Source organism: Bactrocera oleae, chromosome 5 (assembly GCF_042242935.1).
Source record: "Bactrocera oleae isolate idBacOlea1 chromosome 5, idBacOlea1, whole genome shotgun sequence".
Lineage (NCBI taxonomy): Eukaryota > Metazoa > Arthropoda > Insecta > Diptera > Tephritidae > Bactrocera > Bactrocera oleae.
In genome coordinates this window covers 26,497,845-26,569,933 of record NC_091539.1, presented here as the reverse complement: position 1 = coordinate 26,569,933, position 72,089 = coordinate 26,497,845, and the positions used below count along the sequence as shown (strand labels likewise).

General features: G+C 37.7%; 2 protein-coding genes across 3 annotated transcripts; one reads left to right on the top strand and one right to left on the bottom strand.

Moving 5' to 3' along the window:
* Window positions 1–1,138: 1,138 nt before the first annotated feature.
* unc-119 (unc-119 lipid binding chaperone) lies at window positions 1,139–6,620 on the top strand. The gene is made up of 3 exons (XM_014245726.3): window positions 1,139–1,734; window positions 6,108–6,280; window positions 6,360–6,620. The coding sequence occupies exons 1-3, from the start codon at window positions 1,334–1,336 to the stop codon at window positions 6,476–6,478; spliced, it is 693 nt and encodes a 230-aa protein (XP_014101201.1). The 5' UTR covers window positions 1,139–1,333; the 3' UTR covers window positions 6,479–6,620.
* A 27,306-nt stretch (window positions 6,621–33,926) lies between these two features.
* On the bottom strand, window positions 33,927–61,254 carry LOC106624131 (sn-1-specific diacylglycerol lipase ABHD11). 2 transcript variants are annotated; one of them, XM_036359737.2, is made up of 5 exons: window positions 60,717–61,254; window positions 35,422–35,595; window positions 35,114–35,343; window positions 34,156–34,288; window positions 33,927–34,090 (listed from the first exon to the last, which is right to left on the bottom strand). In XM_036359737.2, the coding sequence occupies exons 1-5, from the start codon at window positions 60,936–60,938 to the stop codon at window positions 34,085–34,087; spliced, it is 765 nt and encodes a 254-aa protein (XP_036215630.1). In that variant the 5' UTR covers window positions 60,939–61,254; the 3' UTR covers window positions 33,927–34,084. The 2 variants fall into 2 exon arrangements, with proteins under 2 accessions (XP_036215630.1, XP_014099288.1); XM_014243813.3 differs by having other exon boundaries at window positions 34,151–34,288; window positions 60,717–61,253.
* Window positions 61,255–72,089: the final 10,835 nt, after the last annotated feature.

Sequence of the window (72,089 nt, the reverse complement as noted above, 5' to 3'; positions counted from 1 at the left end):
TTTTGCTTTTATGTTTTTGTAGCACTGTTAATATGTTTTGCCTCTTTTCTTCATATGTGTATATGTACGAACATATGTTCGGTCACTCAACTTCACTAATCTTTTTATACATATGTATGTATGTATGTATATATATGTACCAATATTTCTTTTTTTTTTTTTTGTACACTGCACTTCGCTTATGCTCACATCTGATTTTTTTTTTTTTTTTTGTTTTTTGTTTGTTCACTTCTTGCAACCGCACCTTTGTCACTGCACCTTTTTGATTTTTGTTGTTTTTAATGAAATATATATATATATTTTTCCTGTTTTTTGTTTTTTTTTTTCAATTTCTGTCACATCACCTTTTTCGTTTTTGTTCACTTTTTCACTGCACTTGTTTTTTGTTTAAATGCACTGGTTCTTTTTTTTTTTTTTTTCACTGTTTGTTAATTTTTTGTTTTTTCTTTTTTTTTTTTTTTTTATGTTTTGTACCCCATAGTGCCGTCCACTAGGGCTCGAAGGACCATATTTATGTACTTAAGAAATTAATTTTCACTTCACTCACCTTTGTAGGAACGAAACGAAGAGTTGGTTTACGCGGATGCTCGAAAGACGGTCAAATCACTTGCCAGTCGAATGCAAAAAAAGGAGTCGAATGCTACGGGTGCTCGGTTCGCTAGCGAAATCGGAATGCTAAAAAAGCGAAGCGGGATCCTTCTTTTGGTCCCTTATATATCTGTTGATGTCTTCATGGTGGTGTGATCGGTGTTAAGTTGTATTTGTGTGCGTGTTGGTGCATGGTGTAGTGATGTGGAATGTATGGTATGTAGGTGTGGAATGTGTGGTGTGAATTGGTGTAGTGTGACAGTGTCTTACGGTGAGGGGGGATTGAGTGGTCATTTAGCCAATTATTAGTATATATATATTTTTTCTTCAGACAATTGAGCAATTATAAAGCATTAGCGCTAAACCATCTATAAGCTCATATGTATTTACTTTAAAATATCTTTATTCACAAAAAATATAATAACGTGTTATAATCCGAACTTACCCAATTCATTTTAAAATGTCTTTTCAGTTATCGATAGTCAAAAAGCGATTAAATGGATACATTCATACATATGTACATATTCAGTTATGCGCATGGGCATTGAAAAATATCGGTAAGTGTTCATGTATAAATAAACACAAAATCAATTGGTACTGTTATCTCAAATTTGTGTTATGAGCAATATTAAAACACCAACATTCATGATTTAATTTTGAAAAGTGACCAGTGCAAGCCGATTTATCACCAAAGTTTTAAGTATTAAATAAAGAATTTTATTTATTCTCCTACACTATTTTTAAAATGAGTGTCGTTGGTAAACAACTTAATACCTTGTCAACAAATAATGATACCAATGGGAAAGATGTACGAGAAACAAGCGGTAAAACATCGATGCTGGGGCAGTTTATATCACCAAGTGATGTACTTAATTTAAATGAAATAACAGAAAACTACTTATGTTCTATCCATGACAACATCTACGATATTGATTTTACACGATTTAAAATACGTGACCTGGATTCAGGTGCAATATTATTTGAGATAGCTAAGCCAAATAATCGGTTTTCTCCTAGTTTGGAAGACAAATTGATTGAAGCGGCTGGAAGTATGTCCATTGATGATTCAGTAGATGCTAATGCTGGACGATATGTACGATACCAGTTTACTCCAGCTTTTCTCGGATTAAAAAATGTTGGTGCAACGTAAGTACCTATACACTCTTACATGTAATACATACATACATAGATACACATGCACAGCCTTAATTAATTTTTGTAGTATTGTTAAGCTGAATCGGAACGGAATGCAATCTCTTTCTGAATCTGAATACTATTATAATTTGTGAAAGGCGCACTAATTTAGCAGTATAGCATAGGAGTGAAAATAGCGGAGAGAAAATTTATAAATATAAGAATAATAAGAAATAGATTTATAGTATACCAAAATTATGGTACGGTTCGAGCCAGCCGTGGTGGTCATTTGTTCGAAATCATTTTTAAAATATAATGGCAAATTCTTATCTTTATAAAAAATATATGTGGGGATGGAACCTGTGCGTAAAATGTCCACATTTAACGACGACTCAGCTTTAAGACAGACGGACATTTTTAAAACCAAAACGAAGAGTTAAGTCAGTGCAGTGAAAAGTAGCGGCAGGAACCGGAAATTTAAGTAATTTCGAATAAGCTACATAATGGAATAAGCTACATATTCGAAATTACTTCAATTTCCGGTTCCTGCCGCTACCTTTCACTGCACTGACTTAACTCTTCGTTTTGGTTTTAAAAATGTCCGTCTGTCTTAAAGCTGAGTGTCTTAAATTTAAGGAACATGGAAATTGAAATAAGTCAAAATAATTAATTAAGTAAAATAGTGAAATTAACATAGATGTAAACAAACTGTAAATGGAAATAGGTGAAAATAATGACTTATATACATATTTATATATATTTAGGGTATTTACAAGGTGTCATATCGTCGTATTGTCTTATTTCTTGATGACTGTCATATCAACACTGTTGTTGTTTCCCATACAAAATTGAAATACGACAAATACAATACGACGAGGTATGTTTTTTGAGTGTGTTTTTCTATCAGCTGTATGTGTTTACTTTTTTTTATTGTTGACGTTTAAGTATCTAAAATTAATAAATAAAATAAATTTCACCAATTTCTTTAATAATATGGAAGGAAGCCACGATATTCAGGTAAATAAGTTGAAGAAAAGTAGATTATAAAAATATTTGGTTGTTTCTGTGGTTGCAATGTGAATCAAAATGCCGCTGTTTCAACATAAAAAAGCTTTCATTTTTATTTTTGTCACTTTTCCGTGGCATTTTTGTATTCTTAATTTTTCATTACCAGCTGGTGAAGTGTAGAAATATTACATTATATGACATACAACAAATAGGGGGTGCTCACAAGTGTCGTATTTTTTAAGCTATTGAAATACGACATAAGACATAAGACGAAACTTGTGAATTGCCTAATTATATTATATATTACATACATATATAACAATTCTTTCTTCTAATCGTGGCAGTGATCCGACAAAACGCCATTAATCGAAAATGTATAAATTGCCAAAAGTAAACCGGAAATTAAGATACTGTAATTCGGTACAACGAATCGCATTAAGGACGGGGGTCCTCTGGGTTGATATCTTGAGAAAGTGGCCGTGAACCCGCCCCCTAATAGATTTAATGTATATCTCTCCCAAACCGTTCAACTATATCACCCAAATTTGCACAGGACAAATCCTTTCGACATCTCTTGCGACAGCGTCAAAATAGTTGAAATCGGATGGTAACCCTGTTCGCTCCCCATATAACGGTTTTGTTAAAAGCTACTAAAAAGTCGATAACAGAGATCAGAGACATTAAATTTTACATCTGAGATGGTGCAAAAGGGCTTTGTAGGAGCCGGCATCAAAATTTGACGAAGGGCGTAGAATCGCCCACTTTTAGTTGAAATCACATATCTCTAAGCCTACTCGACGAATTAGAGCCAAATTCGGTAGGTAACATTATTTTGACCTTCCTATGTTACAGTGCAAAAATGGGAGAAATCGGACAACAACAGTGGTGGATTCAGAATTTTTATCAAATTCCTCAAGCTACTGACCGTAAACAAAGCTGTGAAATCCTTATTATTTTATACTGAAGCAACATAAAAAGGAAAATAAGAACATGTTTTGTATAATCTGTATCACAATTTAATCATAAAAATGTATGTTGTCAAGTATGTTTTATTCATGAAGCACAACTTACTTTTCTACTTTGGTCGACAGTCTGAGGAAGATAAAGCAAAGAAACAATGTAGAAAAATTTGAATATCGTACTCCATAAATTTTCATCACTATATATCAATGGATTGCCCACTGAATATCTTTTAATAATTAATTTCGTAATATGAATTGAACTTTCGAGCAACTACGAAACGATATAACCCGATAAGAATAAAAACGTTCCCTATTTCAATTTTATTTAATATATGAATATCTTGTATTGTAAAATAAAAAAAAAAATTAACGATTTTTATTAATACGAAAAATGTATATTAGGGGAATTATTCGTATAATATTAGATATACTGTGGTTTAATAACGAAAATACATATGTTAAATTATATTACACTTACATATCTATAAATATATCATTTAATGTGCGATTTATTTATTTATAAAATTGCTTGACTAGTTTTCCTAAAAATTACAAAATTATGGTTGAATATGAATGGAGTTGGTTGGACCTTGTAATCCATTCACGATTTCATCGAATTATGAATGTTGAATTCTTTCGCAAAATTTTTTAATATAAAGTATTGCCAACACCTGAAGGTATTTCCGCGGCTTTGATCCTTGCAAGGTGTGAGAGTATAAAATGTTTGATTACACCCAAACTTAGCTCTTTCTTACTTATTTTTTACTATCCATTTCGATGTTCCCTACTTTTTTAGAGAAAAAAAACACAGAAAATTCAAATTAGTAGGGAATGTTTATTATCATTCGAAAGAACATTCCTTAGTATTTATTTTTTATAGATTATCTCTTTCAAATGTTGGCCGCGGCTATGTCTCAGATGGCCCATCCATTGAGTCCAATTTTCTATGACTCGTTCGAGCATTTTTACTGGTAAATGACGAATAACACACGTGATGCTTTCACCAAGGCCTGAATCGAAGCGGAATTGTCCGCAAAGACTTTAAACTTGACCTATTCCCACATCAAAAGTCTAACGGTATGATATCACCCGATCTTGGTGGCCAATCAACCGGCCCAAAACGTGAAGTTATCTGCTCACCGAAGTGTTCTCTCAATAAATCCATTGATTGATCGCCGAGATCACGAGCTTCAATTTCAGGCATCAAATAGTCGGTTATTATGGCGAAATAACGGTCCCCATTGACGGTTACGTTCTCACCGGTATCATTTTTGAAGAAATATATAGACCGATGATTCCACCTGCCCACAAACCACACCAACCGTTGTTTTTTCTAGATGAAATGGCAGCTCTTGAATCTTTTCAGGTTGCTCTTCGTCTCAAATGCGGTAGTTTTAGTTATTTACATACAACTTAAACCAGAAATGGGCCTAATCGTTGAACAAAATAGTGCTCAAAACGGTGGATTTTCTTGCGATGTCGCATGGGAATTTCGAGCGGCTTCAGTTATTGCACAAGCTGTATTTTGTACGCTTTCAATTTAAGATCTCGGCGTAAAATACGCCAAGTCGTTCCATACGTCAGTCCGAGTTGTTGCGAATGGCGCCGAAACGACTCTCCACGATCTTCGTGTACACTCTCAGCTACGGCCGCAATAATTTCTTCATTGCGTGCTGGACGTGATCTATTCGGTCGAATGTTATTCAATAATAAATGCTGGGTCTCAAGATGGGTGATGGTGTTGGAAATGTTGCCCATAAGTTAATTCTTTACAGAACGTGAATTTTCGTAACTAAGCGATTTGTAAACGTTATTCAGGCATAAGTATTTTCCATGATCAAATGACAAACACTACTGAACGAAAATAGCAAACTTCGATCACCCGTTATAATGCCAAAGACCCGTGTAGCAACTTTCATAAAGATATCTTAACTTCACTTTAATTGTCGCTATTATTATCTTACCCGGTGCCATTCTCAGAAGAACAAAACAATACGTCGACTCAAAACCATATTTCTACTGAACCAACAACAAAGCAATATTTGCTGTAGCTAAGTGAATGCAAGTCAATGTCTGCTTGTGCTGAATGAATGACGATTATTCCGTTAGTTTCAAGTGAGTTACTGTTGTTAAAAATGCTGTTTGTTTTAAAAGATGTTTTTTGAAGCCAAACGGAGCCACTTCATGTTGTGGAGAACCAAACGGAGCCAAGCGAGCGATAGCGTGGGCAACCCTGATCTGTATCTATTTTTATTAGCTTTAGGTATTACAAACAAACTTTAGGTGAACAAAACTATTAATGTGTATATTTCAAATCAGTAAAAGTAGCTTCAACTTGAAAGAACAGGAACTAAGATAATTGTTATGCATACATAAGTTAATTAAGTTATTTAAAGTTTTCCTCTTAAATTTCAGAGTTGAATTTACCGTTGGTGGTAAACCTGTTAATAAATTTCGGATGATTGAACGACACTTCTTTCGGGATCGGCTATTAAAAACATTTGACTTTGAATTTGGATATTGCATTCCCTACTCAAGAAACTCTTGTGAACATATTTACGAGTTTCCTAATCTACCCTCTGAACTAGGTAATGTATTCAATCCTATAAGAATAATTCATTGTTCAATATAAAAATATTGAGATATGTAACATATTTTTCTGTATAGTTTCAGAAATGATCGCTTGCCCGTTTGAAACTCGTTCAGATAGCTTCTATTTTGTCGAAAATCGTCTCATTATGCATAACAAAGCCGATTATGCCTACGATGGGGGTTTGCTTTTATAAATGCATTGAAAAAATTGTAATCAATTCTCACCAGAAGCCACACAAGCCTTATTATTATTATTGTCGTATAATCAAAAGTTAATTTATGTATAAGAAGTTAAAGCTAATAAACATATTTCAATTGCGGTTTATTTATTATTTATGTATGAGTGCATTTCACTTCTTTAGAGAATTTGTATGCAAATTTGTATTTTTGATATATTAAGAAAATATTATTCTTTACATTCAGAATCATTTTCAAAAATATAATATGATTGGTATGACATAAAATTATTTTGTAATAAACGAAATAAAGATTAACAAAATTATAACGTTTAATTATAAGGAGCTTTCAAAGTGTTCAACACGTCCGTGCCAAATGCTAAATATTCCGCGCAGTGAAATTATTGAAGTCACTAACCCGAGTTCTAAACCTGACAATGTTAAGAATAATGTGGTCCATGAAAGTTATGCAAATGTGGTAAAAGGCAGCCCTGTACAAATGCAACTGCCTCAAAATTAAAAACAAACCTTAGAATAACGAACTTAGAATAACGAGAAGAATATATTGGATATCCATATTTGCTCTATGGAGTTCCAAAATCAGAGGATTATAAGCGTTTATTAAACGATCCTGTAATTTTATTTTTAGAAAAATTTTGGGTTTTGTTAAACTAGACTTAAGGGCTAACAAATAGTCATCAAAAGACATAATTATTCTACTATCAGACAGGAAATGTTCAAAATCGTTTAAATTAGAAATGTCTTCTGTAGTCATATTTGAATTTAAAACATTTTGAATTTTGAAAAAGTTTTCCTTATGCGGGGAATCTCTCTGTTGACACTCCACTCCAATAGAAATTTGTGACACAATGCGTTAGCTTTAAAACGCTTAAGAATTTGTCGATAGCGGTAGGCAAAATATCTAGCACAAGTAACCGCGTCTGACCGAAATAAGCGATATCTATCTTGGGTTGTTAAATTGTTGGCTTCCTCTTCCGAAATATCTATATATACAGTTCTAGAGAGGATGACCAAAAGCTCAACGCACTAAGATTTTGCAGCCGCTAAAGTGATAAAGAAGGCTGGAAGCCCAAATTGGCGAATCATAGCGATTGCCTTTTTCTTCGCAGCTTCCTAGTGCGCAGGAGAGGATCTTACGCCTACCATCATCGTGTTGAACAAAGTTTTCGTTTAATAGATTTTGGGCCGTAACTCGGTTGCGGTCTGAAAACTTTCTAAGGGAAATGGATGTACTATTCTTAATTTGTAACTGTTCTAATCTTTTGTAATCATAGAACAACTTTGGAATAGTACACGCTCTTCTATCAAAACGGCGAATTTCAGAACGTATTATTTTGCTATACGCTTCAGAGCATGTACGCTTCTGCCCAACGTATATTGTTCCAAATGACAACTCTTTTGAATTATTATCTTGAATTATGTGAATTGGTCTTTGTCCTTCACCTGACGCTATAACTAAACGGTTAAGTCTAAGTTTTCTACAGGAATATTGTTTAAAAGAGTTTCTTGACCGCCTGGATTTAGCCCTGAAGGTAAAAGAATATTATTACCTGAGGGATTATCATGAGAAGTTTGTGCCGCATGAAAAGATTGAACCAATCGGGAATCCTCTGCAGATGCAACAAACGGAACTTCTTCTTGGTTATTAAATTCTGAAATCCAGTTTTCCTTAATATGTATATTGTGTTCACGATACAGAGGGGTATTCACTAAGAACTGCAAGCTTCCACGGGGCTTATGGTATCGATCATGTAATCATGATTGTATTCCAAACTCCTTCTTAAGTGAATTTGTATAACATGAGCCTCATCAAAGGACCTTGGTAGAGATGTCACAATATTGTTAACAGAAATTGGTATATTGCCTTTGAGCAAACTCTGACCTTGATATCCTAACGGACGGATTGTCATAAAAGGCAATCTAGGCATTATGAGACGTTCTTCAATTGGGGTCAAACCTTTCAAACAATCCGGTATTTCAGTAGTCCGCCACAGCAAATACATTTTTCAGTAGGGCCCTTATTTATATTTTGGAAATAAATGTTTTTGAAATCTGTTAAATTGCCACTATTATCAGTTTCTATAACATTATTTTCTTTCGTTAATCGGATTCGTTGGGACTGCCTTTGGTTTTCAATTTGCCTATTGAGTGCGTTATCTCTATGAAGGCGAACTTGACCTTGCCTAAGACGTCTCTGATTCAAAATTTCTTCCCTCCTACCCCTCCTACTAAGCTGTCGACGTTGTGTTTCTCTATCACGCTCCTCTCTCCTTATTTCAGGATTTCTTCTTGCATGTTCCCCTTGCATTTGATCCCGAATGCGCTCTAAAGTCCTATACTAAGGATTTCTTGCGCGAAGTTCTTTATGATCCCTAGTGTTCCTACTTTGTTCATCATAACGTACCTCGGGATTTTCTCGATGAGATCTATGATCTTCAGAGCGAATTTAGGGATCTTGCCGCCTTGTTCTATGTTGAACAGTATTTAAAACTTGCTCAACAGATCAAACCTCGAGATCTTCACACCGAGATCTATGACCTCGAGTATTTCGTATTTGCTCTTCAGAGCGAATTTGTGGATCTTACCGCCTTGTTCTATTTGAACAGTATTTAAAACTTGCTCAACAGATCAAACCTCGAGATTTTCGCGCCGAAATCTATGTCCCCGAGTATTTCTGCTTTGCTCTTCAGAGCGGATTTGGGGATTTAGACGCCCTATGTTGAACAGTATTTAAATTTTGTTCAAAAGACCGTACCTCGAGATTTTCCCGCCTGGTTCTATGTTGATTTGTATTGATAATTTGTTCGGACAGACGTACATCAGAATCTAACCTACGATTAGCGTGACTTACAGTATTTTGTGACTGCTCACAATCACTATATAAAGAGATTGCACGAAGAACTTTCATACGTCTTCTATTCTGAAGACGACTTAGTAATACAGATTTTCTACTTAATCTAGGCATAGTTAATTAATAATAAATGAATTAATGTATAAAATACTTACAGATAATACTTTTATAATTCAGTCCGTCCGGATGTAAAAAGTTAGATCCTAGGTGCTGCTCTCTTTCACTGTAATTCCTTGTAAGTCCTTGCTATGACTTCTTTCCTGTTCGGTGTATAGGTACTATGGTATACTGGTCCACATAGGTATATGTGTTTGCTCGCTACTGTATTTAATACGGTTTTGCTCGCCACTATAAATAATAATACTTTAAACACTATATAACTAATACACTAAAATTTGTTTGAATAAAGCACTTTGCTGGTAAAGAAATCTAGGGTAACTGAAACTACAAACACAGTGTACTGATATTTATTATACTTTTGCAACATATTGCTATAGGGTATAATAGTTTTGTGATCGTATATTTTTGTACACACAGCTTACGTACTTATGTATACCTATATATTACTTAGATATTCACCATCATAAAATACATAATATTTAGTTATATTTATATTTTAGAAATTAATAATAATAATTCTTCTTTCTGTCTTAATATCTGAACCTTTCATAAGCTGCCAACGGCGCTGGGTAAAAATGTAATTTTCTTGAGTTTAAAGTTCACCTCATGACCTTCATATTAAAATGTGACGTAAAACTGAAATAATAGACAGTAGCATTTAAACCGATAGGGTTATCTATAGCCACATAAAAAGGGTCTTTAGCCTTTTTGATACTACACTACTAATATTTATTTCATGCGATTTTTTCTAGAAAGAGATTTTTGCTCTATACAAAGCCCAGCACTCTAAGAAACTTTCTTACATTGTTGTCTGGTATATTTTGTAATAAGTTCAACCTGATTGCTGAGAAAATATACCTATCCACTGATTATCACCAAATATTAGAAGAAATATATGTATATAGAAATCTATATCTACCTCGATTAGTTTTAGGTGATGCAAACAACAGTTTGGTGAACAAAACTATACTCCGTTGCAACATGTTGCGAAAGTATAAAAATGTTGCGAAAGAATTCAAAATTCATTATTCGATTATTATTTGGTATCTTATTAACTTATGTTATTTATCATAGATTTATTTAGTGTCAATATTATTTTTTTCTCCGAAATGTTAACTTTAATAAAAAGAAGCTATTCATCTCAAACGTAATATATGTGATACCAAACCAAAGGGGTTAGATTTAATATGTGGGGTATATGAGGTTGCTGTTGTACCAAACGAGCGGAAATCAGTATATTAGGGTTATAAGGTTTAAACAAAGACCAATATCATTAATATGCAGCGATATACCACGTTATTTTTAAGAAAAACTGTCCATTTAAATTCATTAAATTATCAAATTAACGAAAAAAAATTATACCATAAGTAGCATATGTGAGCTGGAAGATTCATGCACAGATTTCGCCAAACGGAAGTTTTAATTTTTTACATAAAATATGTTGGAGATAGATTCAAAGGTCAGGAAATTCCTTCAAATCTTATATTAAAATAATATTGAGAAAGTATTAAACATGCATTATTAAATGAAATAGTGATTTAATTACAATGAAATTTGGTATATTATTAACTTAAAAGGCCATAATAGTCCAGTCATTTAAGCTTAAATTAGGTAAGAATCTCGGAATTCAGATACCCAGCTGTAAGTCTGTAAATACTTGTATATTGACACCCTAAAAGTTGTCTCAAAACCTACATATGGTAGGGTGTACGCAACTATTAAATTTCAAGGTCAAAGGTCACAAAAATCGGTTTTCTGCGCTTTTTTTGTAAATATCTCATTTCCTATGGGTTTTTTGCTATTGGTATTTATTATCAATATTGTAGAATACAAAATTCTCTACAAATTTTGTTTAAAATTTTTTTTTCATACGGTGAACCGTTTTTGAGATAGAGGGCTTAGAGCGCGCGGTCACAGCATCACTTCAGGTCAACCGGTGCCTCCGATCAAAAACGCGCCATATATAGTTGATGAACTATCGATAAATCAATGATTATAAATATTTGTCAATTTTTATTAACTATTATATTATATTTTATCATTTGCCTTATGCCTTAAATCTTTATCTATTCAATAATACTGATCACCGTTTCCTAAAATTAAAAAATAATGAAGGGAAAAACTTAAATCTTACTATAATTATATTCCCATTAACACTAATGACATTTTAATTAGAAAATAATTAAGTGCATCTTCTTTAAAATCTGTAAATTTGTAAATAATAGGACAAGATATTGATTTACTCATAATTTTAATTGGGCGTACACTGTCTTACGAACAAGAAATTTTCTTTAAAAAAGTTGGGAAAGGCAATGTAAAAACGGAGATATACTCGACTAAAAGTTTTGATAATTATCCTCATTCCAAAACACATATTTTATTTCTGCACGCATTAAGTGGATGTGACACAACTTCTGCGCTTTTTAAAAAGGGAAAAAAAAACATTTTTAAAAGTTTTTGAGAAACTGACTAATTTGGATGAACTAGCTGCAGCATTTGAGGAAGAAAATTGTTTGGCCCAGAGATTATTAGAGAGTCGATCATCTTCGTTATATGCATTACGTCAAGTCTACAAAACTTAATAAACCTGTGCAGCTTTCAAATATTCCACCAACAAGTTCAAACTTGGTTAGGGCATGATTTAGAACCCCAGGTATGGGGTTGGGCAATGCGAAACGATTTTCTGGAGCCTATCATGACAATTTTACCACCTGCTCCAGAACATTTGCTAAATACAATTTTCTGCAACTGCAAGAGTGGTTGTGGTTCGCGATGCGGATGCAGGAAAGCGGGCTTGCAATGCTCTTTAGCTTGTGGCCAATGTAATGGGCAAGCTTGTCTCAATGCTCTACCATATCAGAGCGACATTAACGAAGATGGAACTTTTGACCCCGAAATGATGAAAGAACTTGAAACAAATGTCGTTGACGTCGTTGACGATAATGAAAACCAGTTTAAAATTTACCAGCAGCCGGAAGACGACGATGAAGAGGAAGAAGATGATTAAAATTATAAATTGTAGTTTTTGTACCCTTTATTCCATTTTTTTACTTTTAATAAAAATAAATGTATTGAATGATATTTTTTAATAAATTTTTTTAATTTTTTTTTTATCAGGTAAGAAGTTATTAATATTAATAAGGTTTAAATTCATATATAATTCCTATATTTTCATTAACAATTCTGCAATTTCATGGGCAGGTAAGTGTTGTTAAATAAATTAATACTGAATAAAAAGTGGATAGGTTAGGAAAAAATGATAAAATATAATATAATAGTTAATAAAAATTGACAAATATTTATAATCATTGATTTATCGATACTTCATCAACTATATATGGCGCGTTTTTGATCGGAGGCACCGGTTGACCTGAAGTGATGCTGTGACCGCGCGCTCTAAGCCCTCTATCTCGAAAACGGTTCACCGTATGAAAAAAATTTTTAAACTAAATTTGTAGAGAATTTTGTATTCTACAATATTGATAATAAATACCTATAGCAAAAAACCCATAGGAAATGAGATATTTACAAAAAAAAAAACGCAAAAAACCGATTTTTGTGACCTTTGACCTTGAAATTTAATAGTTGCGTACACCTTACCATATGTAGGTTTTGAGACAACTTTTAGGGTGTCAATATACAAGTATTTACAGACTTACACCTGGGTATCTGAATTCCGAGGTGAACTTACTATAATGATTGGACTATAAACTTAGTCTCAGTTTTATTGCTTGAAGTGAGATATACATAAGTATGAATGTGATATTAACTCTGCCAAAGTGGCTGAAAATTATATTATAAGCTTATGTGGCAAACGTCTACCAGAGAATCGGAATTCATTATATGACGGTGTGAGGTTTAGACCCAGGTATATACTAATTTCATTCTAATTCAGCGTCAAACCACAAAATTTTTACGAAATCTTATCCACTTAACTTCGTTAAAATATAACATTTTGATCAACCGCAACGGTTTAAAGTCAGGTGGAAAGACGGAAATCATATATATTATATATTGGGGATAGAGAAAGATATTTTACATTGCTCAGCTATACTCGAGAACATATTTTGAAGTAATTTTTTATAAAAAAAATATTAATACTCACTGACTGACATATTCGGCATAAAACTGGTTAGAATAACGAAAAGCATTATAAGTAGTATATGGAAGTTGAGGGTAGTATTAACCCGATTTTATCAAATTTTGCCAATACAACATACTACTAACATGCCAGACAAATAAAATGCTTCCACTGTTTCATTAAGGCACCTCACATACCATCACTAATCATATGGAGTAAAGTCAGACGAATGTTCGAAAATCTTGATATTAGTTACATGGGGGCTAGGTAAAATTTTCACCCGATTTTAGACAGAAAGATACCTTGTTATGAGCAAAACATGCTCTCTAATTTTCATTGAGACAACTCCGGAAGTTTAAAAATCTTTATATTAGGTATATGAGGGCTATAGGAAGTATTGTTCAGATTCAACCCATTTTTGACCCAAAAACATACCATTATCGAGAATTTTATTATATGAATTTCAATTATATATCTTATACATTGATCGATATTTTCCGTAAAAAGTCAAATATAGGCACTGGGGTCCACATATTCAGTACCTAGGGGCTTGAACAGTTTAGAGAATTTTTGGTCACATGGTGGCATACTTTAAACGCATCACGCAAAGTTTTACCCCGATACAATCATTGTTGCTGGATTTGCATACTGGAAAGTGAAAAAATCAAATGGAATTTAAAATGGTGTTATATGGGAAATAGGCGTGGTTGTAGTCCGATTTCGCCCGCACTATAACATAGAAATATGAAAAGAATGTTATGTACCGAATTTGATTGAAATCGGTTAAGCGGATCCCAAGATATGAGTTTTCACCTAAAAGTGGGCGGTGCCAAGCCCACTGACTAGTTTTGAACGCGGTTCCTATAAAGTCATCTCTTACCATCCCAAAAATAAAATTTAATGTCTCTGACTTGTTTAGTGCTTGGTTTAGACGCTTTTAGTATTTTTTAACAATACCGTTATATGGTTGTGTCACCCGATTTAACCCATTTTCACACTGTAGGTAGAGGTGCTAAAAACATTTGCATTTGTTATTATAGCTTTAGCAGTTTAGGAGATATGTACATTAATCCTATTAGGGACGGGACCACGCCCACTTTAAAAAAAAAATTTAACTACAGATGCCCCTCCTTAATGTGATCCTGTGTACCAAATAACATTCTTGTATCTTATAGCGGAGCTTAGTTATGGCAATTTATTTGTTTTTGATCAATAGCGTTTTGTGGCAGTGGTCCGATTACGCCCATCTGCAATACCAACCGTCTTGTGGTACCAAGAAACATGTGTACCAAGTTTCATAAAGATATCTCAATTTTTACTCAAGTTACAGCTTGCATGGACGGACGGACGGACAGACAGTCACCCGGATTTCAACTCGTCTCTTCATCCTGATCATTTATATATGTATATATAACTCTATATCTAACTCGATTAATTCTAGGTTATACAAACAACCTTTAAATGAACAAAACTATTATGCTCTGTAGCAACAAGTTGCGAGAGTATAAAAATATTTGTAAATTTGTCTACAAACAACATAGGTACGTAGATATGCACACTCATTACTTCATGTGAAATCTCCGCTGACACGGTCAACCAATGACTGAAACTCACATTTTTTGCTTTCATGTCAAAAAGTCAATGTGTCGAAGGACTGGCGCGGCGACAAAGCGTCACAACATTGTGTTGTTAGTATAAAATCCGAGATGTGCCAAAAAATTAACGAACGCTCGCCTGTTTTTATCGGCTTATTGCATGTGCGCCAGCGTTCATGAATGAAAATGTTGTTATTGTGTGATTTACTACAAACTTAAGACTTGTCAATTTGGTGGCCATATTATTTTCTGACGCTGCTTATGCTATTTGAGACAATTGTTGTTTTTGTATAACAATGTTTGTATTTTTCCTATTGGCTGACATACTTACATTTGTACGCCTATTGTGTATGCATTACTTATTTTGCAAGGTCATACGCATATTTGTACATATATACTTACATATAGAGCAGGGTGCGCACATGTATTTATTGATAAGTGATAATATCAAAAATTCTATTCCTCCATTTGTACATACCAGAGAATGCTAATGAACTCCATATTGATGTACATATTTACATACATAACTTATTAATTTTGTAACAATTGAAATTAGAAAATTATTAAAAAAGTAAAATATATTTTGTTTGCATAATCTTTCGCATTTTATCATGCCGCATTTGTGCAAAAAAAATCATATTTAATCATTTTTTTTATCATAAAAATTGTTTATATGACAAAAAATAATCACGCATATGTGAAGTGGTGGAAGAATTTGGACGCGAAAGGGATAATGACCACCCCGGTGTTGAATCGGCCAGGGTTAATTCTTTGAAGAGCGGCCGAAGGCCGCCAATACAAATAGGAAATCTAACCAAAAAACCAGTAATGTTAAAGAGGGTATATCACTTTTCTTAAACTTCATATTCTATAACGGATATTGTTACAACCAAACAAGGTACCGTTTCTTTTTTATCCGTTTTGTAATTGAATTGGTAAATATTGTGCATATCAGTTAATTTTGTAGAGGGTAATTGGGTATTTTATTTATTTTAATTGCTTTCATTCGCTTGGATATGGCGACACTTATTATCTGTCAATATGGAACCTATTTGTTATTGTGCATATAACAAAAATTGTGTAAAAATGTTTATTTAAAGTTTAATATAAAATAAATATGTAGAAACATTGTAGTGAAGTGTAAGTGTATAATAAGTGCATAATATAAAAGAAAAAATAACTATAAATAGAGAAATTGTACCCCTTCGGTCTTTAATTCAAATAAGATATCATATACCAATATAGCAAATATCAATCTAAAAGTTTGTATACCATAGTATGTTGCAACATTAGACGTTATTATAAGTACGGGATACGAGCTGTTTGGCTTTAATATCGGTAATTAAGTAACCAATCAATTAATTTTAATTTCACTCACTGTTCGTAAAATCAGTTGATAAAGACAAAAAAAAACGAAGTGAATTTAGGCGGGTGCTCGAACCGAAAGATGTGATCGTAAGCGAATCGAATGCTAAAAAGCGTGCGGGATCCTTTTTTTAGGCCCTTATATGTCTGTTGATTTTTTCATGGTGGTGTGATCGTGGTGATGTTGTATTTGTGTGCGTGTTGGTGTATGGTGTAGTGATGTGGAATGTATGGTAAGTAGCTGGGGTGATGTGGATGTGAATTGATGTGGTGTGACAGTATTTTATGATGAGGGGGATTGAGTGGTCATTTACCCATCCCGGCCCCCCTAGGCAAATGATTAGTCTAGTAGTCGCTGCAGCTGTTGTAGCGTTGCCACAACGCTGCTCAGACCCGTGGAACGACATGGTTGCGGTCTAGACTGTCGACGCCGTATTGATGTTCCATTCCGCGGGTGTACTGCAAGAGTTGAGGGTTGAGGTCTTTTTGCGCGGCCACAAGGGTAGGTGGCCGACCGACGTCGCGCCTCTAGTGAATGGGTCGTCGTATTTTTCGACCACTTTTTATTAGTTATTTGTTATTTTTAACGGTCATTAACGAGTTTTTCGGTTTTTTGCTTCTTGATTTGATTATTTGATTTGAGTTTGCGATTTGCTGTGCCACTATTATCGGCGGTTGGTAGAAAGCATAACTTTACGAGCGGTCTGGTTGGCTTTCCGCTTTGCATACGAAGATCAACTACTCCTATGTGACCGTCGGAGAAGTAATGTCATTTTTTTATGCGCCCAAGCCGCCATTCGGTAGGAGGTAGACAATCATCATGGATGATGACACAATCTCCAAGTTTGGTCCTTGTTCAGGAGTCTTCCAACGGTATCGTTTATGGAGATCCTTTATGTATTCTTCTTTCCATCGGTGGTTGAAATCGTGATGAAGAATTTTAATTCTTTCCCAGGTATGGTCAAAATGGGTTTTACTTTGAGAGAGTGCCCTGGAGTTAAGGCTGTGAAATAGAAAGGAATCTTGCGAGAGGATTGTGAGAGGCCGTGAGTTGAGAACGGTTTAAATTCGAATTAATAATGTTGTCAATTCTTCGTAATTGAATTTGTAATTTCCAGCTACCTTTTTGAAGTGGACTTTGAAGCTTTTTACAGCTGATTCCCATAAACTACCCATATGAGGAGCGCTTGGGGGGATAAATTGCTAATTAATGTCTTGGGCGCGTACTTTTGTACAATCTCAGGTGAGACTTGTTTGATAAAGTCCACAAACTGTTTTTCGGTGGCTCTTTGAGCGCCGATAAATGTTTTACCATTGGCGCTCATTATCTTCGATGGAAAGCCGCGTCGTCCGACGAAGCGAGCAAATGCTGCAAGGAAAGCCTCCTTCATCAGATTAGTGCAAAGCTCAAGGTGCACTGCTTTTGTCGTAAAACAGACAAAGACAGACACATATCCTTTCATCAGAACGGGAGACCTTAACATGGACGCCGTTATTTGAAAAGGCCCAGCAAAATCGACACCTGTGATGAAAAAAAGCCCAGCAAAGTTGCAGCGTTCCGGGGGAAGTGCTACTATAATCTGTGCTCGCATCGTTTGCTTATGCGTGGTGCAGATTTTGCACAAGAAAATGCACTTCTTTATTTGGGGCTTAAGTCGGGAAATATAAAATTCCTGGCGGACCACATGTTGCATGAGGCGATGTTCGAAATATGTGGATATAACTGATGAGTAATGTGGCAAGTCGAGACTTCTCTGGTACAATTATGGGACGGCGTTCGTTATACGTTAGGCTTGAATTGGCAAGCCGACCATTCGCACGAAGAAGACCTTTCGTGTCGAGGAGGTTTTGATTCTCTTAATAGTGATATATCGAGGCTGAAGTAGCGCGCTTGAGTATATACGATAAGAGCGACCTTTGCTTTTTGTAAGTCTAGGTGCGTCACTGTATCGCATTGGGAATATGGTTACTCCCTCAAGTTTAATTTTGAGTAGCTCTCTCAACCATCAGAGGCCATTCCGCCATAGGGTGGTGGTGGCAAGGTGCAGGGGTTTACACTCTCTTGTACCTAGGTAGGTAGGTAGGTAAAGTGGCTGTCATTCGATACACTTAGGCCTTTAGAAGGCCCATTGTGATACCACTGGGACTGTGATCCCCTCACTCTATTGGCTCCTCTCTGAACCACCCCGTACTTCTGATGAACTTCATCAGTGAGACAAGTTTTATCCGTGCAGTACTCCTACTAGAGTTCTTATATCATTCCTCTTGAATTTTAACAGTCGGCATGTGCGGCTCATATTCTATTCTTGCCACGTTGGCCTACTAGTTGAGCAGGTCAGGGACTGATTCCACTGACACTCGGCTATATTAATGACATGCTTGTCAATTAAGTATCTACAAGTAGCCAGAGGCATATTTATGTCCTCCTTACCAGGATCTAGTTGTAGGGTGGTGCCTGTTCTGGCTAGTTCATCTGCTACGCAATTCCCAGGGATGTCACTGTGTCCTGGGACCCATTGCAGATTTACCGTGATATAGGATTACAGATCCGCTAGAAGATCATAGCAATCTTTCACTGTCCTCGACGAAATCCTATGAGACATCAGAGATTTCAAAGCCGCCTGGCTGTCTGTATATATAAATACACTTCTTGTTGTGATTACACTTTTTGTTAGTACAAGAAGGCTTTCTTTAATTGCAGTGACCTCTGCTTGGAAGACACTGCAGTGGTCTGGTAACCGGAAGGCGATTTTGGTATCTAGTTTAGCCGAGAAGACACCGCCGCCTACTCGGTTATCCCGTTTGGAACCATCCGTATAGAAGCTTATCCCTGCTTCCTTGTCCACTACGTCCCTTTCCCACTCCTCTCTGGAGGGAAAGGCAATATTGAGGACCGGATTTAGGTTCAGCTCCATAGGATTGCGAAAATCCGTACTTATGGGAAGAAACGGGAACTTACTGAGTATCATAAAATGCCCCTTGTTGCTGGCGACTAGTAGGGAGGATTCCTTCAATCTCAGAGCTTACTTCGCTGCCATTTGCTTGCAATACAGATCTGTTGGCAGCAAGTGTAAAATTATGTTGAGTGCCTGGCTTGGCGTAGTTCTGAGAGCTCCGCTGATGCAAATACTAGCTGCTCTTTGTATACTTTCCATGCTTCAGTCCGCATGATACGGCCCATCGATTAATATCGGTTAATATTGTCTGTATAAGGCTAGCGAGGGTGTTCGGGAACTTTCCCCTAACCGAGACTGCCACATCATCAGCGTAGGCCACAACATGTACCCCCCTCTTCTCTAGACCTACCAGCATTTTATTCATTGTCAGGATCCAGAGAAGTGGGGTAACACGTCTCCTTGTGGTGTACCCCTTCGGACAGATCTGTGCATCGTTGAAGCTCCCAGCGTTGAAATAATTGACCTGCCCAAGAGCATCTTTTCAATTAATTTCCGGAGAGGCTCAGAGATGCCCATATCTTTAAGCGCGCTCAATATGGCCTTCGGCTGGATGTTGTTGAAGGCACCTTCTATATCTAGGAAGGCTACGAGGGTGTATTCTTTTATTTCCAGAGACTTTTTAATCTCTGTTACCACTGAGCTTAATGCCGTTTCTGTGGATCTACCCTTCGAGTACGCATGCTGCGAAACTGCCATTTTTCCTGGGTTTAGTATGTCCCTTATATGTATTTCTATTAGTCTCTCCAGCGTTTTTAAAAGAAATGATGAAAGACTAATTGGTCTAAAATCCTTTTATGTGGTTCTCGGAACTGTATGGGAAGTGAGTATCCATTAGTAGGCCTAGAGTCTCTTTACTGGATACCGTCCAGCTATGATCTGGCTTCTGAAGGTATCCGATGCTATGTTTCGACTGTGTCATTATCTTTCTCAGTCGAGACGCTTCTGCCGTATTCTCAATGTCATTACAAAAAGATTTCCACGAATTTCTTTTTGCTTTTCTTACCACTTTTTTGTATGTCCGTAGGTGGTTATGATAGTTATCCCGCTCTATATCTTTTTGGGATAATTTGGCAAAATTGAATTGCTTCCTGCAATTTTTCTGCATGTTCTTAAGTATGGAAGACCACCAAGGAGGTCTAATCCTTCCCCTACTGTACGTTAATGGAAAAGCTACTTCTAGTGCTTGACGACAAGAATCTGTGAATTGTTTAACGAGGATGTCTAGGTCATCTTTCTTTTCCGGTTGAAATGGTGGAATCATAGGAACACGCTTTTTTAGCTCCTGCATGTGTATCTGCCAGTTCGTTTTCCTATGATTCCTAAATTTCTCTTCCCTAACTACATTGTCTTCAATTATACACTCAATGTAGCGGTGATCTGCGAAGGAATGTTCCTCCAATACCCTCCAATGTGTTATTTTATCCACCAGTTCTTCCGATACCAGGGTTATATCTAATACTTCCTGTCGGTTTCGGGTTATAAATGTTGGCGTACTATCTTTGTTACATAGCAAAAGCGTACTTCCTATTAAATAATTAAAGAGCAACTCACCCCTTTCATTAATATCCGTGCTTCCCCATAGAGTGTGGTGCGCATTGGAGTTGCACCCAAGTATAATCGAACACTTGGATGCTTCGGTGTCACATACTAGCTCTTTGAACAGCTGCGATGGTACTGCTACCTCGTCGTACGGCATGTAGCACGATGCCAGCCCTCCATTAAGTCATGGCTCCTGAATGAGGACGAAGTCAGGCCGTTCTTCTGCCATGCGGTTAACTAGGGCTAGAGACGCTAGTTTTCTGTGGTGTAGATTAATTTGGAGAAGACGCATTAGTTATTGTCTTCTCTGCATCATCATGAGAGTCGCTTAAAAGCTCACTCTCAGTGTAAAGTTTAGAGAGTCTGTCTGCAAGCTCAGACCCCGAAGTACACTCACCTTGATCTGTGTTCTCTGCGTCGCTCGAGGACTCCACTGGATCTTCCTCGACTTTTGGTATATTTACTATATCTGATATAACCAGTGATAAGGATTCGTATGCTTGCGGAAGACTGTGACTTCCAGACAGGATATCGTCTACATACGTTTGAGTTTTTAACACTTCGGTTGCCAGAGGAAATTCTGACTTTGTGCTTTCTGCCAATTCGTGGAGTGTTCGAATGGCTAAATATGGAGCACAGTTGACGCCAAACGTAACTGTTTTTAATTTATAGTCGCGTAGTGGACTATTGGGAGATTTTCGGAAAATAATTCGCTGAAAATTTTGGTCGTTTTTGTGTACGACTATTTGTCGATACATTTTCTCAACGTCCCCATTGAATAAGTATTTGAATATACGCCAATTTAATATGAGGAGCATTAAATCTGGCTGAAGTGTGGGTCCCGTAAATAGAATATCATTTAAGGAGTTTCCTGAGCTAGTGGATCTTGAGGCATTGAAGACCACTGTGACTTTTGTTGTTGTTTTGTCTGACTTTACTACAGTGTGATGGGGCAAGTAATATGATTAGTATTTCCCGTAGCCCTTTTAACATTTATTTGAGGTGAGCTGGCATAATTTGTGATATGTAACATTGTATTGATGTCTTTTGTGGCAATATACGAAATTGAATTTGATTTCACACTCTTTTATAGTATGCGCACGTGACAAGCAGTTTGTGCAAAGTTTTTTTTATTCTCACAAAATTGTTCCTATCGACAATATTGAATTTCTCGCAAGATTTGAACTTATGCCCTCCTGTAAACAGTTCGCATGACGTTTGTTTATACTGTTCGGATGTAAACGATTGATAAAAAAGCTTCTATTTAAATTGTTGTTGCTACTGGTCTGGTTTTGAACGTTTTTAGTTCTAACTAGTTTTTTGTCTACCCTTTCTGCTGTTTCATATTGGGTAGTTAGAAATTCTTTCATTTGTTGCCACGTTGGGCGTTTTTGCCGAGATGAGAGCGATTGCTCCCACAAAAGTAACGATTTTTCTAGTAATGCTGCAGTGCATATATTTACCAGAATAGGGTCCCAGCTGTCTGTGGGAATATTTTGTGTCGATAGAACCGACAAACAATTAGAAACAGTGGATTGTAGTTTAATACATTCTTCACTTGTTTCATTCTGAATTTTAGGCAAGTTCATTAGTATCGTTACTTGCTTATCGACCAATATTCTTTCATTTTAGTATTTTACTTTAGGACTTCCCAAGCCAGATTGAAATTATCGTCATTTAGTGCGAACTGTTTTACTATGACGCCTGCTTGACCTTCCGTTTTGTATCGGAGGTGATACAATTTTTGTGCATTTGATAATTTTGGGTGGTTTATGCAAACGGCTGTAAACATGTGCCGGAAAGACGGCCATTGTTCATAACCACCATGAAAAATTTCTGTGTCACATGCGGGCACCTTGAGACCTGAATTTGACTCTTGACATTGAATTTGTGTCAGCTCTACTCTCGGTTGTGGAGTAGGTGCAATTGCTTTAATTAATTTTAATTGATCCGAAATCATTGCTTTTGTTTCTTAAAACTGGTCTAAGCAGTTTTCGTACTTGGCGTAACCTGAGGATTTAAAATTTTCAGGTAAATCTGAGTCGTCAGATTCTACTATTGCGTCATATGCTGCTTGGAGACGTGTCCAAAAATTATCAAGATTTTCCTTTTGGATTTCTAATACCGATTCCTAATTGTCCTGAATCGGCTAAGATGAGAATCGAGTGCAGTATCGTATTAGACTGGCACTCTCAGCAATGAATTTAGTGTAAGAAATGTCTTTACCCCTCTTTTGCTTTGTAGCACCTTGCTTTAAGCGTGTAGCTTCTGCAGGTGTACATGGACTTTTATCAATTGAGATATTTTTGATCTGAGCTCATTTAAAATATTTTCAGTGTAGAAATATATTGAAAACTCTTTTAATATAAGAAAATAAGCATTTTTTTTGTTTTGAATAAAACTCGTAAAACAATGACGTTTTTAATCTTCGTATAGACTCGTATGAGTATATAATTCCCATGGGAAACTTCCCGATCATCTTCCAAGCCGAGGTCTATGCTATAAGTCGGTGTGTAGGGATAAACCTCCAACGCAACTATCGCAATAAAAGTATTGCTATACTTAGCGATAGTCAGGTGGCACTAAGAGCGATCTCTGCCTATGAGGTCGGATCTCTTCTAGTGCTGGAGTGTATAGAACGGCTGAACAGCCTATCAGAACACAACCGAGTGCACCTTATTTGGGTGCCTGGCCACAGGGGTATAGCCGAAAACGTAGGGAGGAAAGAGTAGGTAGGGAGACCCATTGGCAACAACTTCAGGGCATGCACCATGCCAGACTGCTAATGGGGGGTTACGACCACAAACGGTTCAAAACCATAATTAATCTCCCAAGGAACAAATTCCGGCTACTTGTCGCTTTCTACACCGGCCACTGCAGGCTTAAGAATCACCTTTTTAACATGGGCATAGCTTCTTCTGCAAACTGCCGGTTCTGCGACATAGGAAACCCCTGAACATCTGCTGATGAACTGCACAGCAGTCTGCAGACGCAGAATCAAGGCCCTGGGATCCATGTTTCCACACTTGGATTGTATCGCCTCACTAGCACCCAGCGGAATTTTGAAATTTATCAACATGCTGGGCCTAGATGATACGATATGACTTAGGGGAGGGCACAATAGACCATAGGTCGCGGTGCATACCTCGAAATTAATCTATCTATCTATCTCGTATGAGTAACTGAACTCTTTTAAGATAATAAGAGTTTTTAATTTGATTAAGTTGCAAAAATTCGCGTATTTAGTTCGTACCGTTCGTATTCACTTGCGATACTTTTTTTTTATTTATTTATATAACTTTTTTTTTAAATATGTTCCGCTTGTGTGTAATTTAGTTACTAACGCGCACTTTTTATTTATTAATATTTTTTATGTCCTCATGTAGGGGTATATAGGTACACCCTAATACGTGGACTTGTAGGTATGTATGTATTTATATACTTGTGCAATTAAGAGCTCGTGAAGAAACTTTGTACCTAGGTATACACGAATTATTGTGCTACAATGTTAGTGCGCAATCCTGATTATTTTTGTTTGCAAAAGAACAAGGGGTATTGCGGGATATATGCCAAAATGGACTTTGAAGAGATTTTTATATTATTGATTTTAGCTTTCTTTTAGCAATTTTTTTTTTTTATTATTATGGAATATCTTATTTATTTGTTGCTTTTATTTAACTGCACCGTTTAATTAGTTTCAAAATAACCGATTTTTAAATTAAATAAAAATATGTAACTGTACCCACTGTATATGGGGTATGTGAGCATAAGCAGCTCGTATGCCATATGTACAAGTGTGTATATGTATGACTGTGCACAAGTAATATTTTTCGGCGTGGGGGAAAAGTGTGGTGAAAAAAATAAAAATTGTAATACGCATGTATTTTACCGACTGCGCTTATGTTAACATAATATATTCGGATATAATTATATATGTAAAAATATAAGTGAATGTTTAGTTATAAGACTTATGACGGTAAATGCAATTTGCATATTGTTTGCCGATTGAATGTATATATATGTATGTTTGTATTTTTGTCTTTTTGCTGTAGACTCTAGCTATAATTGTTATTGTGCCTCTAGCTTACTTATTGTTACGCAGTCCAGCTTATTGCTTTATTAAGCCTAAGGGGTACTGCCGGAAATTCTTTGCAGGTAAATACTTGAATTTTTATTTTTTATTTTGAGGTTGTTGTGTGTATACAATATATATATACAAATGTAAGCACATAAGTTAAGGCAATCAATAATTTGTTAATATAATACTTATATATATGTAATATAATTATTTTATAAGTATATATGTATAGAAGTATATTCCCGATTTTTTTTTATATAATATATCGGTTTTTTGGAATTTACCGTTAACGTTAGGAAAAATATAAGAATACAGTACTCAAATATTTAATTCCGTGTTTTCAACCTGTTGAAACGGATTTTCCTAGTTTTAACAGTATACAGAATTTACAAACATACATATATAATTAATAAAAAAAATGAAAACGATACACTTACTTTATCTCGCCTCAAGGGGGTTTTAGGGAGAATGTATGTGTGGTTTTGGAGAGTTTTTCGGTTTTCTCTGTTTTCCTTATCGCCAGCTGTTCCGATGCCTGTTGTGCAGCTCTGTCATTGTATTTTTGCCGCTGTGTATATATATTGTTTTTAATCTCGCGCCCGTTTTCGATTATTATTGCTTTTGGGTTTCGCGCCGCGTTAAGATTTTTTGTTTTTGTTTTTAAGTACTTTTGATTTTATGAGTTTTGGCACATTTAATCTGCTTTGCCACTTTTTCACTTTTATGTCATATCTTCACTAATTTATGCATAAGTACGCATGTATGTATGTATGTACATATACTTGTCTTTATATGGGACACTGCACTCTTTTTCTTTTTATACGCTCGCAACCTGTTGCTACAGAGTATAATAGTTTTGTTCACCTAACGGTTGTTTGTATCACCTAAAACTAATCGAGTTAGATATAGGGTTATATATATATAAATGATCAGGATGAAGAGACGAGTTGAAATCCGGGTGACTGTCTGTCCGTCCGTGCAAGCTCTAACTTGAGTAAAAATTGATATATCTTTATGAAACTTGGTAGACATGTTTCTTGGTACCGTGAGACAGTTGGTATTGCAGATGGGCGTAATCGGACCACTGCCACGCCCACAAAACGCCATTAATCAAAAACAAATAACTTGCCATAACTAAGCTCCGCAATAAGATACAAGACTGTTATTTGGTACACAGGATTACATTAGGGAGGGGCATCTGCAGTTAAAACTTTTTTTTAAAAAGTGGGCGTGGTCCCGCCTCTAATAGGTTTAATGTGCATATCTCCTAAACCGCTAATGCTATAATAACAAAATTCACTTCTATTGACGGTGTGAAAATAGTTGAAATCGGGTGGCAACTCCGCCCACTCCCCATATAACGGTACTGTTAAAAACTACTAAAAGCGCGATAAATCAAGCACTAAACACGCCAGAGACATTAAATTTTATCTCTGAGATGGTATAAATTGGCTTTATAGGAACCGCGTTCAAAATTAGTCAGTGGGAGTGGCACAGCCCACTTTTAGGTGAAAACCCATATCTTGAGATCTGCTTAACCGATTTCAACCAAATTCGGTGCGTGACGTTCTTTTCATGTTTCTATGTCATAGTGCGAAATCGGACTACAACCACGCTTCCCATGTAACACCATTTTCAATTCCATCTGATTCTTTCACTTTCCACTATGCAAATCAGGTAACCATGATTATATCGGGGTAAAACTTTGCGTGAATAATGCAATTAAAGTATGCCACCTTACGGCCTGTTCAAACCCCTAAGTACTAAATATGTGGACCCCAGTGCCTATAGTTGACCTTCTACCGAAAATATCAGTCAATCCACAAAGAAATCTCAAACGAGTATACCATTTGACTTTGCGAGAGTATAAAATGTTCGGTTACATCCGAACTTAGCCCTTCCTTACTTGTTTGTTTTGTTTTTTGTTTCAATAAATGCACCGTTTTGGTTTTCTTTTTGTTCACTTTTTGGCACCGCAACTTTGACACTGCACCCTTTTTTTCAAATAAATGCATCGTTTTGGTTTTTTTTCACTTTTAGTTCATTTATTTTGCACAATATTTTTTGTTCACTTTATTATTTTTTGTTCACGTTATTATTTTAATACTTTTGTTTTTAGTTTAATAACCCAAAGTGCCGTCCACTAGGGCTCGAAGGACCATAATAAAGTAACTAATAAATTAATTTTAATTTCACTCACCTTTCGTAAAATCAGTTGATAAAAACAAAAAAAACGAAGTGAATTTAGGCGGGTACTTGAACCGAAAGATGTGATCGTTAGCGAATCGAATGCTAAAAAGCGTGCGGGATCCTTTTTTAGTTCCTTATATATCTGTTGATGTTTTCGTGGTGGTGTGATCGTGGTGATGTTGTATTTGTGTGCGTGTTGGTGCATGGTGTAGTGATGTGGAATGTATGGTAAGTAGGTGTGGTGATCTGGATGTGAATTGATATGGTGTGACAGTGTCTTATGGTGAGGGGGGATTGAGTGATCATTTAGCCAATCCGATCTAAGTTTATATCCCACTCGAATCATATACGCCTCCCTTACCTCTGCTAATTTTTATCCTGATGCTATATTTTCGAAAATTTGTATTTTATGTTATACATCCTTGTATGGTATACACATATATTGTTTGTATATTACGGCTATGTGCGAATCGGTTGACAACTGAAAGTGAAATTTGGAATTGCTCAGTTTGATATTGTAGTATATAATTTCATTCAGTGCACGGACTAGAAAATTCTGACTACTAATAAATGTGTACATACAGCAATGTGGGCAAACAAATTTAAACGAACCGCTGCGCACACCTACGAGAGGTAACCAATTCACTACTACACTTGTAAAATTTCACCTCTTACACCACTACATATTCAAAACCAACTTTTTGTTTTTAAATGGAAAACTCCGTTGTAAGAGTAGGAACAGAGTTTGGGTGATTTAATTACTTAAATTAATTACTTATTTATTTACTTTGTGTATTTTTAATCCCTGAACAGGGTATATTAAGTTTGCCACGAAGTTTGTAACACCCAGAAGGAAACGTCGGAGATCCTAAAAAATATATACATATATGATCAGCATAATAAGCTGAGTTGATTTAGCCATGTCCGTCCGTCTGTCTGTATATATGCGAACTAGTCCCTCAGTTTTTAAGCTATCGATTTGAATTTTTGCAGCTGTCCTTTTCTCCATTATAGCATATAGCTGCCATACAAACTGAACAATCGGAATCAAGTGCTTGTATAGGAAACTTTTTTATATTACGCAATATCTTCACGAAATTTGGCATGTGTTATTTCCTAAAGCTAAAATGTAATCCAAAGAAATTGTTCAGATCGGATCACTATAGCATACAGCTTCCATATCAACTGAACGATCGGAATAAAGTGCTTGCATGGAAAATTCTTTCATTTGACGAGGTATATTCACAAAATTAGTCATGGATTATTGTCTAAGGCAACAATTGTTCAGATCAGATCACTATAGCATTTAGCTACCAAACAAATTGAACGATCGGAATCAAGTGCTTACATGGAAAACTCTTTCATTTGACTAGATATCCACAAAATTAGGCATGAGTTGTTGTCTAAGGCAAAAATTTTATCTTTGAAGAAATTGTTAACATCAGAAGTTTGTAACACCCAGAGGGAACGTCGGATATTCTATAAAATATATACATATATGGTCAGCATAATGAGCTGAGTTGATTTAGCCGTGCCCGTATGTCTGCCCGTCTGTCTGTCTGCGAACTAGTCCCTCAGTTTTTAAGCTATGGATCTGAATTTTTGCAGTTGTCATTTTCTAACTAAGAAGCTGGTCATTTGTTAGAACGGTTGATATCGCACCATTATATCACATAACTGCCATACAGATTGAACGATCGGAATCAAGTTCTTATAAAGAACCTTTGTATTTGTGAAGGATATTATAGCTTCGGTGCAACCAAAGTTAACGTTTTGTTTTTGTTTAAGTGTTGTTTAGATGTTACTCAACACTTTCCATATTGCTGGTGTGTCGTTAAATAACGCAACATTGGGTGTGCGGGGTCGAAAAGGCTAAGAATGTGCTGTGTCGTTTGGAGCACACCACCTTGCGGAAGGTAACGGCCAGCACTGAGAAGAATTCGTAAATGTTTACTGCAAGATGACTATTAGAAATTCGAAAATTTCCACTATGAGATGCACGATTTCAATCCAACGTTTCGCCATGGTTGCTGCGTATCGAATTGAAATATTTCAAGTGTTGGCCATAGAGGTTGTGCGTAAATCGGTAAGAGGGGAATTAATGGTGTACTAAAGTTCTACGGCTTGTATGGGAACTATCGTCCTTTGGCCTTGTGTGAGGTAATGACAGCTTCTTGAATACAAGTAAGTAAATTATATAACTCGTCTAGATGTTATAGGTATACAATTGAAGCCATTTATCGGCATTATAATATCATATAGTTATGAATAATTTTATCATAACAGGCCAATTTTGTATATTTCTATGTTGATTATGTATATAGGTATACTTTATTTATTGGAATTTTTATTAAAATTGGTTTCTCTTGGTTTATATAAGCTCAAAATTGAAAGTGGAAGATTTCTTCATCTTAACATTAAATCTTATGTTTGGTTTGAAATTGTCATCAGCTGAAATTTTAACATTTTTTTGGTACATAAATAACCCATGTTAATCATTTGTTAGGTAACCAAACAAAAGGTTACGGGAGGTAAACAAAAGATTCTATGTTAAAATCTCAACTCTCAACTTTTTATATGAATTGTGTAAAAACTTGCATGCATTTATTTTTAAAATATAATGTAGCTACTTTACTTTAACAAATACAAAAGAAAATAATTTTTAATTCCCTTTTGTTCATTTTAGATATTTGCAAATTTCAGTGGAAAGATCTCAAGCTGGAGTTCAAAATCACTATTTTAGTTTTTAAATTATAGAATTTAAGTTACTTATTAGTATTAAGTACTAAATTAACCATTTTAAAATATTATTTATTGAGAATACATGTATATACATAATGTGCGAATATTAAGAATTAGTAAATTAATGTAACTATTATTGTAAATTATAAAAAGTATAACAATTAAACCATTCGCTTTTTATCAAAATAATGATAGTATAGTACGTATATAAATGCCAAGAAAATGATTGTAAGAAGTAAAATTTAATTTGTGATATATATATATATATATATAAATGCTAATATTTAACAGCTAATCAAAAATAATTACGCTAGATTTGTAAAAAATAAAAAATAGAAATGAAAAACAAAACGATAATTTATAAAAATAGAAATTTAATAAAAAAGTAAATAAAGAAAAATAAAGTAAGTTTTAATTTTTTTGTTTATAAAATTTAATATAAAAAGTAACCAACAGGTTAGGCAGTGGTAACCAATGGCTGTAATTAGTAGGTAACAAACAAGTAGCCATGAAAAGGACGCTGTTAACCAAAGAATAACAGATAGTTTTCCAAAATAGTTGGCAAATTAGATCAGTAAAATATGGTATATGTAGCATTTGCGCAAATGCAATGAGAAAGTGAGTAAGATAATCACACCTACTTGTAGTGAAAGAGAAAAAGTAGTTAATTTTTTCCGAGGCTAGAACAAAAGTAACCTATCGGAGAACAAATACAATAATTACTGATAACTAATCGGTAACCAATTAGTCAACTTTTATCCGTTTTGGTTTTCATAGTATTCAGTGTGGAATCTGATAGTCGTCGGAATCAAAATTCAAACCGATAAGAAGATCAGCCTTATTCACATGCCCTCACAATAGTCACTATTGTGAGGTATTTGAATTTTGTGAGGTTTACCTTATTCTGGCGTAAATTCAAAAGCTCAAAATTTCCTCACAAATGTGTAAAGTCTGCACCTCTCACAATTCAAAACCAGTTGCGTATGTTTTGTTTATTTCAATATATTTTAAACAAATTTGATATTTATTTGATTGAAATAGATTTGAGGAACTTATTTTTAACCTCACAAATAAGTTTTGAGGTTTTCTCAGAATAGCGCTTAATGTCTGTGACATCAGGAATTCTGATAATATTGTAGTGATGTTCAAATCACAATTCTTATAGGTTTTCGGTGTCATGGAACTTAAAAGATAGCGTTAAAAATTATTACGTTTTGCCTTTAAAACTGTAAATAATTCTAAACATCCCGCCCGGACGAGTCGGTTGACTCGAAATCCTCCTTCTCTATCAATAGACATGGTTTCTGGCTCGTTTCATGTATCCTCTGGCGGTTCTCAACGTGACATTGCGCACCACTCCATCAGCTCCGGGTTGTAGTGTTGTCACGCGACCCAGGCACCAGTGAGTGGAAGGTAGGTTCTCTTGTTTGACTAAAACGATATCGTTCACCCTTATATTCCTCGTGCGTTGAAACTATTTGTTCCGTCTCTGCAGAATGGTTAGATACTCCTCACTCTATCGCTCCCAGAGCCCTTGTTGAATTTAACGTATCGAATGCCATTGTTTTAGTCGGTTGCTCGGAATATATTTGATATCTGTTTCAGGGACCGCTAGGCGTGACGACCCAATCAGGTAATCATCTGGCGTTAATGCAAGTTTCTCATCAGGATCGTTGTAGAGTGGTGTCAAAGGACGGGAATTAAGACAGGCCTCTATTCTTACGGCCAGTGTCTGCAGCTGACTATACCACATGACCTGCGCACCCACACAGCGTGTCAAATGATGCTTAGCGGACTTCACAGCACCCTCCTTGATGTGGTGCACTGGGTGTAATGAAATGACAGTGTGTGCCCGAATCTGCTAACGATCGCTGATTATTCTCACCCTGCCATAATGCTAGATCTTCCTCAACAGTCGGTCAGGGACCGCGTCGGCTGACGAAACGAGTAAAAGCATCTAAAAAGGCCTGTGCCGATAGGTCATCAATCATCTCAATTTGTTTGGCCTTTGTGACCATGCATATGAATATTGCGTGATACGTCTTGATGAGCGTTCAAGAGCGTTTTGTTCCGATACGTAGTGTGAAAGGCCCACAATAATCAACACCAGATGATATGAACGGCCTTGCTGCTCTGATCCTCTGCCCGGGTAAGGAAGCCATTTGTTGCATCAGGACGTCCCCTCTATGACGGCGGCATACAGCGCAGTTATAGATGAAACTCTTCCTCATACCTCATGTGCCAGAGTTAGTAAAAGCTTGAACAACGGCGTTGATTTAGACAGAATAATCGGGAATCGTTGATCATGCCCTAGTTCGCTCTGGTGGATGCGACCCCGACACGGAGTATTTGGTTCTTGTCTATAAATGGATTTAAAGATATTATCCGACTGGAAGATGGCAAACTTGAACTAGACTTCAATTGTCGAATTTCATCTTGAAAATGCTCCTCTTGCTCTAAACGGATTATAGTGTATAATGCGTCCTCCAATTTCTAAGCAACGATCATCTGTTGACGAAAGTGTCGACGCCTTCTTTACCAGTGCAGGGTTATGGCCAATGTACCCAACAATCGAGTGAAACTACTGAACCGTTCAGTTAACAAAATAGTGTTTTGTACGACAACTATATAACGGATGTGAAACGAGTACAATAAATTTGGTTGTATTTCGGTTTTCGGCGAGTAAGACATTTGACTCATCCTTGCTGAGAGGAACATCACTAGTGTCCGAATACATCATCTCTGCTTCTTTAGGTCCATGCCACGAAAGTGGATGTACTAATAGCTCGGCGGGTGTGATGCCTCTACTGGCACAATCAGCCGGGTTCTGAGTTCAACGAATGTGATGCCATCGGGCGGGGGATGTCAGCTCCTGTATTCTACGAACCCGCTTTGATATGAATGGTTTAAGTGTTGCTGGATCCTTCCTCAGCCAACACAATACGATCGCTGAGTCCGACCACAGATAGTAGGGAACGTCAAATAATCCCAAAGAATCTCTCACGTTCTGAAATGTATCGGCAAGGAGCCCTGCCGCAAGTTCTAGGCGTGGAATGGTAGCAGTTTTGAGTGGTTCCACCTTGGTGCGTGCCGTCAGAAGTGTGAAACGCACCGAACCGTTTGTGTTCGACGTCTTCGCATAAATAACTGCGGCATAAACATGTAAGCTGATGTCTGAACGCGTGGAATCATTCCCATCCACCGTTCGATGCGAATTTGATTAGAGCTTCGGAAGCTGTGACCAACAGTTTAGCCAATCGCAGTAAAAATCCTCAGGCAATGGTGAGTCCCAGGATAGGCCCACAGACCACAGTCACTGAATGAATATTTCCCAGTTATTATTTATAACCGCAAAATTATTATTTATAGCAGGCGATAATAATCCAGTAGGATCGAAGAGTCGTGCCACCTCGCTGAGTACGCGGCGCTTCGTTGGAATTTCTACTCTTTGACACAGATCAACGCGAAAGTGTAACTGATCCTTCAGTGTGTCCCATCTTAAGCCCAAAACGGAAGCTTCACCAGAATGGAAAATATAACTAGAAAGTTACGGCTCGTTAGATAAACGCATCATCACCTGACAATCGTTCGAGTTCCATTTCCGTAGGGTGAACCGTCTTGCAGATAAGATGGCATCCACGTCCTTAGCCAGCTCCACTGCCTCGGTAACGCTTTCACAACTTGTTAAGAAGTTGCCAACATAAAACGAAGTTAATATCACAGTTCGAGCACGAGTCGCTTGTTGTATGTTGGGAACCACCGCAGAATTCCATAAGCATATCACCACCCTTTGTGAAAATTATATTAATTTTCAAATTTCTTTAATAATGACTGTCCCCTAAATATTTTCAGCAAGCTTATAACCACTGAAATTGAGCTAATAAACATTGTTGAGCTCAAAATTATGATAACTAATTTTATAATATATACATGTGAAATAATCTTAGTTTATTTAAAATTATCGTCTCAAAAATTCCACGACTAAATTAACAAATTTTTCCGGCTGATCAAAATGGACTAAATGCCCCGCATCAAGCCAATGTAGTTCTGAGTTAGGAAACATTTGTTGAATATCCGGCCAACTATTAGGACTGTTAAGAAAACATAATGTTTATATCTACTAAAGACTATTATTTGAAAAATTTTTTTACTCAACAAAATTGGATTGATTTCCACAGATGAACATCACTGGTCCCGCAAAAGGTGGTAAATCCTTCACATGCTCCTTAAAGTCGTTGAATAATCTCAAATTCTTATGAAGACTACCAATATTAGGAACCCAATAGAATCTGAAACAGAAATAAGATTTTGATAAACTCAAAAAAATAATAATACGTTTTGTTTTATTACTTTAGATGTCTTAAATGAAATGGTACAATATGAACGGAAGGTTGGGAATTGTGTCTAATATTGGATTGAATCAAACTTTAGAAAAAAAACGGTGTAAGTTCTTTAAATAATTTTTTCCTTTGCCACATCTTTACATTTATCAGTTGGCATAATGCCCAATTATCTGTTGGCGCGGTGAATGAGGCTAGACTAAAGGCCCAATCACATACAACTTTCCTTGCTTAACTGTCACAGTTCATGCTAAAACAACAAAGCGCAGGAAACAAAGGGTATACCACAATGAACGCTTTGTATTTGCCACATACATATACACTAAACCTGCCATATATCCTTTATGTAACAATTAGAAATAAAATATCATTGATAAAATAAAAGCAAGAAAGATAGTTCGCACCAAAACCTACTACTTCGGCAGCATGTCCAATATTAGTTGAGTCAATATTTTTTGATATTATATTCACCACTTACCCGTTTGCCCTACAAACTAAAGATAAGATGTCAAATATATCGACAGCAAATAAAGTTGGTAGTATGAACGGAATGCCAGTTGAAACAAAATTTTGGCTCTAGAAATAATTTCTTCAGCAGTCGTTTCTTGCTAAATTGTTTTAATCTCGATTCGAATTAAACATTATAGAACCCTATGTTGAACAAGCAACACAAACTTCATGAGAAAATAATACAATTTCATATTAAATATTAGAACTATGAAGGATAATGCATTTTCTGACCTTTATAATTTTATAATTTTCTGTTATACATACTCTCCAGTATCTCGTTTTCTCAAATTCATTAATATAAACTCAACAGTAGCTTGGACTCCCACGGCGTGTTTAATTTGATTTTCAGCTATTTTGCGACCTTGTCCCAATGAATATTTCGCAGGAATATCAACATTTTCCATAGCTTTAAATATATCATTCATTTGATAAAAATCTCGCGGCACTGCAATAGGAGATATGTCAATAATAATTGCCCGGTCCACTAATTCCGGCTTGAGAATAAAAAATATAAATAAATTTAAGTGTTTCATAAACGGACGAAATTCTATTAACGAAAATGAAATACTAACATGCTTCAGAGCTAAATGCATCATCGTCCTGCCTCCCATGCTATGTCCCATTGCACATGTTTTCGTAATTCCTCTACGTTTCATTAATTCTGAAATATCTACTGCCATATGGGCAGAACTATGCTCAGATGTGTGAGGACTATCGCCGTGATTTCTCGCATCTACTGTAAATATCTGTAAAACATAAAAAAAAAAAATATCAAGGAAAGTATAACAGGAACAATCATTATAATGTTGAATTTTCACAGTTGGATGGGTTTAATGTAATAAAAAATTATTTCAGGATTGACATAATTTTATTGCAAATTGCATTTGCAAGTAGTCATATGCATGTTTTGTACGAGTATATAATGGTCGATTCTGGATAATAGAAGTTTCCACAGTATTCAGAATGAAGTTGCTCGAGGTTAACCCTGATTTCACGCGGCAAAACGAGCTATTGTTCTACGAAGGATAGTGCTTAAATTGCAGGAATGCGATTCACTAGGAGGGAATCAATACAGGTGTTAACTGCACCTCTATGAATGACATTCACTGCTTGTCTGAAGTTTGTCGCGTTCAAAGATTAGTCGTTATACTGCTGCAGGAATGTTCACTTGATATTATTGTTATTGTAGCAGTTATCCAGACCCTGTTTGGGTGGCAAGACATAAGTTAATTGTCATCAAGATCAAGTCGGGAGGTCCAAGAAACGTGCCTTTTCGGCGGGGTCGGACCATAGGGATAGGGGTGTTAGATGAGTAGAATTCGTAGGACATGCAAACAAGTAGTTAGAATCGTGCGGGGACTCATTCCGTGTAAATTAGGAAATTAGAGAGGATATCCGAGACTCTTCCAGCCGGGACGAAGCGAGCGATGAGCTGCAATCATTACGAAATTAGCATTATCAATTCGTAGATAAGTCGACACTGTTAATCTAAGCTTGATTTCCTGGATCGCAGCTCAAGAATGCACTTATCCCCTTGATCCTACACTGGAGTCCGTCATAATTAAATTGTAAAATTCGGGTTTGTCGCGAGTGTCACGTAGTCTTTGTAGGGTGCAGTGGTGGCAGCCTACTGCAGTACGGGGAAACCAACGACACATTCCACTCACGTGTGGTGCGCAGGTCGGAATGGAGTCGGTTGAAACTTTTTATTGGCCAGTCGACTGGAGTGGCGGCACATATTGCTCGACAACATTAATGTACATTGGATCAATAGTAGTCACTTATGGCAGGTCTCGTGAAAATACTTCTGGAACAATCTTTCAGGATAATATAAGATAACAACCCCGTAGCTAGCAAAAGCATATAGATGATACATATGTACACAATTTATGAAGACAAGGTTTGTACTTTTAGATTGGACTTACATCGTATATATCTACAAGTCAACTTACACCTTGTTTCAAGGCATTCGTTTGTTTAACATAACACTGCAAAAGGGCAATGGCAATGAGTACAATAAAGCATTTTCCATATTCCTGTAATATATTTGTGCGTATTATTTATTACTAGCGTTATTTTAATATTTAAGTTTAGGATGTGATATTTTATAAAAAAATTATATAGTAAGAATATACACATTTTTTATAAACTTAAAGTTTGTTAATCGAGTGAATATATAAATGTATCAATTCACTATTCATAAAATATTCAAAATATGTTGGAATTTGGTGTTATTATACATATAACATTCATCAAAACCCTACATAATATAAGTTACATCATTCACCTACACTGTACATGAAATTATAAATAATATTATATATAATAAAGGTGTTTAAGGTATAAAGGTATTATTACAAATTACTATTTTGATTGACTTTTTTTTAAAAGCGGACTTCGATTATAAGAATTTAGTCGAAACGATTTTTTAAAGTTTCTTTTCCTATTTTCCATATATACATCATGCGCTTTTAACAGTATGGACATGATGCACTCAGCCGGGCAATAAGGCAATGTTTTACATTACATTGCCTTTCAAGCATCAAAACAGAGTATGTACAAGTTAACGCTGTTTACACTCAAAACCTTGAACTATATGTTTCCCACGATACGGAAGCGCACCAACAACAATACTTATAAAATGCTGATGCCATGTCTGCCTCGCGAATCAACGTAACAATAGCCGGTACACCTGTGCCCCCAACGTGATGCAGAAGTTTAATGTTAAGAAGTTAATATTGTAAACTTAGTCTAAGTTTCACTTTGATTCAATAAAGACGGCTTCGGCCTAAAAAATTTTTTTTTTTCAAAAACGTAACTTAAAATATAATAACTTGCGCCCAACTGCCAGTCGCGATCGCCGTAAAAAGTCTAAATGTAGTGCTAATATCGGTACCGCGGCAACGCAACCCACGCTAAGTAGCAGCAACAACGGTGAAACCAACAGCTCCTCAAGTAGCAGCAACCTACAACATCAGTGCAGTCTCCTGTGACAGCAGAACAAACTAACCGCAAAGAGTGCGAAAAAAGAGTGGACCTTAGTAGTGGAAAACAAACAGGATAGTCCACTCCGCCGCGGGATGATCTTACTGTAAGCATAGACAAAGGTATCATAGAAAAACAATAATAGAAGACATATTCAGATAGAAGTAAGTGAAAGAAAATAGGAAAATATCGTGAAAATAAAGTTCATAGAAATTTCTCGAAAAACAAAAAAAAAATAATATGATCACTTAAAATAGTAACTGATTTAAAAAAGTAAAGAAAAACAAAAAAGGATAACTTAAATTAATTGATTTCATTTAAGTTAGAAAGCAACCATTAAAACAAAAATGCAAAATCAAAACATTATTACACCACCCGTTTTAAATCCAAACGTTCCCCCTCCACAAAACCTAAATGTTCTCGCTCCATAAAATCCCAATACAACTACCGAATTAGAAGCTCTTATCAGCAGAATTGTTAAGGAAATTGTGGTTAGGGAGAACATAGCGAATAACCCAAATAGCATACTGACTAACGCAATTGACCAGACTATTGACTTAGAATACCGTGGACGATTAGACGATCTTGACAAAATACCTGACATAATACGAAGCCTGCGAGAATTCTCTGGCAACCCCGGCGAATTTAACTCATGGAGAAAAAGTATAGACCGCGTGCTTAAGATCTACGAAGGCATCAGAGCGTATCTTAAGCGTCATTAGAAATAAAATTGTAGACAACGCCGACGTTGTCCTAGAATCGTATAATACTCCACTTGGCTGGAAAGCTATCTCACACTGCCTAACAATCTATTACGCGGACAAACGCGACATTACCACCCTTGATGTCAATTAGCCTTTTTAGTACAGGGACGGAAAACTATCCCAGAGTTTTACCAAGAAATTTACAATCACCTTTGTCTCATACTCAATAATTTATCGAGTCTTGAAATGGGACCCGAAGCCCTTCACCCTCAACCTATAGGAACAAAGCTTTAGATACATTCATAAAAGGACTCAATGGAAATTTTCCTAGACTCCTAGGAATAAAAGAGCCAATAGACATACCATAAGCCCTTCATCTCTGTTTAAAATTGGAGAATCAAGGATACAAAGCACAATACATATACAGCAACCAAAACTCAACGCTAGATATCCAGAACCGAATGAGAAATTGACATATACAGCGACAGTAGTAGCAGAAATAAAAACAACAACAGATAGGCCAGTTTATTCAAAATACTACCCCTACCCAATGGCAATGAAGGACGAAGTTGAAAAACAAATCAAAGAATTGCTAGATCAAGGCATAATCAGACACTCAAGATCACCTTACAACTCACTAGTCTGGATAGTCCCAAAGAAACTCAATGCATCAAAGGAGAAAAAATACAGAATGGTAATAGACTATCGTAAACTATACAGTGTAACAACACCAGACAAATACCCCATCCCAGAAAAAAATGAAGTCCTCACCCAACTTGGGAAAAACAAATTCTTCACAGTGTTAGACCTTAAAAACGGTTTTCACCAGATACCCATACACGAAAAGGATATTAAACAAGTAAGGAAGGCCTAAGTTCGGATGTAACCGAACATTTTATACTCTCGCAAAGTCAAATGGTATACTCGTTTGAGATTTCTTTGTGGATTGACTGATATTTTCGGTAGAAGGTCAACTATAGGCACTGGGGTCCACATAGTTAGTACTTAGGGGTTTGAACAGTTTTGGTTCGATTTAGACAATTTTTGGCCGCAAGGTGGCATACTTTAATTGCATTATTCACGCAAAGTTTTACCCCGATATAATCATTGTTACCTGATTTGCATAGTGGAAAGTGAAAGAATCAGATGGAATTGAAAATGGTGTTACATGGGAAGTAAGCGTGGTTGTAGTCCGATTTCGCCCATTTTCGCACTATGATATAGAAACATGAAAAGAACGTTATGCACCGAATTTGGTTGAAATCGGTTGAGCAGATCTCAAGATATGGGTTTTCACCTAAAAGTGGGCTGTGCCACGCCCACTGACTAATTTTGAACGCGGTTTCTACAAAGCCAATTTATACCATCTCAGAGATAAAATTAAATGTCTCTGGCGTGTTTAGTGCTTGATTTATCGCGCTTTTAGTAGTTTTTAACAGTACCGTTATATGGGGAGTGGGCGGAGTTGCCACCCGATTTCAACTATTTTCACACCGTCAATAGAAGTGCTGAAAACATTTGCTTCTAGTGAATTTTGTTATTATAGCATTAGCGGTTTAGGAGATATGCACATTAAACCTATTAGAGGCGGGACCACGCCCACTTTTTAAAAAAAGTTTTAACTGCAGATGCCTCTCCCTAATGTGATCCTGTGTACCAAATAACAGTCTTGTATCTTATTGCGGAGCTTAGTTATGGCAAGTTATTTGTTTTGGATTAATGGCGTTTTGTGGGCGTGGCAGTGGTCCGATTACGCCCATCTGCAATACCAACCGTCTCACAGTACCAAGAAACATGTCTACCAAGTTTCATAAAGATATCTCAATTTTTACTCAAGTTAGAGCTTGCACGGACGGACGGACGGACAGACAGTCACCCGGATTTCAACTCGTCTCTTCATCCTGATCATTTATATATATATAACCCTATATCTAACTCGATTAGTTTTAGGTGATACAAACAACCGTTAGGTGAACAAAACTATTATACTCTGTAGCAACAGGTTGCGAGAGTATAAAAAACAGCATTTTCGATTAAAAATGCTAAATACGAATTTACCCGTTTACCATTTGGCTCATGCCACCATTAATGCACCTGCTATATTTCAAAGGACACTTGACGACATACTTAGAGAACACATAGGGACAAAATGTTACGTTTACATAGATGATATAATAATTTTTGGACAAGACGAAGAAACACATCTCCGCAATATAGAAACTATATTTCACACACTACAAACAGCTAATATGAAAGTACAGTTAAATAAATGCGAATTTTTGAAATCAGAAGTTGAGTATTTAGGATTCATCGTTTCCACTCAAGGATTAAAAACTAACCCACTAAAAATAGCTACAATCAGTGAATTCCGATTCCAAAAACGTTAAAAGAACTTAGGTCATTCTTTGGAATGTCTGGCTTTTACAGTCGTTTCATTAAGGATTACGCCAAACTCGCGAAACTCCTAACTCTCCTTTTGAGAGAGGAAGAGGGACGAATACCCAAAAATATGTCAGCCAAAATAGCAGTACACCGAACCAACAAGCAATAGAAGCATTCAACAAAATCAAGAATTCACTTACTTCAAACGAAGTAATGTTAGAATTCCCTAACTTCAACAAAGAATTTCACCTAACAACCGACGCCAATACATATGCAATAGGTGCATAACCAATAACTTTTATATCACGAACACTGACGAAAACAGAAGAACACTACGCGATGAATAAAAAAGAAATGCTAGCAATAATAGGTCATTAAAATCATTACGGAATTACTTATACGGCTCAACCGCGGTCAAAATATTTACAGATCACCAGCCAATAACATATGCCCTCAGTAACAAAAACACCAATAGTAAATTAAAAAGATGGAAAGCCATTTTGGAAGAGTATAACTATGAGATAAAGTACAAACCTGGAAACACCAACGTAGTAGCAGACGCATTATTACGAATCCCACCCGATCCGCAAATAAACTCATTGACAGCTACACAACATAGTAACGAGAGTTCAGGACAAACATTAATAAACTACGCATATACACCAATAAATGCTTTCAAAAGTCAACTTCTTATCTTAACAGGAGATATCTCTTCACACCAATTTCAAATCGTTTTCCCAACATATCATACACACACTATAATAGAACCCGAATTTACTGAAGAAATAAAAACGGAAGACAACATCTTACGAAAAATCCAAAATATCTACTCACAAAATTTTAGCAGATATACAGTAAAATACACACGAAAAATAGTAAAAGATCTAACAAATGAATCAGAACAAGAAACCGAAATTATAAAGGAACATAACAGAGCACAGGAATGCGATAGAGTCCAAAATTCAACTACTTGAAAAATACTATTTCCCTCAGATGAACTCGAAAATTAAGAATATAACAAAATAAAACTTGTCAAGAAAATAAATATCAGAGACACCTGGCAAAACCAATATTGGAACCTTGCTCAATCTTAGAATATCCAGGTCAAATCGTTCACATTGATCTGTATTACACTAATAAAAAAGTTATACTTACAGCAATAGATAAATTTTCTAAATATCCTCGGGCAAAGATAGTGAAATCCAGAGCTTCAGAAGATAAAAAATTACTCCTGCAGGAACTCCTCACAATGTTTGGCATACCCGTAAACATAGTAAACATTCATGCTAGAAAACCAATATGGAATTCAGATATATAAAACACCCCCCTACACTATTACCGTAAATGGACAAATAAAACGATTTCACAGTACATTAACAGAAATAATCCGCTGTATAAAAAGCGAAAAACCCCATAATTCATTTGAAGATTTACTTTTCGGAGCCATTCACAAATATAACAATTCGATTCATTCAACCATCAATAAAAAACCCGTAGAAGCCTTTTTCGGACGAAGAGTTGCCACTAACCCAGCACAATTAGAAAAAGACAGACTAGACAATATTAAGAAAATCCGTGACAAACAGGAACAAGACTTAGATTATCATAATAAGAACAGGACAGAATTTACAATACTGACGATACCGTTTATGTAAAGATCAATAAAAGACTAGGCAACAAACTTACACCTAAGTATAAAAAAGAATTAGTACAGGAAGATAAAGGATGTACAATAGTAACAAAATCAGATCGATTTGTGCAAAAAATCCACATTAAAAATTAAAGAATATCTACACTACCATTACAGGATAGCATATTTAATTGCCTTGTGCAATGCTGAAACACAAATACTAGACTATACAAACAGCAAAAGTGTGACCATAGCAACAGGAAAGGCAAAACTCCAAACAGGAACTTTTAAACTGATACATTCAATAAACCTAGATCAGTACGACGAAATAATAGAACAACTAGAGACCTCGATAACCCACGATATAACTAAAAATAATTCCCTTTACACATTCCTATCCCACGAAATAGAAACTGTAAAATCCTTATTATCCCAATTGAAACCAAACATACTTAAAAGAGCGAGAGAAACATTAGGAACTATATGGAGGTGGATAACTGGTTCACCAGACAACGAGGATTTCCAGATAATTAGTGATAAGATTAACAATGTATTAGAAAATAACAATCATCAAGTTGTAATAAATAAGTCAATTATCGAAAAAAATAAATAAGTTAACTAGTGTAACAAATATGATATTGAATAATGTAAAATCAAGCAATGAATTAAAAGACGAATTAGCAAAAATTATAGAAAGGAAAATAAGAACATTAAAAGAAGAATTAGTAAATATTGATTATTCTATACAATGGGCTAAGGACGGAATAATAAATTAATTTATAACAATTGTAATAAAACCAGTTAAAGAAAATAAAAAAATAACAAAAACTCCATATGAAAAATTAATGATATGTCAAGATACAACTTATGTTAAGAATAATTGTAAAAATTTTAATAATATAATAGTTTGTAAGCAAAAGGAATTAGATGATATTTCAAAAACAAACTGTATTCCACGATTGCTTAAAGGGCAACCTTCAAACTGCACAACCATCAACAATCAGCAACCATTACTTATTAATGGTTACAACGGAACAATAAATATAGATGGAAACCCACTAGAGTTAACGGGAACCTTCATCATAAATTATGTCAACTCCACTATCAATATCCATGACAAAAGTTATTCCAATAAAGAGGCATCACTTGCCAACCCATTACCAGCGATCAGACAATAAACAAACTCTTCCACAAAAACCGAAGAAATTCTATCCTTGCAATTGCTACAAGAACTAAACGTAGCTAATATAGAAGAAATAGGCCTGCTGAAAACAAAATATAGGACCAGTCTTTGGACGGGCTCCGCCACAACTATAATAGTCAAAATCCTGATCCTCGCAGCAGCGGCAAAAGGATATTTAAAGAAAAAACTTACAATAAAAATTACGAACAAAACACAGAACCAGGATTCAAACCCCAGGCAAGAAGATACACTAACAATAATCCCAAGCGTCCTATCGGTCAACGATGACGTTACACCTTAAAATTTAAAAAGTATGCGAAGTAAGAATTTTATTAAGATGGCATCGATTTGTTAGATCATAGTTTTACAAATTTTTTCCTAATAGAATATACTAGCATATTGTTAATTGCATATTTTTAGTACATTTTGTTAATTTTAACAAAATTGTATTTAGTTGAAAAATCACATTCTGTGAGTATTATTCGATGAAACGAATGTGGGGATTTTACATCAAGATAAAGATATACGCTCCAAAATTTATTTATGAACCGTCGTTTGTCTAGAACGGACGAATCACTCCACAATCGCTAGGGTGTTTGATGAAATTATTTTAGCCAAATGGACTGCACGTTACTGGTTTGGCACACGCGATGCACCGAGTTAGCGAATATGGGCGAATTTGCTTCAGTAATATTGACGAATTATTTTCGACTAGAAAGAAAATATTTATAAAATCGGGCTAGCGCATTAAAACTTTTAAGAACATGTAAACAAATATCGCGGCTCACCACAGCAGGTGGAAAATTATATTATTGTGTATATTTTGTAGAATTTCAAGCATTTCTTAAAGATCTTAATGACGGCAACGTTTACTAAATATAAAAAGCGAAAAAGCAATAGTTTTAAATTCAATTGAAGTTTAGTTAACCTATATTAGTGCAAACTATACTTTCTTGTCTGAAATAATAACTATATTAAAAAAAAAATTATTGGCAGAACAAGTGCAACTGATAAAGAAAGCTATTACAACTATTCAAGGTATGCAAGGTCAACTTGGTCGTAAAATCAAAGGGAAATTGGACGCCATTCTGCAAAAAAGTAAAGGCTTTAAAGAAATTAAAGGAATATATGGTGTGCTAAGTTCAAGTAGTCAAATGGACGCAAGTGACAACTGTAGCAATTGTACACCAATGTTGACGTAGAAAGAGCGTTTTCATTGTAAACAATACATTTGTATATATATATAAAGCCTTGAAAATGACTTAAAACAAATATGTATAAAACATAAATATTTTCATATTTTTTATTTATTATTGGTTATCGTACATCACACTACAAGCACCATACATCACTCCACAAGCAACACTGACACACCCCAACATACCACAATAATACAATTCACTACGAGATCACCACATACCAATACATACAAACCCACGCCACGCACCAATGGATACCAACATACACCACACAAGATGACACCATCCTTATTTCACCACTCTCTTTTTCTCGATCGCCATCATCGTCAGTCGGAGTTTGATTTTTTTTCGATTTGTACCTGCGCGACGCCTCTTCGATCCGGATAACTACATTGTTTTCCAAACCGATTATTTTTCGTTTAAATTATAATTGTTAAAATATTAAACGTGTGCTGAAAGGTACAAAAGTGAAGAAGGTGAGTGCTTAATTATGGTGCAGAGTGGCAACAGTTTAACATGGTCCAAAAAAAAAAAAAAACAGTGAGCGAAATAAAAAATGAATTTAATAAAACCAAACAAATACAGCGCCAAAACAGTGCAATCATGTATATAATAAATAACAAACAGTGCGGTAATACAAAACTAACAGTGCAGTTACAAAACAAAAAATTTTAAATTCTATATACAAACAAGTAAGGAAATTCGAAGTTCGGGTGTAACCGAACATTTTATAGTCTCGCAACTTGCAAGGATCAAAGGCCGGGAAATTACTTAAGGTGTTGGCAAAATTTTATAATAAAGGAAGTATTGATCCGATTCAACCCATTTTTGACACAAAACATACTATTATCGAATGTTTCATTTATTTATTTTATTATATGAATTTCAATTATATATCTTACACATTGACCGATATTTTCCGTAAAAAGTCAACTATAGGCACTGGGGTCCACATATTCCGTACTTAGGGGTTTGAACAGTTTTGGTTCGATTTAGACAATTTTTGGTTACAAGGTGGCACACTTTATTCATGCAAAATTTTACCCCGATATAATCATTGTTGCTTGATTTGCATACTGGAAAGTGAGAGAATCAAATAGAATTTAAAATGGTGTTATATGGGAAATAGGCGTGGTTGTAATCCGATTTCTCCCATTTTCGCACTATAACATAGAGATATGAGAAGAATGTTATGTACCGAATTTAAATGAAATCGGTTAAGCAGATCCCAAGATATGGTTTTTCACGTAAAAGTGGGAGGTGCCACGCCCACGGTCTAATTATGAAGTCGGTTCCTATAAAGTCATTTCATACCATCCCAAAGATAAAATTTAATGTCTCCGGCGTGTTTGGTGCTTGATTTATCGCGCTTTTAGTAGTTTTTAACAGTACCGTTATATGGGGAGTGGGCGGGGTTCTCACCCGAGTTCACCCATTTTCACATTGCCGATAGAGGTGCTAACAGCATTTGTTCCCAGTAAATTATTTATTATAACTTTAGTGGTTTAGGAGATATGCATATTAAACCTATTTGGGGGCATGACCACGCCCATATAAAAAAAAAAATTAAACTGCAGAAGCCCTCCCTAATGTGATCCTGTGTATCAAATAACAGTCTTGTATCTTATTGTGGAGCATAGTTATGGCAATTTATTTGTTTTTGATAAATGGGTTTTTGTGGGCGTGGCAGTGGTTCTATTACGCCCATCTGTCATACCAACCGTCTTACTGTATCAAGAAACCAGTGTACCAAGTTTCATAAAGATATCTCAATTTTTACTCAAGTTACAGCTTGCACGGACGGACGGACAAACAGTCACCTGGATTTCAACTCGTCTCTTCATTTTGATCATTTATATATACATAACCCTATATCTAACTCGTTTAGTTATTATTAATTATATATACTTTACCTCCCACAACCCCTCTAGGAAATCAGAGTGAGTTGTATCGATCCCAGTTTGGTATAATATTTATATACATATATACAGGTTACCAATAGCCTTCAAATACTAGTTTTACCCTAGTTATAAACAAAACTGTGTCTTTGCACTTAGCAATTATTAAAATCTTAATAAGCATCTCAGACCATCTAAAAAATGTAAGCAATAGTAAATATAAAATCAATTACTGAATAAGCATTTTTGTAGATAGAATTAAGTGTATGAATAGAACTGATTTAATAATAAACGTTGCTTATTTTGTTCTAATATTCAAACGGAATAAGTCGTTCTTTTTCTAATCCGCACGTTAGCGGTTAAATAATTTTTTTTTTTAGATATGCTCTCGACGACGATAAGCTGATCCATCGCTTGGAACATTTTCCGTACTGAGGGAGGCAATCAAAACAACAGCAAACAGAAAAGGCAATATCAGAAATCTTGTATGTTATATAATTTAAAAAACTATTGCAAATGGGGAATAGCCCTAGTATTAGATATAAGAAGTTATTATATTGTGATTATTGTAAGGGCTCCCACGACATTAGGGAATGCTCAAAATTAAAAAAAAAGGGAAGCGAAATAAAAAACAATAATTTAAGACTTGACCAGCTAAATAACTAAAAGAAAAAGAACCACATATCTCAGCTCAATTCTGTGATTCTTATAAAAGGGTCCCTCCAGAATAAAAGAGTATCTCTTCTTAGAACAGATCAGAAAAACAAAGAAAAATTATAAAATTACTATTATATTTTCTTATTGTTGTAGTTGTGGTAAATTTAATCACCTTTTTGATTTTTTGTGAATTGTTAATAAAGAAAATGGCTAACGTTAATGTTTGACAGTCGATTTAATTACCCGACTAGTTGCGGAGAGTAATATTTCCCTTATAAAATCCATACCTGAGTTCTCAGGTAAAAAAAACTCATTTTCGGACAAATGTCCAATTCATATTATAGAGCAAGAACTGAGCGTTCTACGGCAAGGCTCTATGTCCGTCGTCGAGTATTACAATCTCGTCAACAATAAATTACCTTTATTAGCAAATAAAACCATCACGACCCATGGAACCGTGGCAATAACAAAGGAACTCAATAAAAATAATAGGGATTACTCCCTTTGCATATTCATAACAGGACTCAATGCTTCATTAAAGGGCATCATATTTTCCCTTTGTCCGCAGGATTTTCCAGATGCACTGGTTAAGGCTCAAAAGATATAGTCTGACAAGAGCTCGATTTGCGCAAAATTTTGCAAATGAAATAATGTAAGATTTTCACAGAGAAATAATATGCCAAAGCCAGAACCTGTGGACATCGATCCATCCAATTCCCACAACATCCGGTTCTACGTTACCGGAATTGACCCGGATTTTATCCGGCCAAGGGCTGGTATTTCAGCGATCTAACCCTGTTTGGATCGGTAAGTTCTAGATTAAGTTTGTCATCATTGGAGCAACGCCTAGCAGCAGGGTTGCTCCGTATCTTCCTGACCCGTGCTGGCATTCAGTCCAACCCGGGCCCCGAGGAATTTTACTGCTACATTTGCGCTAGAAGGGTCCATCCAAACTTCACCTCGGTTAGGTGCAATACATGTAATGAATGGAGCCATCTTAAGACCTTTTCAGGCTTTAACAGGCCCATGCTGTCAACGCAATACTGCGACATCTGCCTCAACGGCTGTGCAACCTGCACCATGTTCGCGCAGTGCGCCGCCACTCCAGTCGTGTGGCCAAGATGGGACCTCCACGGCTCTAAGGAGCTCACACAGACAGCATGACTCCCAATCTGACCAACCCCCCCAAACTTCATCCAGCTCCAATCCTCGTGCGAGAGCCACCCAGCAACTCCTGGTTCCTCGCACAGTCTGTTCCGTGTGTCAGACCGCAATACGCCGAAATGTCACATCATTCAAGTGGCTAGTGTCAGTCTGCGCACCACACGAGTGGAGTGCTCGTATGTTGCCCCATGCTGTAGGAGTCTGCCCCCATAATCACATACAGTGGCGTCGCCAATCAACACCACAGTGCGACAACCGCCCATGCGGATAGTACAGCTGCAACAACCTCCACCTACACGCGCCCCACTTACCCCTAGGATCACGACCGGACAATTTAACTGCAACGGACTCCAGAGCAAGATCGAGGAGATAGTTGCATTTATGAGCCGGGAGCGCGTAACGATAGCTGCGGTCCAAGAAACCAAGTTAAACAGCCGCTCAGATCTTCTGAGTTGTGCAGGTTTCAATGTTTTACGTAAGGATCGCGAGCGGGATAATGGTGGAGGCCTAGCCTTCATATTGCACAACACCGTGCAATATCGTCTAATCGATGTTGACATCGACCGCAGGGACACCACCCTTGAATGTCAGAGTATAGCTGTCCGGTCAGGCGATGTCGAGCTCGAAATATTTAATATATACATCCCCCCAGTTACATGTTGCCCAACAGGATATCACCCGAATATAGATGCGCTACTTCGTGGTGAAAACCGTTTGGTGCTAGGCGACTTTAACGCGCATCACGACCTTTGGCATTTCTGCCTGTCAAACGATCGTAGGGGGATGGAGCTGGCGGAACAGATTGACAATTCGACATTCTGCACAATGAATGACGAAGCTCCCACCAGAATTATGGGCACCTGTAATAGCTCGCCCGATATTACCATCGCTAGCGGTGGTCTAATAAATAGCATAACCTGGCGACCTATGCTAACTCTCGCATCAGACCATCTGCCCATAATTATCTCGATCGTGAAACAACCGCACTGTTGTTAACTTTAACAAAGCTAGCTGGGTCGGCTTCACAGAATTTACCGAGAGCACCTTCAACGCACTACCCACTCCTTCATACCGGCTGGGCAATTTGGAGATTCGGCAAATGGTAAATCATCATAAGCGGACAAAATGGATAGAGCACCTGAAGTCCTGCAACATCTCCACCGGTGTAGCTAAGCTTTGGACTACTGCCAAGGCCTTGTCAAATCCGAGGAGACATGATGATCGGGTTGAAATTCAATTCGATGGCCATGCCTCCTCGGACCCGAAGAAGTGCGCGAGCTATTTTAGCCGGCAGTTTACACTGCACCCTTCAACTGACAAGGCCAAACAATGTGTTACCCGACGGCTGCGCAATATGCCAAAAGACTGCGCACTACTTACTTTCACCGATGGGGAGGTTCAGAGTGCCATCACAAAGGCCAAATCGTCCAAATCCATTGGCCCTGACGGAATAAACATGCTGATGCTAAAACATCTAGGCTCGACGGGAGTAAACTACCTCACCAGGGTCTTCAACTTGTCGATGGCCACTCTTCAAATACCCGATGTGTGGAAAGAACATCAGCATGGCTTCCGGAAAGTGCACAGCACCACCACAGCACTTAGCGTCCTAAACGCCCAGATAGTTCATGGCCTAAGCCAGAAGCCACCCTGCGAGAGGACGATCCTCGTAGCGTTGGACTTTACGAAAGCCTTCGACACAGTCAACCACACAACGCTACTTGAGGACATCGAACAATCTACGCTCCCTCCAGGGCTGAAGCGATGGACCATGAACTACCTGAGCGGTCGGCAATCATCCGTAATCTTTCGAGGTCAAAACTCCAAACTGAGAAGAATTAAACAGGGGGTTCCGCAGGGTGGTGTCCTCTCCCTTTTACTGTTTTACTTCTACATCTCGAAACTCCCTCAACCACCAGAGGGAATTTCCGTGACCTCGTACGCTGATGACTGCACGATATTGACGTCGGGCAATGGAATCGATGGCATGTATCTATAAATTATAGAAGGAACTAGAATCCTAAGCTACAACAAATTGATGGTTTTAGAAATATTGGATCACCTATGGCTTAAACAACTGCTCAAGCCCATAAGCCCCAAGGAAATAATTATACACAAGTTTAGACCAGTCATGGAGTAAAACAGCCACAAGTGTTAGCTGTTTGCAATACGAAATGCAAAACGGGGAAACAAAAAAAAAAATAGCGAAAAACGTTCAACACGACCTAAATCGAAGCTTCAATAGACCCCAAGCTAGTAGCAACAGAACAGAAGCAGAAGCTTTTACAATACGCAATCGTTCACATTCGAATAAAAAAAAAACACACGTCTTGCGAACTATGTAAAGCAGGATATAAACTTAAATCTTGCGTAAAATTTAAAAAATTATATATTAACGGAAGAAACAATTTTATCAGATCAACACGATTATGTTAAAATTGTTTGTGCCATGCGCATTTGCTCAAAGATTGCGAAAGAAAATTCAATTGTGTCTATTGTCACAAAAGACATCATTCAATGCTTCATACAAGGTGCGTTCCAAAGTAAACAGTAAAAAAGTAAACTCTAGTGGTGCGAAAATGAGCTTCGAACAAAGAGCCAACATTAAATTTTGTTTTAAAATTGGTAAAATTTTTACCGAAACGTTTCAATTGTTGAAACAAGTTTATGGCGATGATTGCCTATCCCGTAGCAGAGTGCACGAGTGGTTTCCACGTTTTCAAAGTGGTCGTGAGAACATAAATGAGAAATGAGCCGAAACCCAAAAAATCGCGCCTGGATAAGTCAAAAGTGAAGACAATGCTGATTTGTTTTTATGATTTCAAGGGTATTGTCCACAAAGAATTTGTTCCACTCGGCCAAAATGTTAATGCGGTATTCTACCTTGGAGTTTTGAAGCGTTTGGTGCGCCGTATTCGACGTGTTCGGCCCGAATATCGCGAAGATGAAAGTTGGCGTTTGTTGCACGATAATGCGCCGTCTCATCGATCGACGCTTGTGGCCAATTATTTGACCAAAAATCACATTTTAACAATCAACTACTCCCCGTATTCACCTGATATGGCACCGTGCGACTTCTACCTTTTCGGAAAAATGCATTTGCCGATGAAAGGAAAGCGTTATGCAGACGTGGAGGCCATTCAAAAGGCTTGCACCGGCATACTGAGGGCCATACCGGGCAACGAGCTAAAACACTACTTCGACATACTTTTGAACACGCAAAAATCTGTATTAAAGCAGAAGGAGACTATTTTGAATAAAATTAATTGATTTTGCCGATAAAACCATTTGTTTTTTTTTTTTTAAAGTCCTGTTTACTTTGGAACGCACCTTGTACAAATAATTTTACCATCTTTTCACTCCCGAACAGCGCAAATATAAAAAGAGCCACGGGATCTAGTTGCAACAGCAAATTGCTAAGAATTCAATTCCCGAAAATTGCCAAGAAGCACCATGCTGCTCAAAAGCTTTAAAATCTCAAACGCTACACAGCAAAGTTCAAAGTAGAGTGTTACTACCCACAGTAGTCGTCTCCATCTAACAACGATAACTGTTTAAATGTAGGGCCGTAATAGACCAAGGATCATAACAATCACAATGTAGTGCACAAAATAGGCTACAACTGGCAACAAAATTAGCCAATTTCGAAATCTTGAGAATGGGCGGAAGACTAGTTCAAAACTCAAAGAAAATCTGCCCTAGTACACTAATTTCCCCCCAAACAGATGAGCAAGCAGATGCTATAGTCTTACCGCAACTAACAAACATACTTCCAAGCTATCATATAAATAACAAATATTGGGAAAAGGGTTTACACCTAAAACTAGCAGATCCCAATTGAAAAATCGCTAAATATATATACAATCCTATGCAGCGATCTTATACCGCAAATAATACTTGAAAATGTTGAAATCTTTTCGAATCGAAAGCAGAATATGATTGGGTCTTAGAAGAATACCTCCATTTAGATCACATGAAGGAAGTCAGTCCTGCCGAAAAAATCATATTAAGTAAATACTAGTTGTTGTTGTTGTAGCGGCAGAATTCTGCCGAGTTGACAGTCCTTGGCCGTATAAAAATCCGGGTCCGTTCCGATTACGTAGACCCCACTGTTGTGGGAACGGTATCATACTAGTCATTTTACCCACCCCATTATGCAGTAGTAAAGTTAAACAAAACAAAAAACAACAAAGGTAAGAGTTGTCTTCAATGCCTTAATATCAACTAGCTCGGGGTACTCCCTAAATTATATTCTATTTACGGGACCCACGCTCCAAATTTGACGTATATTCAAAAACGTACTCAATGGGGATGTGAAAAAGATGCATAGGCAAATAGACATACATAAAGACAACCAAGATATTCAACGAATTATTCTCAGAAAATATCCCACTAGCTCACTACTCGACTTTAAGTTAAAAGCAGTTATCTTTGACGTCAACTGTGCTCCATATCTAGCTATTCGAAAACACAAAGTCAGAACTTCCTCTGGCGACCGAAGTGTTGAAAACACAAGCATGTATAGACGATATTCTATCTGGATGTTACTTACAGTCTTCCACAAGCATACGAATCCTTATCACAGGTAATAAACGTCCTCAAATCAGCAGGAAATGTGATATCTGACCAGTTTTCATACACTACTGAGTCAATATCTGCATTATTCGCCATAAAAAAAGAGACAAATTCTGTCCTCAGTTGCAAAACTTTTCGAACCCGCAGGATGGCTTTCGCCAATTATGATACAAGCGAAAATGCTAATACATGAATTATGGCTAGAATGAACCGACTGGGACGAACAAGTAAAATCACTTCGTTTAGAAAAATGGTCCCAGTTCGCGAGCAATCTAAATGATATCTCACAGATACAAATCCCACGATTAGTATGTACAGGGTGGCGCCCGAAGCACGCTACAAAATCAAACCGTAATAAAATTTTTTTAATGAATGCATTTTTTTTATTGTATAGCAAATTTTATTTTATTTTATAAAATTTTGGACCGTAAATGACCTCCATGCTGTCTCTCATATGCGACACCTAATTAGAAAATTATTCATTGCGGCCTGAAGGGTTGATGTCGGGATTGTTTCAATTATTTATTTAATTGTCTTATTGAATTAGAAAAAAACTCATTCAACATATTTAAACAAAGTGTTGAATAAAATAAATAGGAAATATGGAAACAGGTTTAAGTCATCATGAATTATCCGTTGTAATGACCGTCAGTCCTAAATCCAGGGTACTTTCTCAAAGGAATACCCATTCTGACATACCTAAGCCAGGCGTGAAGTCGTTATCCTTATTAAATCGTTGGGAAAGAATAAAAATTCTCCTTCACGATTTCAGCCGCCGATGGAAAGAAGAATACACAAAGGATCCCCATAGAGATACAGTTGGAGGCCTCCTGAACAAGCGCCAAAACTTTCAGTTTATGTCATCATCCATGATGATTGCCTACTCCCTACCGAATAGCGGCTTGGTCGCATAGAAAAGCTACATTATGGACGCTGATGTACTTACGTGAACGCCTGCCATCCGTTCGGCTATTAATGTGACACGCCCTCGGGATACTCCAGCGCCCCGAGATACAGGTGCAACCGTTCCTCGAAGTGGCACGCGAGCATTACCAACCCCAACAACGGAACCGCAACGCATTCAGTTCCCCATGAGCCACCGCCCACACTGACTACAGCACTGCAGCATCTTCAGGGGAATGAATCCGATGCAACGCCAGCAGGTTGCCCAGGCTCATGGGCACAAATAACAAAAAACAACTCAGGCGACAAAACACCTTACCGTGTCTCGACTATGGAGTCAGCGAAACGGAGCATCGATGCAACGCCGGCAACCAAGGCCGCAATACCGCCGCTCGACGAGACTGAGCAACGTTGTAGCAACGCTGTACTCCTAGGCTAAAATTTCGCGGGGATTCGCCACACACCACTCCATATGCAACACTGACACACTCCAACACACCATAACATTACAATCCACTACCGAGAACACCACACACCAATGCATACAATCTGACAACACCCACCAATGGATACCAACATACACCACACACGATGACACCATCCTTATTTCCCCGCTCTCTCCGCCAATCAACAAAAAGCATCGATGACTTGATCCGGGCCTCTTTTTCTTGGCCGAGATCTGATAAAAATAAAACTTAACCGTTCAACAGCAACTAGAATGCACACTCCATTCAGAGCAAAAAAAGCATACCAGAAAATTGAATTGAAAGGTGGAAATCAAATACGAATATATATAATCATAATAGGTAAACTTCGAATAGAAACTCCTGAATTTCGGGTTAATATATGTATTAGACGGGATGTAAGGTAGGTTGCCTCCCCGCTGTGCATTCAGCGTTACACTAAATGACCTGCGGCCTTGACGGCTTCTGAAAACTTCTTACAGACCCGACCTTGGATGGACTCGGGACTATTATTTCAGGACTGTAGATTTTGGATTTAGTTGAACACTGGGCTGGTGGTCGAGGTATTCTGTCACCTGAGTATGTGGGAGTAACATCCTGTAAAAATAGCTGGCGGGTAATTGCCGAGATTGCCTCAGTCCAGTTTAAACCCTGGCAGGCCTCGGAGTACGTTCCTCTCCCGTCATTCGAGTTAATATGGTAAGTGTAGGTAGAGGGGACTTTCACTTTGCGCTGGTCGGCTCTAAACGCTTGGCCCAATAAGGGCGTGCGTCATCTCGACTTGGCCTCCTAACAGTAATATCCTTGGGACTTGGGACCGTCGCATGGCGGAAAAAATAAAAGCTCGCTCCGGTGGCAGGCAGACTGTTTAGGAATTTAAGCAGTATGCCAGCACACTTGAGTGGGTTAGAAAAGTGCTTAGCGGCGTGGATGTTGGCGAATCAATGGGCTCGAGTGAGACCTAACCTCGGTAAGAAGCCTCACATGAGAGCAGCACCAACTCTTAGCGAAATTGCTATACGGTGTGCGATCGTAGTGGGGAAGAAAGAGCCATCTTCCACAGCCTCCAGTAGCGACAGGAGAGAAGGAACCAAAATCCAAACGGGCATGGAGGTAGACTCGTCCCCTTCGGACGTAGTGAGCGTTGGGGCAGATCGTCGACCGATGACTCTGCCTTCAATCTCGAGCGGCTATTCGATGAGGTCGGTGTCGATTGTCTTGCAAGTGCAGAACTCGCACTTTTGGAGAAATGTCTGGAGGAGGAAGATAATTCAGATTAATATCCAGCACGCGAAGGCGGTATCCGGCAATCTTTTGCTTCGTCTCAGGAGAGACGGAACCGATGTCGTCCTAATCCAGGAACTGTGACTACGCACTAGCGGTATATCTAGCCTAAGGAAGATGAGTCATAAGCTGCTGGCGGTCAACAGTACAGGTAGAATCAGAACTTGTCTGCTGGTCCGAAATGAACTAAATGCTTTTCTTGTTACCTAATATCAGCAACGAGGACGGTGTGACTACTAGGCTGGAGACTCTGGCTCGTCTGGCCTATATGTCGCACGATGACGAGGTGATACAACCTCTAGTGATGCTGAGAAGGATTCTAGCGGAGGCCCGTCGAAGAAAATCGATCAACATTATTGGTTTGCACGCGAACTCAAGGCACACGGTCTGGAAAAGCGTGGACATAAACGCTTGAGGTGAGTCACTTTTTAATTTCATTTGTAGTGAAGACCTCTATATTAAGAACAGTGGAAACTTCGAGTGCGTTCGAGCTACGTAATAATTGCAGCAGTACAGCTACTGTGTTGCATATTTGCTGATACTCTGCTGATGTGCAGACAAAAATTTAGTGTTGGCGATTATTTGCATAAATTGCGAACAAAAAATGACAGCAGAGCGTGATGCTGTTGCAAGTCTTACCAAAAATTCACGCAGAACGTGATACTTTGACAAATTTGCAACACTGCTGTCGTGATTACCATCTCGAACGCACCCTTCCCCACTTTTGTAACTGCAGGCAGAAAAAAAGTCCCTGACCTCACTTTGACAGCAAGGGGAATAGATCCCTTAATCTCTGAATGGAGGTCATTCCTTCTGTGATCATTGGTATATTAGTTTTAACCTGGACAGAGCAGGTCTTATCAGAGAACCATTTAGAAACAGGGACTGGGACGTCGAGCTCTTCAGTTCTGTATGTAGTTCTGCCATTGAAAGCTCTTATCATCTTAAAACACAGCAAGGAAAAGCGAAACCCTCTTGGTGGACACCAGAGCTTTCTGCCATTGAAAGCTCTTATCATCTTAAAACACAGCAAGGAAAAGCGAAACCCTCTTGGTGGACACCAGAGCTAGCGGAAATTAGATCTTCAAGAAAAAGACTGTTTAATAAGGGCCGTAAAAGCGGACTTAGTGCAGATTGGGCACTGTATAAAGCGGATCTTGCTATTTATAAGAATGTGATTAGGAAGGCCAAACGGTCTTCTTGGAGAGGCTTCTGTAAAAAAGTAGAAGGCTGTCATGAAACCTCTAGGTTTAGGCGCATTTTCCAAAAAATGCTACACCATTAGAGTATCTTAGAGAGGAATTTGGAAATGGGGATGTAAGTAGCGTGGAGTCGCTAAGGCTCCTCCTGGATGCTCACTTTCCGCTAAACCCATCTACAGAAGAAGTACACCTTGGAGAGCTTTAAGGCTGTACAGCCTTCTCAGGCCTTCTGGACAAGCGTCGTCTCACGTGGGATATTAAATCTCTTAAACCGTTTAAGTCTCCTGGATCCAACGGCATTATACCTACACAGCTTCAGCGTACAATAAAGGAATCATGCAGTTGGTTGGCCCACATCTACGCGATCTGCGTCAGATTAGGTCCCATACCGGTGGTGTGGAGACATGTTAGAGTGCGGTCGTCCCGAACGCCGGTAAAAGCTGTCATGTCACTGCCAAGGAGTTTAGACCCATCAGTTCCAACGTTTCTTTTGAAAACTCTGGAGAGACTTATTGACCTGTACATTATGGGTCGAACCAGAACGGTTCTGACGGAGTGGGGAAGTGCACAGACACACAAGTAAATAGGTGGCTGGGTATATGAGAGACCCCGGGCAGGAAGACACTGAAATTCTCCATGGCCTTGATTGCATTCCTTCCGACCTAGATTACTGCACCGCAGAACCTTCTCCTGACGGTTCCTTATCGGCCCACACACGTGAGAGGGATTTATGGGCGGGGCGAAGCCGTTGGAGGACTCTTCTGTTGGGAGCTCTCCATCAACTCTAGTTTCAGACTATCAGACCACATACTCCTGGATTGCCTCGCAATAGCAAGGAGTCAGGCATTCGGGAAATTAAATCTGTGTTGTACACAATAGACTACAGTTCGCAGTGCAGTCCTCAAATTTTAATCTAATGTAATAGCATATTCCAAGCGAAGGTGGCTGCCATCAATGCAGCAGTAGATGTACTGCTCCGGAGAGCAGCCTCCTTCAGAGGAGTGTGCATTCACTCCGACAGCCGAGCGGCTATACTAGCTTTGAGCTCGCTGACTGTGCTCTCAAAACTAGTCAAGGAGCCCATGACCTCATTAGCAATAGCTCCCAGCTTCTTCCATATTAAACTAGTATGGGTGGCCGGACATAGCGGAATTTTCCCAGCTTTTGCAAGGCTGAGATTGAAATATTTCGGTAGACGCACCTTCGGCAAACCAAGCGAAAATGCCTTAAAAAGTTTGTGATGAGCTCAAAACGATCTGTCGATCCTTGAGGATTTGGTTACCTACCTCTCTTTGGGTAACACAAAGGACGAATTTCGGCCCAAATGAGATTAAGCGAGTTTGAATCAACCTCAAGTGGAAGATCGCCTGAGTTATTTTATGTATAGGTTTGCTATCGTTAACTAATACCTATATAAAAAAAAATCCAATAATTTAAAGCTAATAAAATCTATTTCACTATGTTTAACACATTAAACATATCTTTTTTGGATTTAATTTTTTTTTCAAAATAATATATTTGTAATTAGAGTACGTACATGAACATAGGTACATCAATTTTTACTTTAACGGTATATTATATATTAATACTTGAACCTGTATATTAAGTTTGCCACAAAGTTTGTAACACCCAAAAGGGAACGGCGGAAGCATTATAATGAATTTTACACCTACATTTTAAAATTTTATATCCACTATCACTTTACTAATCCGTTTCTGGTTATTTGTATATTTTGCAACCCCTTTGTTATTGTGTGAATTAAAGAATTGAACAATAAGTTAAATATTGAATTAAACCTTATTTTGCACTATATAATTTATATATGTACAAACAAATTAGTGAACTGTTAGGAGTTATAAAAGTGAAAAATATTAGGGTAAAATTCATTTTAAATCTAAAAGATACTTAATTAAACTTAAACTTTCAACTTTAAACATAAATATATTGAAAATTATAAGTTTCCCGCGGCTATATACGCATAATCTTGATTGGGAGCATCTCCTCTATCCGCCCATACCCAATCCTGGGACGGCATTCTAAAGTTTTATCTCAATCCCATCCGAAAGGAGTTTGCCACAAAATTTTTCAAAAAATGACTGTTATTTGCCAGTCAAAATCAAATTTAACAAGTAAGGAAGGGCTAAGTTCGGATGTAACCGAACATTTTATACTCTCGCAAAGTCAAATGGTATACTCGTTTGAGATTTCTTTGTGGATTGACTGATACTATAGGCGCTGGGGTCCACATATTTAGTTCTTAGGGGCTTGAACAGTTTCGGTTCGATTTAGACAATTTTTGGTCACAAGGTGGCATACTTTAAACGCATTATTCACGCAATGTTTTACCCCGATATAATCATTGTTGCTTGATTTGCATACTGGAAAGTGAAAGAATCAAATATATCAATAATCCGATTTCGCCCATTTAGAGATATGAGAAGAATGTTATGTTCCGAATTTGTTTGAAATTGGTTAGGCAGATCTCAAGATGTGGGTTTTCACCTAAAAGTGGGCTGTGCCACGCTCACTGTGTAATTTTGAACGCGCTTCCTATAAAGTCATCTCATACCATCCCAGAGATAAAATGTAATGTCTCTGGCGTGTTTAGTGTTTGATTAATCGCGCTTTTAGTAGTTTTAAACAGTACCGTTATATGGGGAGTGGGCGGGGTTCTCACCCGATTTCACCCATTTTCACACTGCCGATATAGGTGCTAACAGCATTTGTTGCCTGTTAATTATTTATTATAACTTTAGTGGTTTAGGAGATATGCACATTAAACCTATTTGGGGGCATGACCACGCCCATATAAAAAAAAATTTTTAACTGTAGAAGCCCCGCCCTAATGTGATCCTGTGTATCAAATAACAGTCTCGTATCTTATTGTGGAGCATAGTTATTGCAATTTATTTGTTTTTGATTAATGGGTTTTTGTGAGCGTGGTAGTGGTCCTATTACGCCCATCTGTCATACCAACCGTCTTACGGTATAAAGAAACCAGTGTACCAAGTTTCATAAAGATAATTTTTACTCAAGTTACAGCTTGCACGGACGGACGGACGGACAGACAGTCACCCGGATTTCAACTAGTCTCTTCATCCTGATCATTTATATATATATAACAATATATCTAACTCGATTAGTTTTAGGTGATACAAACAACCGTTAGGTGAACAAAACTATAATATTATACTCTGTAGCAACAGGTTGTGAGAGTATAAAAATATATAAGTACATATAAATTTCGTGGCCTTGTTGTTGTTGTTGTAACGGTTACCTAATAATAATTTCGTGGCCTTCTTCGTTGGGGGACCTAAACTATATTTACAATTATACATACATATAAAGTCAATTTATGTACATGTAAAGGTGCGTTAAACATAAGGAAACAGCATATATCAGTTTAGTAGGTGTAGTGACTACAGTAGCAAAAGGCTAAAAATTATTACTTAGCAGAACTTTCTCTGCCATCCTTAAGATCTACCTTCTATCTTATCTTAATCTCGAAGTTGGGGGGTTACTATTGTGGATATTATCCTATGATTACGACATCAATTTTGCTATTTATAAGAACAAAAGTACAAATGTTTGGTTTAGAAATAATACTCAATGGTGTCACTCCTAATCACAATCTTACCATTTTATCCACATTCTTCTCCAATATTCGAGCAACACTTTTCCAGTTACGCTGGGAACCAAAGAGCCCATGCATTATTATTAGAGGCAAATGTGTAGAATTATTTTCCCCATAAAGTGTATACGCCATTTGTATTGGAGTTATGGTGGAAAAGGAACGCAGCATAGGAGGAGCAAATAAAATTTTTTTTGTGCACCGCTTTAATAACATTCCAGTAGACATTTGATTAGATGAGCACCTCTAACAATATGATAAGGACAGAAACTGCAGTCAAAAACTTCAAATTTACACAAGGTTTTCGCAAAGTGGATTATTGTAAATTTTTGCAATCGATACTTTCCAATAGAGAAAATAGAAATATTATATTCCTCGCAGTCACACTGCAGTTACACAATCAAGAACTTATTTTCAAGTTGATCACACATACTATATGTAAAATTGATTTAAATTGACAGCCGAGACCATGGTATAAATCTACAAGTACACAGTCCTTACATTTTCACTAATCCATACACCAATGGACTTCTCGGTAAGGGCTGCCACAAAAATTCTCTACTAAAGTCACACTTGGTACGGGTTGCCAACTCATATTCTACTACTAAAACATCCATATGACTCAAATCTGCTACAGTGTTGCCGTGTTATGTTTCAAAATTTATAAATTTAAGAATGTTTTTATTACATATTCAAATAGTTTTCAATTATTAAGATTCTTAAAGACTAAATTTACATTTAACAAGTATATCGCTGTGGGTGACTTAAGATATTTTGTAAATATTATTTATTAATTGGTACATAGCTTTGCATATTATTATTGTTGTTTCTGAATTGTACCTCATATTTTATACCATTATTTTAGTTTTCGTTAAAATTAATACAAGTAGATTGTTTTCACTCATATTTGTTTATGAATACAATTGAATTGTACCTGATTTTTATATAATTATTTTCGTTGTTGTATATGTTAATGTAATTAATATTCCTGAGCCTGATTCCTGTACCTGATATTATGTATATATATTTTCAAGTTATATTTGTTATGAAAATAGTGTAACGGATTTCTCGATAAATCGTCTAACTAAAACTCACTCTTCAGCTCGAGCACTGGATTGTTAAAAAAAAGACCCAATTTAATGCTATACACTTATCTTTATTTCCAATTCTAACAACTTAACACTTATTTCTCGTTATTCAAACTTATAATTTATTGCTTACAGATTAATTGCTCTTTACACGGCAACACTCTAATTAGAACTGTGTCCGGCAGCCCTTATATAGTAAATTTTTAACACAAGATCGCTACTAGAACATTCTGGCAACTACGCATTCGTTGTCTAGTTGCTTCTGGCAGTTTATCGTTAATTCTGATTTGTTCTGGTACTCGTGTTCGCCACACTGCCCTCTACCTAAGTCTGATTGTCCCGATTAGACATATTTGCGGTACCAAACGCTGCAAGCCGTTCCAGATGAACTACCTTCATTTTATTCCTTGGTCTTCCAATGGTCTGTATGCGATACACTACATCATTGAGTTGTTTAATAACCTGGTATTGTCCTTCCCAATTACACTGTAATTTGGGAGACAGCTCTTTCTTTCGTTGTGGGTTATATAACAATACCCAATCGCCTTCAATAAAACCCTCAGAGTTTATTGCCTTGTCGTATTTTGCTTTCATCTTATCGCTCATAATTTTGGTGCGCTGTCTCACCATATCATGTATATCCCTCATCTCGTCTTCTAGGATGCTATTGAATTCCTTAGTATTCCTTCCTCCGTTGGCGTTAATTCCAAATTTTAAATCAATCGGTAGTCGAAGATCTTTACTAAAAATTACCCTTGCTGGAGTCTGCCCCGTTGTTTCATGTACAGCAGACCGATAAGCCATCAGTAATATGGATATATCGGTATCCCAATCTTTTTAATACTTGTCCACATTTTTCGTCAAATGTTCTTCCAAAGTTCGATTGAATCGTTTTACCATGCCATCGGACTGCGGATGTAGTGCAGTTGTACGGGTTTTCCGGATACCCAGCTTCTGGCATATCTCTTGTATTAGAGTTGATTCAAAATTTCTCCCTTGGTCACAATGTAATTCTATTGGAACACCATATCTCGATACCCAATTGTTGATGAATACATCCGCTACTGTTCCTGCCTCTTGGTTAGGAATTGCGTATACATCTGGCCATTTGCTGAAATAGTCCATGACTACCAAAACATATCTGTTTCCTAATTTACTGATAGGAAATGGACCAGCTACATCCATGGCTACTCACTCAATTCCCACAACAGCCGGTTCTGCGATACCGGAATTGACCCGGATTTTATCCGGCCAAGGGCTGTTATTTCGGCGATCTAACCCTGTTTGGATCGGTAAGTTTTTGATTAAGTTTGTCGTCATTGGAGCAACGCCTAGTAGCAGGGTTGCTCCGAATCCTCCTGACCCGTGCTGGCATCGAGTCCAACCCGGGCCCCGAGGAATTCTACTGCTGCCTATGGGCAAAAAGGCTCCATCCAAATTCCACCTCGGTTAGGTGCAATACATGCAATGGATGGAGCCATCTTAAGACCTGCTCAGGCCTCAAGACACACAGGGAGTGGACCACGAGTTACGTGGCCCCATGCTGTCAACGCAATAATGCGACATCTGCCTCAACGGCTGTGCAACCTGCACCATGTTCGCGCACTGCGCCGCCACTCCAGTCGTGTGGCCAAGATAGGACCTCCACGGCTCTAAGGAGCTCACACAGACAGCATGACTCCCAATCTGACCAACCCCCCCAAACTTCATCCAGCTCCAATCCTCGTGCGAGAACCACCCAGCAACTCCTGGTTTCTCGCGCAGTCTGTTCCGTGTGTCAGACCATAATACGCCGGAATGTCACATCAGTCAAGTGCAATTCTTGTACTGGCTGGTGTCACTTTCTGTCGTGTTCTGGTCTGCGCACCACACGAGAGTGGAGTGCGTCGTATGTTGCCCCATGCTGTAGGAGTCTGCCCCCGCAATCACATACAGTGGCGTCGCCAACCAACACCACAGTGCGACAACCGCCCATGCGGATAGCACAGCTGCAACAACCACCACCTACACGCACCCCACTCACCTACACGCAGGATCACGACTGGACACCCGCGACAAACGCGACTCTTACAATTTAACTGCAACGGACTCCAGAGCAAGATCGAGGAGATAGTTGCATTTATGAGCCGGGAGCGCGTAACGATAGCTGCGGTCCAAGAAACCAAGTTAAACAGCCGCTCAGATCTTCTGAGTTGTGCAGGTTTCAATGTTTTACGTAAGGATCGCGAGCGGGATAATGGTGGAGGCCTACCCTTCATATTGCACAACACCGTGCAATATCGTCTAATCGATGTTGACATCGACCGCAGGGACACCACTCTTGAATGTCAGAGTATAGCTGTCCGGTCAGGCGATGTCGAGCTCGAAATATTTAATATATACATCCCCCCAGTTACATGTTGCCCAACAGGATATCACCCGAATATAGATGCGCTACTTCGTGGTGAAAACCGTTTGGTGCTAGGCGACTTTAACGCGCATCACGACCTTTGGCATTTCTGCCTGTCAAACGATCGTAGGGCGATGGAGCTGGCGGAACAGATAGACGATTCGACATTCTGCACAATGAATGACGAAGCCCCCACCAAAATTATGGGCACCTGTAATAGATCGTCAGATATTACCTTCGCTAGCGGTGGTCTGATAAATAGTATAACCTGGCGACCTATGCTAACTCTTGCATCAGACCATCTGCCCATAATTATCTCGATCGAGAAACCTCCCGACTTTATTTCTGTGGACAACCGCACTTATGTTGACTTTAACAAAGCTAACTGGGTCGGCTTCATAGAATTTACTGAGAGCACCTTCAACGCACTATCCATTCCTACGGACGTCATCGTTGGCGAGCGTCAATTCCGCAAGGGGATCGCTGCTGCTACTGCTCGCTTCATACCGGCTGGAAGAATCGCGGAACTCCGCTCCAATTTCCCAGCCGAAGCAGCTGTATTAGCAAATGAGCGTGACACCTTACGCCATGCCGATCCCTGTGATCCCCGAATAAGGGATCTCAATTTGGAGACTCGGCAAATGGTAAATCATCATAAGCGGACAAAATGGTTAGAGCACCTGAAGTGTTGCAACCTCTCCACCGGTGTGAGTAAGCTTTGGACTACTATCAAGGCCCGGTCAAATCCGAGGAGACATGACGATCGGTTTGAAATTCAATTCGATGGCCATGCCTCCTCGGACCCGAAGAAGTGCGCGAGCTACTTTAGCCGGCAGTTTATACTGCACCCTTCGACCGACAAGGCCAAACAATGTGTTACCCGACGGCTGCGCAAAATGCCAAAAGACTGCGCACCACTTACTTTCACCGATGGGGAGGTTCAGAGTGTCATCAAAAAGGCGAAATCATCTAAATCCATCGGCCCTGATGGAATAAGTATGCTGATGTTAAAACACCTAGGCCCAACGGGAGTAAACTACCTCACCAAGGTCCTCAACCTGTCGATATCCACTCTTCAAATACCCGATGTGTGGAAAGTCAGAAGAGTGGTCCCACTGCTGAAACCTGGGAAACCCGCCAACAAAGGGGAGTCTTATCGCCCGATAACTCTCCTTTCCCCAGTAGTGAAGACACTTGAGGCCTTGTTACTCCCGTCATTCACCCACCACCTGAGCCTAGCAGACCATCAGCATGGCTTCCGTAAAGTGCACAGTACCACCACAGCACTTAGCGTCATAAACGCCCAGATAGTTCATGGCCTGAACCAGAAGCCACCCTGCGAGAGGACGATCCTCGTAGCGTTGGACTTGTCAAATGCTTTTGACACAGTCAATCACGCAACGCTACTTGAGGACCTGGAACAATCAACGCTCCCTCCAGGGCTGAAGCGGTGGACTATGAACTACCTGAGCGGTCGGCACTCATCCGTACTGTTTCGAGATCAAAACTCCAAACTCAGGAAAATTAAACAGGAGTTGCCTCGAGAATCTAGAGTGACCCTCGCGCAACTTCGTTCTGGATACTGTAGCAGGTTAAACTCCTACCTATCCAGAATAGACCCTGACATACCAAACACATGTCCTGCATGCAATGAGTCTCCGCATGACACTAACCACCTCTTTGATTGCCCAACAAACCCCACTCATCTAACACCCCTCTTCCTATGCTCCGACCCCGTCGAAACAGCTCGTTTCCTGGGCCTTCCGTTAGATGACCTCGACGACAACGAATCTAGAATTTATCACCCGAACGGGGATTAGGTAATCGTTACAACAACATGGCTACTCACTCAAACGGCGCACCAGAATTGTACTGCGTCATCTGACCATGACTCCTGGACCTCGGCCCTCTAGCAGCAATGCACTCGACACAATTGGCGATCCACTCTGTAACTGATTGACGACAACGAACCCAATACTATCTTTGTTTTACTTTCTCCAAGGTTTTAGTGATACCCATGTCGCTTTCCCATACGCGATGCAAGCAGCCAGACACTAACTTCAAACTATTCCATCGTGCCCAATTAGCCTTTGCGACTGGGCTTTCTGCAGCTATTTCTTCTCTCGTTGGACGTTTATTCCGTGTACTACACTTTTCAAATATGGATCTTCTTGCTGACATTTCCGTAGCTCCTCCGGATTCCAGTCTGATGCTTTATCGGATTATGATGATTAATCGGACATCTATAATGTCTTCTTTGGCCTCAGCTTTTGAGCAATGCCTGCATTCCAGATTACAGGGACGGCGGGACATGGCATTTCCATGACTACTACCTTTCCGATGATCTATAGAGAAGTCGTATCTTTGGAGTCTCTCAATCCACCGTTCCAACTGTTCTCCCCCTGCGGGTAGGGGTAAGAATTTACCCGTGGTAAGTCCTGTCGTAAAAGGCGACTAAAAGCCAAATGCACTATGACTGTTATTTTCTTTTATATGGGCATAATAAATGATGTCAGAAATAGAGCTATAATACTCAGCTTGAACTGATATTATAGACTTTAAATGAGATTCCAAATAAAAAGACATGTGAAGTTCAAGCGACAAATGTCAGCAGTCATTGAGTAAGGCGGAGCTCAATTGGCAGTAGCTTCGGCTACGCAGTCTTACCGGAGACTCAACTCTGGTACCACCAGGAGTCTTCTTTGGCCTCAGCTTTTGAGCAATGTCTGCATTCAAGATTACAGGGACGGCGGGACATGGCATCACCATTTCCATGAGAAGTCGTAACTTTAAAGTTTCTCAATCCACCGTGCCACCTGTCCTTCAGGGTTCCTGAATTGTAGAAGCCAATTTAATGCTGCATGATCTGTCCTGACCCGAAATTGCTTGCCATAAAGGTACTTATGAAAATGTTTGATGCACTTCAACAACGCCAGTAATTCCTTCCGAGTAACACAATAATTTCTCTCTGGCTTGCTTATGGTCTGGCTGTAATACGCAACCACTTTCTCATGCCCATCAATGACTTGTAATAGAACGCCTCCTACTGCAAATCCACTAGCATCCGTATCCAAAATAAACGTTGATCCTGGGACCGGGTATGCTAACATTGGCGCAGTACTTAACCGTTTCTTCAGAGTTTGGAAAGCCACTTCCTATTCTTTATTCCATTCAAAAACTCTGTTCTTTTTCGTGAGTTCATGGAGGCTACCAGCTACGCTGGCAATGTTTGGAACGAATCGTCTATAATAAGTACACAGTCCAAGGAAACTCCGCAATTCATGTAAATTTTTAGGAGCGGGCCAATCTCTTACTGCCTCTATCTTTTCATTAGCTGTGCAAATGTCCTCCGTTGTTACTTTGTGTCTTAAGTAGCTTACTTCCTTTTTGAAAAGGGAACACTTCTTTGGTCTCAGCTTCAGACCAGCGCTACCTATCCGTTGGAAAACCTCTTCCAAGTTCTTAAGGTATTCATCTAAGCTTTTACCCAACACGATAATATTGTCGAGGTATACCAAACAGGTCTTCCAGTGTAATCCTTTTAATACCTGGTCCATAAGTCTCTCAAAAGTAGCAGGAGCGTTACATATTCTAAAGGGCATTACGGTAAATTGCCATAGACCATCTCCAACGCTGAAAGCCGTCTATTTTTTGTCTTCTTCGTTTACCTCCACTTGCCAATAATCACTTTTCAAATCAAGTGTTGAGAACCATTTTGTGCCTGATAACGAGTCCAGTGTGTCATCGATTCTGGGTAGTGGATAACTGTCTTTCTTCGTTACATCATTCAACCTTCTATAGTCTACACAAAATCTCATGTTACCATCTTTCTTTTTCACAAGTACTACAGGTGAGCTCCACGGACTCTCTGATGGTTCGATTACAGGATTACGCCGCTTTCGCTCATTTCACGTATGGTCTGGCTTACAACTTCACGTTTTGCTAAAGAAACGCTTCGAGGAGCCTGGCAGATTGGTCTTGCATCACCTGTGTTAATAAAATGTTGGTTCTTCCTGATTTGCCATCGTCTTTATCAAATATGGATGAGTATCTGAGAAGAAGTTGTTTAGCAATAGTTTGATAGTTTTCCTCTAGTTCCTCAGCCCATGCGTTAATTTCACTCGATATATCGTTTTCGGCCATGGAATCTTCTTCAAGACGTATTTCGCAATTTATCACGGCCTCAATCCCTTGACACTGCCCCAACTTTGGAAAGTTTGATTGGTAACTTGCACTAATTAAGTACTCTTACTGCAACACGTTTATCTTGTCTTGTCATAGCCAAGGTTTCGCCTATAAGTAAGTTTGGTGTAGATTCTTTTGTGGGCTCAACAATCCACAACTTGTTTGGCCCATAGCCTCCATCTATTTCTGCCCAAATAACTGCTTCTGATGTTGGTGGAATCTGCTGGCACTCCAGTGCTTTTTGCATGTTGTAAATTTTTTCAAGTAAATCTTTCCCCCAAGTGTGTTCCTCTATTTCTACTTTGTGAGCTTTAAATGTTTGATTGCAAAGCAAAAATGCAGATTCCTGTGTCAGAGCATACGAAACGGTTTCTGCAAACGTCAATTTTGTACATGCTAATGCATGTAGTGTTATCTCGTATTCCATTGACGAAAGTCTGAATTTTCGTGTCCGCGATGTATTCAACGGATTTATGTGCATAAAATAAGTGAGCTAACCTCTCAGTCTCTGTAGAAAACTCCTGCAGAGACTCGATTTGAAAAATATGCTTCCTGTGCTCACTACCATACCGTCTTTCTAATGCACCCATCAACGTTTCATAACTTCTCGCCTCGCAGTTTGGAATGGTCAGTAATATCTCCGCTGCAGATCCTTTTGATGCAACGAACAATGCAGCTACTTTATCTTCAGCGTTCCAATTATTTGAAGATACCGTCTTTTCGAATTGAAGCTTAAAAACGAGGAACGGAACAGTGTCATCAAAGGATGGAGGTTTTACCTTGGCAGAAGCTGTTGACACAATTGGCCGATTTAATTGTAACCCGCGGAGACGATCTTTTAATTCATCGATTTCAGTTTTTTATCCATTTGTCGCCAATCCCGTTGCTCCAGCGCCTTTTTCAGTTGTGGAATCTTCAGATCGTTAAACTTGGCCATTTTCAAATAATTATCTCCTTGGAAATTTATTTGACAATCCCACTTCTGACACCAATTGTAACGGATTTCTCGATAAATCGTCTACCTGTAACTCACTCTAGAGTTCGATCACTAGATTGTTAAATTAAAGTCCCAATTTAATGGCTATACAAGTGTATCTTTATCCCAACAACTTAACACTTATTGCTCGATATTCGAGTTTACAACTTATTGCTTTTTACACGGCAACACTCTAATTAGAACTGTCTCTGCTACACAATACGGCAGCCCTTATATAGTAAATTCTTAACAAAAGTTCGCTACTAGAATATTCGGGCAACTAGGAATTCGCTGTCTAGTTGCTTCTGGCAATTTATCGTCGATTCTGATATGTTCTGGTATTCGTGTTCGCCACAATATTTTGGTTAGGATCCCCAGCAAATGTTATGTCAACTTTGACTTCCGAATAAATTATCAAAAGATATTTATTTATAGAGTGTATAAAAAAGAAATAAGGTTCATGTTGAGGTTATTTAAAACTTGTAAGTTTTTTGAAATATTAAAATATTTTGTTAAATTTAGTTTTAAAACTTCATTTTAAAAATCTTTTGTGATTAAAATATACATGTACATAGATTTAGACGTCATATAGGATATCTAGCTTGTTAAACTAATTATAATATTTTTCTGTAAAATGGAAATTGAAAAATACCCAAGAAATGCATTAAAAAATCTCAAAACGTATTTCTTTTCTTAGTGGCACCACTGTCAAGTGTTATAAAAAATGTGGACTTTGACAGCGCTCTCTCGAATCAAAGAGTTTCGGATCATTTTATCCATGACAGTCACTGACCTTCCTCCCTTCCGTACTTACCGCCGGTATCAAACCAAATTTGTCAAAAATTAAGCCCGTAGTTGCACCGCGAAATCAGTTGTTCTTTTTTGTTTTTATTCCACCAATGCTACCATTGTTCTATTTGCATACGCGATTTTTCACACTTTTAGTTTTTTAGTTATAATTTTTTATAATGTAAAAGCTCAAAACTAAAATCCAACTATTAAAAATATTTTGCTTATTTATAAATAAATGTATTTGACTGTGATTTTGAGTTGTTTTAGGAATATTTCAAATATATTAAAGTTTATATTTTAGTTACTACAAAATATCGATATTGACAAACCTGCGTTACAAGAGATTGCTTTCTCACTCTGAGCTCACTAATTTCGACGGGAAAAATCCAGTTTTCGCTATTTTCGATATTTTTTTGAAGCCAGGGATATTTTTTTAAATGTAAACAGACAAGTAGCGTGAAACTAGAATTGTGCCAAGTAATTTGTAAAATACATTTAATTTCTTAAAGAACGCACAATAAATCCATATTATGGATATATTTCAACGTATACCGTGAAATTTCAAAAAAAAAGTTTTGCACAAATTTATTAGCATTATGGTTAGGCAATCTCGTTGTACAAAAACAAATATGAAGTATACTAAAAATCCAGATCGTTGTTTTTTCCAACTTTACGTGTTTTATACTAAAGCTATTAAAGGCACAGACGTGGACTTTGTTTGCAAAATTATGTGAGCTGTTTTAACTTGATCGTCAGGTTGCCCTACGACATGAATTGGAAAATTGATATCAAGTTCGAAAAGTATCAGTGTATTTCAACTTAAAAGCAATTTCTTGCGCGGGTAACATCCAACTGATAATATTACAATATTGTAACGGATTTTTCGCTAAATCATTTACCTTGTAACTTACTCTTGAGTTCGACCACTGGATTCTTAGATAAAAGTCCCAATTTAATGACTATACACTTACCTTTATTTCTAAATCAAGCATCTTAACGCTCTTTCTTAATTTTCCGAGCTTAAAACTCTATTGCTGTTTACACTGCAGCACTTAAATTAGAACAGTCTCTGCTGCACAATCCGGGAGCCCTCATATAGTAGATTGTTAGCAAAACTTCTCTACTCGAACATCGTGGGAACTACGAATTTCGTTATCTAGTTGGTTCCACTAGTTTTTCGTCGATTCTGTTTTGTTCTGGCATTCTTGTTCACCTCATAATATTGCTGGATGGTATACTGGATTGGTAAATATTAAATTCTTAATTTACAGCCTTATTCATAGTCCCTCACAATAGTCACCACCCTCACTATTGTGAAGATTTTGAATTTTGTGAAGTTGACCTTATTCTGGCGTAAATTCAACAGCTCAAATGCTCACAGATTTGTGACGTCTAAAATTAAACCTCACAATACAAAAATATTTTAGATACTTACACAAAACATCGTAAATAAAAATCTCTGAGTAATGGGTATAAACAAACTAATTTAATTCATAATTGTTCGGGAGTTTACAAAGTTTAAATTATTTATTAATAGATTAAATTGATGTCTGGAAGAGGATTCAAAAATTACGTTCGCGAAACAACCATGTTGCGTTGTTGAATTGCGTAAGCATTGATGCGGTAACCGCGATGGTTCACGTATAAAGTTGCAGCTTTCGTGCCAGCTGTTCAATCGGATACGTTTAAGCGAACGCAGATTTAGCGATGGTCCCGTTCTTTTTGTTAGGTGACTTCGTGCATGTTGTTCTTAGAGGTTGAGTGTGGTGGTGTCGTCGTGTAGGGTGAAAATCCTTAAGTGTTCACAGGTGTAGTGTATTTCATTAGGGTGTGCCAGTTTTTCCGAGTAGAGTGGTGTACTTGGAGGAGGGAGTTTAAACTCATTTAAACATCCTGGGCCTCTAGGCGAATATTTAGCCTAGTATTACACGTATGTGCTGTTAAATGTA

Coding starts and splice junctions, on each gene's coding strand:
- LOC106624131 (XM_014243813.3), bottom strand. CDS start 60,938: ATGTCTACTGGAATGTTATTAAAGCGGTGCACAAAAAAAATTTTATTT. Junction 35,344..35,421: donor TGCATTTAGCTCTGAAGCAT/GTTAGTATTTCA, acceptor TTTATTCTCAAG/CCGGAATTAGTGGACCGGGC. Junction 34,091..34,150: donor AATCAATCCAATTTTGTTGA/GTAAAAAAATTT, acceptor TTTTCTTAACAG/TCCTAATAGTTGGCCGGATA.
- unc-119 (XM_014245726.3), top strand. CDS start 1,334: ATGAGTGTCGTTGGTAAACAACTTAATACCTTGTCAACAAATAATGAT. Junction 1,735..6,107: donor TTAAAAAATGTTGGTGCAAC/GTAAGTACCTAT, acceptor CTTAAATTTCAG/AGTTGAATTTACCGTTGGTG. Junction 6,281..6,359: donor TAATCTACCCTCTGAACTAG/GTAATGTATTCA, acceptor TTTTCTGTATAG/TTTCAGAAATGATCGCTTGC.